Consider the following 72089-nt stretch of genomic DNA (forward strand, 5'->3'; position numbering starts at 1 on the left):
TAGCTTTTGTTTTTATGGAGTGAATATTATATATGGATGTAAACTACAGGTGAATATTATAATGGAATGTAATGCATATTAATGCAATTTTTTTTAAAAAAAAAAGGCTTTTTGGCGACGGTAACTCTCTTACCGTCGCCAAATATATATTTTCCCCGACGATTAAATGAATACCGTCGCCAAAAATATATTTATACTGACGGAACCCATAAACCTCGCCAGAAATGGTATTTTTAGCAACGGAAAAATAAACCGTCGCCATAAATACAATTTTTAGCGACGGAAGTAATAAACGTCCCCAAAGATGATTTTGCTAGACGGCACCAGTTTTACCGTCGCAATTTTCCGTGATGTCGCTTTAGCCAATGGACTGGCGACGATTAGATTTTACCGTCGGCATTATTTTTGGGGACGGAAAATGATTTTTGGAGACAGTTTATTACCGTCGCGAAAAATCATATTTCTTGTAGTGAACTTAGAATTGAATTTGGATGGGGTGTCGAGTATCCAACCAACATCTCTCAAAGTGGGAGATTTCCCTTAGTTAATTTTTCCCAATGGGTTGTTTCCAAGTGGGAAATTCTGGCCCATTATTTAAATAATATATTTTTATTTTTAATTTTATATGTTTATTATTTTTTTAAAGTTTATTAAATAGATCTAAATTATTTCTATAATTTGGATTCAGCCAATAATTCGTTGGAGTTTAAAAAGTCACGATTTTTTTTGCGAATCTTTGGGAAAAAGTCGTATCCAGGCTAAATAATTCTTGGGAAGCAGTTTTCTGTACGGGAGTGTGGCCTATGCCAGCACTCCCATGTGTCTATCTCTCTCCTTAAATCAAGGGGGCAGAGGTGTCTTTTCACATGGGGAGGAGAGAGATAGACTCATGGGAGAGCTGGCGTAGGCCACACTCCCGAACAGAGAACTTTTTCCCATAATTCTTATTATTCAGTTCAGCCAAATAATTCATGAATCATTCGTAGAATTAATCAACTATGCTCCTAAGTACGTATAATGATGACCTAATTATCTATTGTATTTATTAATGCTATATCATCTCTTTAATGATTATAAACAATGGTGCCTACAAGCTGGTTGAAGCTCAATGTTGACGGATGTTCCTTGGGGAATTTAGACAGATCCGGTGGTGGTTGTATGTTTCGAGATACCCAAGCAAAGGTGATATTCTCCTTAAGGAAATTCATGGGTGTAATATCAAATTTTGAAGCTTTAGGGCATTAATCTTGGGCTTGGAGCATGTCAGAGATCTAGGCTATCTAAAATGTGGGTTGAATGTGATTTTGTGGCGGTTTCGATATTGGTATCCATAGAAAAGTCCCCTGGTTCGTTTGGCAGAGTTGGTGTGGTCTACAATCTTTTCTTTGCAAAAATGATTGGAAGATAACACACTGCTATAAAGAAGCTAACCTTGTAGCAGACTTCTTAGCAAAATCAGTAGCAAGGCTTCAAGATTCATCATTGATGGTAACCTTCTCCCCCCCCCCCCCCCAAAAGTTCAAGATGATCTTGTAATTGATGCTCAGTGTAGACCGAGGTTTCAGGTGTTATCTCTTTGATCTTGTTTTGTTTGCATTTTAAGTTTCCTTAAGATGGCAATGCCAAAGGTGGGGAATCAGTCTCACAATTTTTGTAGTGTGTCTGACTTCTTGCTAGTCAATTTTGTATTCTTTTTTTTTTTTTTGGTAGAAGGGAATTTCATTGAAAAGAAGAGTCAATACAAGCAATGACATCTGCGTTACATAACTGCAGAAGCCACAGAGAGGAGATAGGCCAAACAATCGGTGACTCGTTGGAAAGGGCCTTCCTAGTCAAGGAATCTGCTACAGAATTAGCAGACCTAGGAACAAAGGAGAAACAATAGGAAATAAAGGATTTTTGAATGTGTAAAATATCATGAACGATAGTCGCAATCGCAACATCCGGGCAAGAGGAGTTGATTTCGTTGATCAAAATAGCACAATTTGATTCCACCAAAATCCTAGAAAAACCGCTCTTCGCCGCTTGCAATAAACCAGATTGAATAGCATAAGCTTCACCCACCAACAGGAAATAAAGGATTTTTGTATTTTTTTTTTTCCCTTCTTTTCAATACAAATAATCTTTTAGCCAAAAAAAAAAAAACCTTTGATCCTAAATTATTTACTTGTATAACCAATACAAAACCAGTTTGACTTAATTTATTATTCGTGAAACAAATACTTGAGCAAAGAAGTTGTCGAAATATACTTCACTTACAAACAAAAATTTTATTTTTTTAGAAAGGTTGCTTGTTACAACGAAGGAGGCTTACATTTGCCTTGTTGACGGGAAAATCTGCTTGTGATAAAAGTTTCATTACAACCTGGTTGTAAGTATTTGATCCCCCCCCCCAAACATAACTGGTAGAAGGCGTAATTCCATCAGTTAGTACGTGTTTTGTGATTTTGGTAAACTTAACCATTTTACCTCTCATTTAGTGGGGTGAATGCATTTTTTTTGGGGGGGTGAATGAAAAATTATATTAAAATATATTGAACTAAAGCCACATAGGCTAATCTAGGGGAGCAACCTCTAAGGGAGCAGCCCAACGGCAAAAACAACCATCAAATTGATGATACATCAAAATTCCAGGGTGGGGGGGACAACTCATAAAGCGAAGGATACATCAAAACCAAGGGAGAACCAACTTACAAAGGGGAGTATACATCAAAACCTCGAGGGTGGGGGGGGGGGTAACTCATAATAGGGGATACAAAAAACTTCCATGGAGGGGAGAAACAAAACCAAAGGAAAAAAAAAAAAAACAAAATTAAAGAATTAAGATGAAGATCCCAAGAATAGGAAAGATGCCTATTTCTAATTGTGACAAGGCATACTAGAACAACTAGGAAGAAGTTTATTTCTGATCTCAAAATCAATGTTTTCCCAAATTTGTTCAATTGTATGAGACAAGGAAGACCATCTTCTTCTATTTTTTTCTCACCAGATATGGTGAATCACAGCACTAAAAGCCAACTTTCCCAGAGTGCCATAAGATGACTGACCATTGAAGGATTTCAATAACCACCTCCATTCTCTATCAAAAGAAAGAATAACTCTAGGATTGGACCAACACTGCCAACACTCTAAGATGTCTATTTTTAATAGTGTCAAGGCAAATTGAACAACTAGGAAGAAGTTTATTTCTGATCACAAAATTAATGTTTTGCCAAATATGTTCAATTGTATGTGACGAGGAAGACCGTCTTCTTCAAATATTTTTTTTCTCACCAGATATGGTGGATCACAACACTAAAAGCCAATTTTCCCAAAGTACTTGTCACAAGATGACTGACCATTGAAGGATTTCAATAGCCACCTCCATTCTCTATCAAAAGGAAGAATAACTTTAGGATTGGAGTGAATGCATATTGCAGGAGCCAAGAACAAAAAAAAAAACTCTTGCGACCTGTGCTGAAGGCCACAGGTCAACGATGGTCACAACCAGGTGATTAATAGATATGGTACTAACTCTAAGAACACTAGAGCTCATAAGTCATTCCCACCTTCAACAAACGCTTGCGAGGAATTGCAAAGACTTGATCTTGTTGCCTTAAGCACCTTCTCAATCCATTATAAGCATAGTCTATAATCAGTTTCTTCCCCAAACTAGATGTCGGGGAAGCCACTACCTCACTCTCACCAACAATATATGTGATGCCGCTCTTCTTGCATTCATTATCCACCAATTGAACCTCTATTGCAGCCTCATCTGCATCGATTCTCGATACCTCCTCCTTAATGAAGTCCTTCAACCTATTCACCAATGTACTTTCAAAGGATTCTCCTTCCTTTTCCACATCCTTGTATCCATATCTCACTATGCATCGGAAGATCCGTAATCCATGAGGGTCAACTTGTCGGAACAAGAAACGCTCCTCATCTGGGACCTTGCTGATAGGTAATGACTTGATTGAGACAAACACAAGCACTGTGTGCAGTGCTGGGACATTGGCACTGTAATGGGTGAAGATTGGAGAAATACCTTGGACAAGCTCTGAGTAGAACAGGGCTACACCTGGGACTCGTTGAATTTGCGGGTTGTTGGCTATCTCCTTGAGTCTCTCCACTGAAACTTTGTTTTCTAAATCAAACATGTACTTCTTGCGGTATACATAGTTCCAAACAAACATGACAGACATTAGCAATGCCGCGAAGGCTAATGGAAGGTACCCCCCTTGAACAAATTTGAAAAGGACTGAGCTCAAGTAGATTAACTCTACAAGGGTGATGGTTAAAACATAGAGGATAATCAATGCTAAATTTGTCTTCCAGATCATGATCATCACAAGGATTAGAAATCCAGATGTGAGTGTCATAACAAACACCACTGCAATCCCTGCATTCAAAGAGAAGTACATTAAATTAACAAACACAAATCTGAAAGAAATTCACACATATTCTATATCTGAAGGATCACTGAATATGTACCAAAAGCATTCCCAATCTGCACTGTGGTCTTAAATCCTAGTGTGACAGCAACACAAGCTATCATGAGTAAGTTGTTAATCTCTGGCACATATACTTGGCCTTCATATTTAGAAGAAGTATGGACAACTTTCACTCGTGGGAAACACCCAAGTGCGAGAGACTGTTGGACTATGGAGAAGGAAGCTGAGATCAAAGACTGGCTAGCAATAATAGCTGCCAAAACTGCAACCACCAACATTGGCCAGTAAACAGGTTCTGAAACAGAGTCACAACAGTAAGTTAGATTAACTCATAAATTGGAGTCATTGATGATTTAAAACTTAGCAAGGGACAAGAAGAATTACTTGGAACTGATTTGTAGAAAGCATCGTACGCATTAAGAGGGTTTACTGTAAGATAGGCAGCTTGACCTACATAGGCAATGACAATTGAGGGAAAAACAATAGTACATGTGCTGATTTGGATCGAGCGAACATTGAAGTGGCCAAGATCCGCGAACAAAGCTTCTGATCCTGTTTTTGGTTCACCAAAGACAATGCCAAAAGAATATTTTTAAAGAAGGCTGAATATGTTCAATCAGAGAATGGTTTCTGTAAAAATTTGGCCATGTACATACCTGTCAAGCACAGGACGACGCCCCCAAGTGAGATCCACGCATTTTCCTTGTTTGTTTGAAAATATTTCACAATGTACATTGGATTAAGTGCTTTGATTACACTTGGATCATATACTATGAAGTTGTAGACACCAATAACAGCAATAAAGAGGAACCAGATTGTAAGAATTGGTGCAAAGGTGAACCCAACTTTGTCTGTTCCAAACCTCTGAAATTGGAACAAAAGGATTAAGATCACCACAGATATCCACATGATTGTATCGTCTGTGAGGGAACTGTCTACTTCCCTTATACCTGCTACTGCTGATAGTACTGAAAAAAAAAAAGAGGAGTGATTAAGAAGAATAAAATCACACAAAGGTGTTTATAGACAATAAATTTCAAATCATGAAAATGCCATCTTAGTAAACCATTTTGTGACTCTGTTCACACTTTCTATATTAATGGTGGATGGCTTCTTTACCTGAAATGCTTGGAGTAAGTATACCATCCCCTAGAACCATGGATGTTCCAAGCATAGTCATAAACAAGAGAAAGTACTTTGCAGTTCTGCTACTTTCAAGGAAGTACTTAACAGCTGAAGCCCGACGCAATCGGCGGTTTGGTAATTCAAGCTGGTAATTTGATACATCTTTATCTTCAGCTTGTTGGTTTGGTGTCAAGCTGACCTTGGCGTAGCGACATATAAGAGAATACAAAGCAAATGTGCCTCCTGCAAATGGAAGATGTTTAACAACAAAAGAAGTTTTGGACACTCAATTCAATCAGTAATTTTGACAAAGATAGTATAAGGCTTACCTTCCCCATTGTCATTGGCTGATAAAACAATGAAGACATACTTAATCAAAGTGATCAAGGCAAGGGAGTAAATGATCAGTGATAATACACCCAAGATATCATCACTTTGAGCAATTCCATTGGGAAAAATACCAGGAAACACATATAGTGGTGAGGTGCCAATATCACCATACACAATTCCAACACTTTGGAATGCAAGTTTCAAGAGGGTTCCCCAATCCACAACCTGCAATTTAGCCAAGCACTTCAAGATGTAATGGAACTCCAACAGCATATGTGTTAAGAGGGAAGCTTGATTGATAACAGGAGAATTTCATTAAGTAACAATCCTGAAGCAAAACAAAACAAACCTTAGATGATCTATGGTTAGAATACCCTGCTGTCTCCGTCCCATTTTCCATATCAAAAGAATCGAAAGGCACAAGCTTTCGCGTTGAGAACTTCCCTTTAAGTCCCTTGTCCCTTTCTTGTGATTGCTCCTGCTGTTCATTTTCATCTTCAATTCTATCTTTTACTCTATTATTATCCATTGGAAGGCTGTTGCAAAAGATTCATGTAAGTGAATTTCTTTATTTATGAAAAGAGGTGAAAAGATAATGAATACATTCTATAGAAAACTCAATATGTAACTACATTATTATTCTATCAGTTCATTGCTCTGCACTCCTACATATAAATATGATGAACACTAGATCTATGTTTCTTTAGGCTTTCCCTTCAATTCGCTCTTGGTTTTAGCTAAGCTCAGATATATATGATTCCATGCGTACATCTATGGAGTCTAATCCATTAATTGGATCCACAACAATACTTTCAGGATATTAGATCATATAAGAACTTTAAGTGCAAGAGAGAGCTTACAGTTTATGTATGTAGATTAATGCTGCAGAAATTTGTCGTTCAAAGCAGGATCCAAAGAGAAGAAACTCTTCTTCTCCTCTACTGCTTGTGGTTGCTTCCTCTTCTTCTTCTGAGAAATATTTATGTGCCAGAAAAAGAAATCGTTTAATACTAAGTAGACAAAATGGATTAGAAATTGAGAAATAGGTTTGACATGCCCATGTGCAGGATAAATTTGAAATATGGCCCGAGGGCAGATCTTGGAGCCAAGGTAAGATTGCTCCATTGTCACTTATGGTCACGGGTTCGAATCGAAAAACCGCATGCTTCTTTGTGAAGTGGGGGTATGGTTGCGTACATTATGACCCACCCCAGAACCCGTAGTGGCGGAAGCCTCATGCCCTTTAGCCAACCATGGCACATGCAAAATTATTTATTCTAATTTTTTTTTTTTTTGATATGTTGCAAGTTGCTTCTAATTAATCTTGCTTTTTGTGTGAACAAGTACTTGAAGTCACAGTTCCAATGGTTCTGGCTCTTGAATAGATAGTCAATTTTTATGACTACAGAGGCATGATTCATGAGATATCTGAGGTAGAGAGTGTGAAACCCCATCATCTTATTTAAGTCCCTGATTGTTCCTTCTAAATCCCATTTCTCTCCTAGAAAATGAACTACAGAGGCATAATTCATGAGATGATCTAGGGTAAAGCATGAGCAACCCCTTCATCTTATGAAATTCCATTAGTGTTCTTTCTTAATAAAACAAGCTAAAAAGTCATAAATATGAGATTATTTAGGTTGGAGCATGGACAACCCCTTCAACTTAATTAATTTATTGTTATCCTTTCTTAATCGAAAAAATGAAAAGAGTTGGTATATGATGGATTAAGGCATGGATGTTGGCTAACTAAGTATATAGATATTTGAGTTGTGGTGTGTTGTATTATCATTGTTGGCTGTAGCCCATGGTGGCAGAAAGTGTTTGGTAAGGTCAAGCATATGCATGTCGTGTTCTATTCTTGTGGGGGAAATTTTCACGTACCTCCCCTGAGGTATCACCAAATTATAAAAACACCTCTCAGTTTTAGGAAATTTCACATGCCTCCAATTCAGGGAAGATGAGTTGCAGGTTTTTTTTTTTGCAAGGGCATTTTTGTCACTTTACCCCCTGATTTTAACACTGTTAGTCCTATACTAACGGAATGCGGGCATGTGTTAATTTTTAAGAACCTCAGGGGCACACGAAGTTTCCCAAAACTGAGGGGTGTTTTTATAATTAGATGATACCTCAGGGGAGGTACGTGAAAATTTCCTATTCTTGTGGAGCGATTATTTTTTAAAATGGTGAACAAATGACATAGATGGCAAATGGCATGAGTGTAAGTGTAAGTGATTGTGGCATTATAGATAAAAAAAAAATTGTTACATGGCATATGCCACATGGTAGGGGCAGCCACAGTAGCATGCCAATCTGCTCACATGCTAGCCACAATGCCAGTTTTTATGATTTTGTGCTAACATGGTGATATATGCAGAATATGATCACCAATGCCATGAGAACACGTGCAAAAAGGCTGAACCAGGGAACAGTCCAAGGAATAAGGACCCATAACCTAGTCGAACCTGAATCACAGCTTCACGCCTGAAGAGGCGAGAGACTGTGGTAGAGGCAGCCACAGTAGCATGCCACTTTGCTAACATGCTAGCCACAAGGCCGGTTTTTATGATTTTGTGCTAACATGGTGATATATGCAGAATATGATCACCAATGACATGAGAACACATGCAAAAAGGCTGAACCAGGGAACGGTCCAAGGAATAAGGACCCATAACCCGGTTGAACTCGAATCACAGCCTCACGCCTGAAGAGTGCACAAATAACTTTACACGTGGCCAGCCAGAGGCACAATCTCTGACAGATTCGGTTAACGATTCCCACTGGGATCTCTTGCCTAACTTGAAGAATACGCAACCCTAAGGAAGAGGGGAGGAGGAGACAACGTCATATATATACGAGGACAGAAGAAGAGAAGAGGAAGACATCTATAGACCATTCTAGTGGTTAAGGCATATAAGAGCTCCAGGACAGAAATTCCCATCCTTGACCCTGTTAACTGATGTATTGCTTTGAGATCTGACTTAGGTTCCGAGGTACTCACCCACTCTGCCCTTTGGTTCCATTGTGTGCAAGATTGGACCAGACCGAAGGAGGAAGATCTCGGCAGCAACACATGGGCATTTATATGTAATGATATGGCATAAGATGTATGTATGAGCATGTACACGAGCATCACATGGGCCTAGCGCATGCAGCCAAAAGGTGCAAGGACTTGCCGTCAAGCTCGCATGAGAGAGAGCCACGCCCGCACACAACAGCGGCCGAGTGGGTACAAGGTTGCAGGGGCCATCGGCCTCAGTGTCCCAACATACGTACGGCATGGAATCATGCTTTCCTAACGCCACGCGCGCTATAGGGTTGGCTCACTTAGGGGTTTTCCTGGGTGTTGTGGGAAATTGGCTTAAGCACTTTGAATCCACCAAGTGTTCACTGTTATTCCCGAGAGAGGTGCTTGGGATTGATGCTCCCGATACGTTGAAGATCTCAGGAAAACAATATGCATCTATTAAAGGTTTCAGAGTGTATTCATCCATTGGATTTGTATATAAAGCCTAATACTCATCCACCCATTGTGGTAAATGGGCGCATGACCTGATGCAAGAGATTCTCTTGCGGGTGATTTCAATGGCACGGTATAGAGTTCTCCAAGTGTTGCGATACACAGAATCACTTTCTAATGCAAAAACAAACATGCATAAAAGGGAACTTTATGATTCCTTTTTATTGTATCTTGACCGTCGACTCGAGTTCCCATCCTGCAGCTATAATGTGTGATTCCCAGTAGACCCTTATGGTCCTTGATTGGGTGTAAGGCTAGAGCACGGTCCACATGCCTGAGATGCCATTTAGTTGGCATACTATTTTTTCCAAGATTAAAGTTTCCATCAGCCTTCTTGAGTCGATTCAAGGTATCAAGTTTCATCCGCATTTTTTAAATCTGATCCTACGACTATATGGCAACCGCTCGGTAGTGACTGTTCTATCTGTCATGAGATATAATTAAAAAGATAGAAATGCCCCTAAAAGTAGGGCTGTAAATGGATAACCAAAAATCCGAATTTGATTCGCATCCATATCCGTTTAGGGGTATCCGTATTCGATTAGAGATGTCCATAAAAAAATCCGAATACTCCGATAAAAATCTGAATCCGAATACTTAATTATAAAAAATTAAGTAAATAACGATCTTGAGGGTTTTTGAAGATTCAACAGGTTCTAGAATATGAGGAGAAGAGAATCATGATCTAAAACTATGGATTGAGAGTGAATTGTATCCACTAGGGGGAGGAAGGTTCGGGTTACACAAGGCAGAGGTGTAAACGGATGGTCGAAAATCCGAATTCGATCCGCATCCGAATCCGTTTAGAGGTATCCGTATTCCACTAGGAAATATCTGAATCCGATTACATCCGATCCGTATCGGAGCCAAATCCGATCTGTTTACAGGCCTACCTAAAAGGATGCCATTTTTTGAAGGTCCAATTTGAAATGGCCCTTCTAGGTCAAAATTGACACCCTTTCTTTTTTTTTTTCTTTCTATATGCACAGTTTAAGGAGGACTAATCTTTATTTGCAAATCCCTTTTGTTAATTCTAGGTAGTAAATTAAAGCATGCCTATAAGGTGTTTGATGTAACTGGGGTTTGATTCCTTTGACCTGATTACTCTTCTCCAAAGTTTTTCAGTGTTAGTTAATGGTAGCCCGGCTGGTTACTTTGGTGTTTCAGTGGGAATTCGGCAAGGCTGCCCTCCTTCCCCATACTTGTTCACTTTGGCCTTGGAAGTCCTCTCCAGAGAAATCCAAATTTGCACTAATCAGCAGCGTATTGCTCATTTGCCAAAGTGTAAAGCTCTCAAGCTAACTTACTTGGCTTATGCAGATGACCTGATGACTTTCTCTAAGGCTTCGATTACCTCTCTCGAATCTATTAATAGGAACAACAAGGTTTCAATTGTTACCTTGAGTTTCATAGATGCAAAACCTCCAATCGAATATAGCTCTTTCTCAGTCGTTCCACGCACCATGCACAGCTTTGGATTTCCACACAATTAAGCCAACTCCTCCACACTCTAGGGTTCACAAAACCCTAGACTATCTCCAAGATCAAACACCAAGAGAGGGAGAGGAAGAAAGGACGGTTTCTAGGGGAGGGGAGTGTTCCACGATTTTTCCAAGGATGAGAGAGATCTATAATTTTTGGCAATCTCATAACTTCTGTATGATTTTCCCTCTCAACCCTATTTGGTAGAACACAAAGGCAAGCAATATTGAGTTTCCTATTAGGACTTGTTGCGTCAAGAAACCTGCTGGAGCGAGCTCTGCCTACAAGACAAGGTTAGCAGAGAGTATCGGGCGTCGCCGGTGATCTCACTCTGATGCTTAAGTTAGATCTCTGAGCAACAGATGATTCAAAGAGAATTCAGATAGCCAAGACAAGTGTTACCTCCCTTACTTAAGGTGACTGAGGGGTAGAATCGTTCACAAATAGGAAAGCTGGATTCCCGGAATGGAGTGAGAATGTTTAGGAGTGATGTATGGGATAATGTTTATCCATAACTTCCCACACGCCTGATTAGGCGCAATGTGGGAGAGAATCTCGGGCCATGCTGGCCCCTGGTCATCTTTGAGTTATCTACGCGAAGTATGGAGGTCGTTCCTTGCACAGCTGGTTGTGGCCAGATCGTTGTCATCTGGGGGCAGGTGCGATGCCCCTTGGCAGCGGTGCGGGCTGGAGTGCGGCCAGGCACCCCGCTCTGCATGTCGCTCACAGCTTGGCATCCAACTCGGGCCGCAAGAGTTCACAGGCCCGCATTTAGTTAGGAGCGGTCTCAGTTCTCGACTCGCAACCCCTCTAGCTCATTCTCGCGGTGCTAGGTTCTTTGTCCCATCAGGACTCAATCACTTAACCCACAAATCTTTCCAGCCAAGGAAAGATTCCTATTCCTAGAGGAATCCAATATTGAATCCAATATTTAATATTGACTCAAAACTCTTTCCTTTTCTAACAACCACGGGGTGATTCCCACCTACTCAATCATGGATGCCGCAGGGTCTAAACTGGATATCTATCCATAACCGCCATCATAGTATTTTTAAATTTGGGTCCGATTTGTCTGTCGCATGATTTGGTCGATGGGGGATGTGGAATTACTTAACCTGAATCGTTATCATCTATGGTTCCCTGACCTATGCGGTTCCCTAGTTCCTCTCATAAGAGGGGGGTGGGACCCACTCGGGGCACCTGACCGAACACTCTGCCCGGGTGGGATCCACCCTCTTCTTGTGAGAGGCACTGGAGAACCGCATAGGAAAAAAATTGTACTTAACCTTCTATTCTTGCAAAGATCAACTTTCTTGTTTCATCGGATTGAAAATGTTTTAATTTGATTGTATCGCCTTTAGGATGACAATATCAGGCAAATGATCCTTTGCACATTACTATGAAATGCATAAGTGCTTATTTCATATTGGGTATCGCCTACTATTATGTCAAAATAATTCCAATATAATAGTTTGTGAATACTTAAAATAAACTTTGAGTTTGCATGTACTTTACTCTAATATCAGACTATTTTTTAAGTTTGTTCAAACCACTCAAATGGGCATACAATCAAGTTAATTCCTTTTCTTGACCATGTTCCCAGGTGACTTCTTTGCCAAAGAGTGTAGGAGATCGTGATTGGTTATACCACTATGTAAGGTTGCAAAGGAGATTGTTGGGTCAAGCTCTTTGATCTCCAAGGATTCATGGTTGAACTGACTAACAAAGTCCTGAAGCGATTCTCTTGGGAGTTGTTTTATGGTCACTAGAGTGGCCAAATTATTTTTATATTTTCTGCTGCTTTGAAAGTTAATAAGGAAACTCTTGTTGAGCTTGAAAAACTGTTTACTGACTTGGGTTGGAGGTGTGCGAACCACATTCTTGTTGGCCCCTTATGAGTTGCGGGGAATGCTCTACAGACTATAGGGTCTAGTGCTTTGGTAAGTATCATTGTTGACTTGAAGTAGTTTGTTAGCAATTAAAGATCAATCGTAGCGGAAGCAAAAACAAAAGATCATGATATCGATGGGAGAAGTCATTCTCAAACAATGAAACAATGTAGGGATCGATTATTACCTAAGCCTCACAGATGCAAGACCTCCAATCGATGATAACCCTTTCGCGATCATTCCACGCACCACGCAAGCTTTGCGTTCACACCACGGTCAAGCTATCTCCTCCAAAGTTCCAAGAATACAAAAGCTTGGACCACCTCTAGGATCAAACACCAAGAGAGCAAGAGAGGGAGAGGACGGTTTCTAGGAGGGAGAGAGAGCTCTGCGTTTTTTGGGTTCTTGTGTATCCTTCTTGTGATTTTGCAATTCCACAAATAATATATATTTGTCTCACAAAATCCCCTAAAAATGCTAGCTCACATGGGTGTGATATATTGAGTTATTAATTGTGACTCAATTATCTACCCATCCAATCTTTCTCAAATAGGAAAGATATGCATTGCTAGAAGAATCAAATATTGAGTTGAATATTCAATATTCACCCACCAATTTTCCTTTTCTAACAATCTCCTCTATCCTACTGTAAGATCCAACCTTACAAGAGGATCATGAAACGGAAACCATGATCAACCGTTATAGCGTAGATGAATGGAACCAAAAGGAAAGGGGTAGGATCGCAATGGGATACCACTTAGCTTCCAAGAAATATGACATCGAAGATACTAAGCAGATGTAATAACCTACGCCCAAGGTAAGTAGTTAAAACATGCATCAGTCCCCCACAAAACAATATTGCATGGTTCAATATAAGGTATGTGTACGAGACTGTCAATCCTCAATGAACCGATACACCGATCGAGAGATTCAATTACCTTGATTGGACCAAAGAAAAACATTTCAAACAAAATGTTCAAGAATATAGATAACATTTTGTAAGTATATATGTCTAAAAACATTTCGAAATTTTTTTTGAAAATACTACCGGTACCGGATTTGAGTCCAATCCTGTATAGAATACTCTCCTCAACATAATCCCAAGGTATGGCCAGTAGATTCCATGTTGGGCATCTCTTTCTAATACAGTCACACACTGTGAGTCCAGTGCACCGATATATAGTCAAAGGGAGACATCAACTGTTGGTACACCAAAACTTACAACACATGAATGCAACGATAAGGACCCCTCAAGTCAAGGGACCAACCGAGAACTATTTAAGAGAATCTCATTTTCTTTATGAACTGACAGTACACATGTGAAATTCTCAATGATCCAGTACAATTACACACCATATGTACACTCACATTTGTGTCTTGGAAAAGCAACCTCCCTAAGCACACACAATGTGACCACCATGCCGGATGGGAAGTCTAGTCCCATCCCTAGTGGTGAACAGTTTTAGGTATAAATACCTATGGACAATAACTGAGCTCAACAACTAATCATGCTAAACAAATTTATTAATTTAAATAGAAGGAGTTTTGTACATCAGTGCCAATTACCCATGAACTTCACCCCCATATTCCCAACATGTTTCTCAAAAACACTAGGTAGCAACACCTTAGTCATGGGGTCAAATAGGTTATCTATAGTGTCAACCTTAGTGTAAGTACTGTGGTCCTCGGGACGAGGGTTCCCCCAGCCCTTATATATGGTGACATGGGTTTGGTATATATATATGGTGTATATGGATATGGATAATATTGTCAATGTATAATATTGAAAAATAGGGGATTGGGATCATCCATTAGAATATGCTAATATAATGTGAAGTCGCCACCTAGGGTTAGGGCCTAGGACCCATTAAGTGTAGCCCTATCCATTTGTGAACGGGATCGGGCTACGTGACTCCATATGATCTGACTAGAGGTTTAGGTAAGGGGTCAGGTTACGAGTGTGGGAAGGTGTTAGGCACCCACCTCGCCCGGCCGAAGCCGGTCTCTCTGTATTAGATGCTACGACGAATGTTCTCTCTCTTTTATTACGGGGATGGGGGATATTATGAACTACATTCAGATGCTATGAATCGAACTAAAACATAATAAACTACATTATATATATGAAAAATATGGACTAAAACAATGGAATACGAAAGGACTACATCAAATCAACAAGAATGCAGTTATTATACCTGTATGGTTGTATTCCCCTGGCTCAGGGGAGATAGACGAATGGACTGACGCCGATTCTTTTCTGGGCAGAGTAACGGCTCTTTCAAGTGATTTGGAGAGGAGGAAACAGACAGAATAATGTCTGTAATAAAAGGGTTTTGATTGTTAGCCGCACACTGACGGGATATCAATGCCTAGGAGCAAAAGCGCTCTATACTCAAAGGGATAATCGAAGGATCTATCCGCAACCAAGAAAACTTCACTCACTCACACTCTTATGAGAGAAGGAGGAGAAATGAGGGTAAAAAGGGAGAAAAGATGGTAGGAATTACTTGGGGAGGGTCTCTCCACCCAAAAATTCCTTGGGAAATGTGGGAGAGGACCCTCTTATTTATAGGGAGGGACCCCCTCTCTCTCTTGGCTAGATAAGTCCTCCATGGCGCCGTGGACATCTCCACGACGCCGTGGGGGACTTTTCCATGGCGCCGTGGGTGACGTCAGCAAGCTGATGTCACACCCCCTCATGGCGTCGTGGAAATCCGGTACACATCCCCACGGTGCCATGGGAAGGTTCCCACGGTGCCGCGGGAATGAGTCCATGGCGCCATGGGGGCGCAGTGCCATTTTTCCTTATTTTTAGGCCTAAAATGGGTCATTTTGTGCTCAGCATGGTTCTTAGTCTTATGGGTCAGGTATCTTGGGTCTAGAAAGAGGGAGAGTGCGTCGTCCATCGTCCATGTTTCGTTGTCATCATCGCCAATTAGGGGGTGACAAAGATCAGCGTCTACAGTTTGCCCCTCTTTGGCCGAGGCCTGTGCTAACAGCCGAAGGGTAAAGACACAAGACCGACTAATTTTGTCACCGAGAGCATGTACTGTTGACGCTTTGCTCATAGGCGACAGAATTGCTAAAAATAGATGGTTAATCACGATGAATTCTTTCGATAATCCTCAAAAGAAAAACTCAAAAAAACCAAATCTCTATCTTGTGAGCATTGCTCAATCAAATTTTGAGGGTGATAAGGCACCGCTCGACCAAAGATCAAATTTGAGGGTGATAAGGCACCGCTCGACCGCAAATCAAACTTTGATTGAAACATCAAGTTTGGAGGGTGATAAGGCACCACTCGATCGGAAGTCAAACTTGGATGGTTATAAGGTGTCACTTGATCGAAACCATCAAGTTTGGAGGGTGATAAGGCACCACTCAAGCGAAAGTCAAACTTGGATGGTTATAAGGTGCCACTCGACCGAAACCATCAAGGTGATAAGGCACCACTCGACCTAGGATTAGTTTTGAGGGATTTCACTGGGGATTTTTTTTTTTTTATATATATATTATTTTTTTTTGTTTTTTTTTGTTTTTCTTTTCTTTCTTTTCTTTTTTTTTTTATCCACGGCGCCGTGTGAGGGTCCACACGGCCCCGTGTATGGGTGGCATCGTGCTTGCACGGCCTCGCATTCACGGCTCCGTGCCAGACTTTACGGCTCCGTGGGGAAACCTCCACGGCGCCGTGGGCGCGATGGAGAATTCTTATAAATAGAGGGTTCCTCTCTCATTTCTTCACTCTCATTTCTGCTGCGAAGCTCTGCTGTTTTTGATTTTTGACTTCACTCTTTTTTATTCACTCTCATCATGTCTTTCCGCCGACAAGGATGCCAGTCTCACAGGGAGCCACTGCTCGGCACTACTGCTCCTGACGCACGAGCTGCATGGTACCCTTCAGGGGCTACTTTAGTTGACACTGCCCGCCATGGTTGCCGCTCCATATGGGGCCAGGTCAGTAGTCTTACTCTTTCCCTTTCAATTTATGCATTTTATTTATATTATTAGCTTCATACCTCACCACATAGATTTGAGGTAACGTCCCTAGATTCTGCCCCAAGCACTTAATGACACCAAAATCAAAGCGAGACCATCAGACACTACCGTAACTGTCTTTTGGCATGCAAATCTAGGTGACGCCTTTAGATACCATCCTGAGCACCTAGTGACATACAAATCAAAGCGAGGCCATCAGACACCACCCTAAGTGTCTTTTGGCACTCAAATCTAGGTAATACCTCTAGATACCATCCTAGGCACCTAGTGACACACAAATCAAAACGAGGCCATCAGACACCATCCTAAGTGTCTTTTGGCATGCAAATCTAGGTAACGCCTCTAGATATCATCCTAGGCATCTAGTGGCACACAAATCAAAGCGAGGCTGTTAGACACCACCGAAAGTGTCTTTTGGCATGCAAATCTAGGTAACACCTCTGATACCATCCTAGGCACCTAGTGGCATGTTTGAGTTAAAATAAAACCGCAAGTGTACGGGTCAATCGTAGCTATGGGTCGAACACGAGGAGATATACGCCACTTTATTTAACTAACTTAAAAGTAGTGCAAAGTGAACCAAATTAATTTAAGCACTAAATTAATGATGATTAAACTAACTGATCCTAACTCACAAGCATCTAACAAATTACGCATCTACGGGATTAAGTTGGTTTCCTAACACATGAACATCTAACCTATCAAACTAACGTAAATTGGGAGTAATTAAAAATAAAATCCTATACTAACGCAAGTTGGAAGTAATAAAAATTGTAGCCACACATCCATATCCACATTAGCAAAATAACCAAATAAGAAAAATAAAAGAAATAGAAGGAGAAGAATGAGATAGAGGAGAGGGAGATTGCAATTGAGAGTTTAGAGAATGCAAACCTAGATGTGCTTGCACCGGATTAATTGAAGAAGCTTGAATGAATACTTGCATGAACTTACCATGGCCTCCTCTTTTAAATCTCCAAGTCTTGTCATCAACGTAGGAGCTTAGACTAGGAAGCTTTAAACTAAAACTATTACAACCATATTGAAGACATTAAAACATAAACTAATCCTATTACAACCATTAACTAATCTTATGAAAGCAAAATTAAGAACATGAAAGAGCTAATCTTATGAAATCAAACTAAGAACTAAAGCCAAAAATAGGAGAAGAAGAGAAAATTTCACTAAATGAATTGAACTAAAAATTACACTAAAAACTGAATTAAAATTGAACTAGAAACTAACTAAAAACTAAACTAAAAAACTAACTTCTTACAAGCCAAAGGGCAAGGGGTATTTATAGAGGGAAGAGAGGAGAAGAGAGAAGAGGGAAGTGTAGGAGAAATATTCCCTAAGAAAAGAGAATATTCTCTTCTCCTTCCTCTTTTACAATGCCTTGAATCCTAAGAAAAAAAGAAAAAAATAGAAAGAAGAAGAAGAGAAGATTGTTTACATAGACTTTCTATTTCTAAAAAAATAAGTTTTTAATTCTAACTTGTGCTTCCTTTTCTTTGTAGATATCTTCTCCAAGCAATAAAATCAAAGCATCTTTGATTTTTCAACCTTCCATAGATGAAAAAATATAAATCTATTCCAAGTAGAATTTCAGAAGTGCCCTTGAGAAGTTGGAGGAGAGAGAGAGTAAGGGTGATGATTAGGATTCCTTCAAGAATAAATAAAATACCCATTCTGTCCTTCAGAAAACGTGGAGCATGGGGTGCTTATATAGGCCTCACCATTGTATTCCTTGCGAAAAATCACCCAAAATAGATCCAAATTTCATCTAATTTGGAGTTAGGGAGCCCAAGATATCTCAAGTTGAAGTTAGACTGTCCAGAGCCCTCCAAATGGAATCTTTCGGGTAGAGGAAATATAACTTCTGGTTATTCGTTAAGGCCCCTGAAATCTGAACTTTCGCTTCACTTTATACCCGGACGACTATCAATAATTACAAATAAACCCCTATAGACCATTTTCGCGCTTCGTTACGGAAACGACCGTAACTTCTTTGTTTCAACTCGGAATCAAGTGCCGTTTGAACCGTTACGAAGCTGACTCGATGGGCTACGCATCCAAGCCATTAACACCTCTAAACAGCTTAAAAACATTTTATTAGCATCATCTCCTCCATTTCACAAGAATTCACCTAAACCCTGAAAAACACAAGAAAGCACCGAGTAACTCTGTCCAATGTGGTAAAATATATGCTTTATGCCCTCAGATTTCACACATAAATGTGCTCATCATGGCATGCAAATCAAAGCAAAGCCGTCAAACATTACCTTAAGTGTCTTTTGGCACGTAAATCTAGGTAACGCCTCTAGATACCATCCTAGGCATAGTGACACACAAATCAAAGCGAGGCCATCAGACACCACCCTGAACGCCTCTAGATACCATCCTAGGCACCTAGTGGCATGCAAATCTAGGTAACGCCTCTAGATACCATCCTAGGCACCTGGTGGTACGCAAATCAAAGCGAGGCCATCAAACACCATCCTAAATGTCTTTTGGTACGCAAATCTAGGTAACGCCTCTAGATACCATCCTAGGCACCTAGTGACACAAATCAAAGCGAGGCCATCAGACACCACCCTAAGTGTCTTTTGGCACCAAATCTAGATAATGCCTCTAGATACCATCCTAGGCACCTAGTGGCACGCAAATCAAAGCGAGACCATCCGACACCACCCTAAGTGTCTTTTGATACGTAAATCTAGGTAACACCTCTAGATACCATCCTAGACACCTAGTGACACATAAATCAAAGCGAGGCCATCAGACACCACCCTAAGTGTCTTTTGACATGCAAATCTAGGTAATGCCTCTAGATACCATCCTAGGCACCTAGTGGTACACAAATCAAAGCGAGGCCACCTTTTTTATAGTCTCTCTCTCTCTCTCTTTAATTGTTATCCTAACTATTTTGGCTAACCATTTGCCTTGTTTTTCTTTGCAGGGCAGCCCCCTTCCTTCGCCCAAGAAGTATTATGGGTTGGAGGTTGTTTCAGAGTGATACCGCACACTCTGCCCAGCGGTACAGTCGCGGGTGGTTCGGACCAGGTTGGGACACATCGCCTCATCCCTAGCCCGTGAGTTGGACAGCCCGACTGCGAGGGCTTTGCTAAAGAGGTGGTGGCCGAGCACCCATACGTTTCACCTTCCTTTTGGTGAGGCGACGGTCACCCCCCTAGATTTCTACATGATCACGAGATTACCCTTTGGTGAGGTACCCGTGACACTGACTCCGGAGGAGAGGATTATACCCTCGATGGAGCCATCAGAGCGCCTGGAGTATTACAGGCAGCAGCTGGGGATTTCTATTACAGGGAGAGAGATCCCCGCGTCAGTCCTGAGGGGTACCTGGGATGAGAGGGTCGTTACAGACCAGTCGCCGTCCGTCCTTCAGGATTAGTAGGCTCGATGCATCCTCCTCTTCTTGCTGGCGGAGGTGATCTTCAGTGATATGACCGGTACGGTGATAGCCGATGCCGCATATGTTCACTTTTTTGAGCACTTTGACGTGGCCGCGGGCTATGATTGGGGGGGTTCGGCATACGCCTACTTCCTAGATATGTTGGACTATTTGGTTGTGGGGTCGTCGAACCTGATCGGATGCTGCTACGTCCTATGGGTAAGTTTTCCCAACTTTGCCTTTCTCTCTCTTTTTTTTTCTATTTCTATCTCATTTTTATTTATTTGAGCTTATTTACGACTATCTATTACAGACGTGGAGCTATGAGATCCTTTGGTTCCAGGTCCCCACCTTCAGACCTGGGGATGATCCCGGGACCACCTTTCCTCGGACTACACGATGGCGTAAGTCCCATTTGCTCAGGACCGGTTGCCATAAGGACCTTGGGTCCATGCGCGACCTCCTGAACGAGCTGCAGCCTACCGAGGTAAATCTAAACTGGTTGTTTATCTTATTTTCTCTTCTTTTTTTTGCATTGATCTTGACACTTACTTGACAGGCTTCTCTCAGCCCTTATTTGGGGGAGGTGATTTTAGAGCCGGACCTATTTAATAGGGCCTCAGCTCTCTCCACTCGCAGGGTCCTCTTCGAGGGCCCATGGGGGTTTGCCTTTTACTTGGGAGAGCGAGTGTCCCTATAGTGGTCTGAGGCTTGCTTGGTGCCCTGCCCTCCTCCTACTCGGATCCATCAACCAGCCTTGATGGATCGGGATGAGATCAAGCACTAGAGGGTTGGTGAGCCCGCGACTGGGCTGGTGCTAGCCGAGATGGACTATACCGACTTCCTTCTCCGAGAGACAGTCTACATCCCCCTCACCCGCTAGGGGCCTCAGGTGAGATTTTCTCCATTTTTCCCTCTTCTCCTCAGATTGTTAAGCTAGCCTTTATCTTGATTTGTTTCTTTTCTTGACAGTTTCCAGGTCGCCCCATGATTGCAGGGTCTATGGTGGTGGGAGCTCTTCTCGCGCCTCCCAAGTAGGGGAGGTGGAGTCAGGTGTTGGGCCTTCTGGAGAGGTTCCAGCCCTGCGGATTGCTGGTCCAGATGACCACATTCCAGGGTATCGTTCGTGGTTTATTTGCCACCACAAGCCTGGGATGGTTGAGGTCATCTTACCACCTCCTCGGGCTGTAGACACGGACCTAGGCCTCCCTCTTTCTTATGATGGGGTAAGCACATCCAACTTTCCTCACTTTATCCGTTATTTTTCAAATTCTTGACATCTTGGATGATTATCATGTTTAGGTGGATGTGAGCCGATATGCCGACATGAGGCGCATGATGGTGAGTATGGACGAGACGATCATCTCGCGTGTGGATGCGGGCCGTAGGATGGTAATGCTTCGTCTCTTTCCCCCCTCCCTTCTCTTTTTCATTATTATTTTTTTATTCATGCTTATCTTTTGATTTTCCTCTCTCTCTCTTTCTTTTTTTTTTTTTTTTAGAAGGTTGAGCTCGACCATTGCAGGAGAGAGATTGAGAGACTCAGGCTTGCAAATGAGCAGCTGCAGCTCAACCTTACGTGGGCTGAGGTCGAGAGGGATGCCCTGATGGCGTCCTAGAGCGGAGAGGGGGAAGGCTTGGATGTTGACGACTACTCCCCTGAGTCGTGACCGCTCCTCTTCTTTTTTGTTTTTGTTCTTTTTTTTTCTTTTCTTTTTTTTGGAAGTATTGTTACAACTATGTACATTTACTCTCCTTCCCCTCTTTTTTTTTTTGTTTATACATTTTGGTATGGATACTGGTGCAATTTTTATGTACACTTTTCTTCTTCTTTTTTGTACACATAAATGAATTGTTTATGAATTCGTTGGATATTTCATTCTTTGAAATGCACATGAGACTCCATCCCTTTCTTTAGAAGCACAAATTCCATTGGTAAATGGTTTCATTATAGGAGAAAGGACAGAGAAATTGAGAAAGGACAAACAAACAAGTAAAGATAGGAACATCAAATTGATATCACTTATTTGTAACATTTTTCGGATAACAGAATCACCACTTCTTGTGTCACATCTTGGGAGTTCTGAAATTCTCCAACTTAGGCTGTTCCTGCCTCGGAGGTACTAAGGAAGGGATATAAAAACTAGTGTGAGTTAAACCCATGAATCTCACATAATTGTACCCTGTTGTTTCTGGTTTTTCTATCTCGGCCTTCATCCAAGGGCAGTTCCATTGGATTTCTTGGACATCTCTCTCCTCCAAATATTTCTTCCAGTCTTGGATCTTGTGGAATTTTGACTTTTCCCTTTTTATTTGATAATGCATAGGTCGGAAGTGAGGACGCGGAATTGGTGTTACCAATTTTAGTTTTTCCAACGACCACATTTAGAACACCACCGGAGATTCATGAAGGAAGTCTGTTTCATATTTCTGAGACTGACTCATGGTATCAAACCCTTTGAACGTTTCTGCTAAAATGGTAGGAGCGATGTTGCATCCTTCTTCAATTTGCTTAACCACTTCTGCAATTATTGGAGACATGCCTTTTCCCAGAGATGCTAACAAGTACCTCCCAATCATACAGAATAAGTACGCCCACTTTCTGCGTCGGATCTGTCTTTCTTCTTCAAATCTATTGTTGTTGAAGATCTTCACAACTTTCAACACATCCACCTGGTTATAATTGAGAACTTGCTTTGACTCCTTCTTATTCATGGCAAAGAAATCTTCCAAATTGTTGAAAAGCTGTTCTTTCTTTATAGTTGGGAGGAACAACTTTCCTCGAGGGGGTGACATCATGCAAACCCGGAATTCTTCAATGGTCGGAGCCAGTCAGACTTTTTCGAAGCAAAATGCATGCAATTGGGGGTTCCAGCACTTCGATACTTCCCTTAGTAAGTCATGATGGAGCTTGAAGCAACTGATTCTTCCCAATACTGTCAGATGGTGATCCTCTAGAAGTGTGGGCTCATCCACATTCATCCGGAGAGTCCACTGGCACAACTGTTCGTCGAGTCCTTCTTTCTTTGGTCCCCTCATACTACCTGCATCAAGGATTAGATTAGCATTTTGCGACATAGAATGAATAAATCCTTTGTTAATAACCAGCTCTAGATGACTCTACTCCTAAGCTAGGTCAAGGAATAGAAGGCTAAATGCCGAGATTTACTTATATGTGCAAGGGATGTGGCTGGCGAAATTTATGGGAGGAAACCAACACAATGCCCTCTCTTTTTTTTTTTATATATATTTTTTTTGAGACCGTACCCGAATACATTGAGTTGCCTACGTATCCCTTCGGAGGAATCAGGTCGAACGTAGTTCAAATTGCTTCACATATCTCAGATAAAATACTTCTTTAGCTGGTCCATATTGACCAAACCCCGAAGTTCTTCTCCGTCAAGATTAGAGAGTTGGACCGCCCGTCCTGGCAATATGGTCTTGACTTTGTAGGGTCCACTCCAATTGGGTCGAAACTTTCCTCTTGGGTCGTGAATTGGAGCTTGCTGTTCTCTAAGGACCAAATCTCCTTCTTTAATGCTTCGAGTGCGGACACCCGTATTGAATGCCCTAGCCATTCTTTGCTGATATTTCTTGAGATTGTCCATGGCCTTCATCCTTTTCTCATCCAGGAGATTGAGCTCTTCGTATCTGGCCCTTACCCATTCCCCTTCTGGCAATTGACTATCGAGTAAGACTTGAAGAGAAGGGACCTGAATTTCTATCGGCAATACGGCTTCTGTCCCATATACCAAAGAATACGGGGTAGCTCCGATAGAGGTTCGGATGGATGTCCGATATGCCCATAAGGCTAGTGGAAGTTTCTCTGCCCAGTCATTGTGTGTGTCTGCCATCTTTTGCAATATGACCTTCATATTTTTGTTGGCTTCTTCTACCGCTCCATTAGTCCGTGGCCGATAAGTAGTAGACTTATGCCTCTTAATGCCACATTGGTTACAGAGTTCTTCCACTTTTCCCCTGAAATGCAAGCCTTGATCTGAAATCAACTGCTGCGGCACACCGTGTCTGCAGATGAGATTCTCTTTTATGAACTTTACCACCTTGGCGGAAGTTAAAACTGCATAAGATTGAGCCTCCACCCATTTTGTGAAATAGTCGATGGCGACTAACACGAATTGGTGTCCATTTGAATCCTTTGGAGTTATTTTACCAACTACATCAATTCCCCAGGCAGAAAATGGCCAAGGGGCATTTAACGAGTGCAACTCTGTCGGAGGAATATGAATGATGTTGGCAAATATCTGGCATTTATGACATCGCCTTACGAAGGCAGCACACTCAGCTTCCATAGTGACCCAATAGTATCACATCTTGAGAATTTTCTTGGCCAGCATCCTTGCATTCATGTGTGGTCCACATATTCCTTGATGGATTTCTTCCATAATGATTTGAGCCTGATCCTCATCTACACATAATAGTTGGATACCATCATAAGATCTCTTATATAACAAGTTTCCTTGGAGGATGAATTGAGTAGCATATTTTCGCAAATGCCTCTTCTCTCTTTCTGAAAACTCTTCAGGGTACTTCCTTTCCTTGATGTAGTCAACCACTGGAGCATACCAAGGCCTTCCATCCTCAGTGAGTGTATTGACTGGTTCTCCATATGTTGGGTGAGTCCTTCTTTCTATTAGGAAGGGCTGGATCTTGTCTCGAGTATCACATTCTACCATGGACGCCAAAGTGGCTAAAGCATCAGCAAACTGATTGCTATCCCTGGGTAGATACTCAAAATAAATTTTCTTGAAGCATTGCGTCAGTTGTTCCAGATAAACTTGGTAGGGCTTCAGCTTCTCATCCTTAGTCTTCCACTTTCCTTGTGTTTGACAGATCACAATGGAGGAATCTCCGTAAACTTTAATTTTGTCAACCCCTACAGACAGAGCCATTTCTAACCCAATAGCACAAGCTTCATACTCTGCTATGTTATTGGTACAACTAAATTCCAATCTAAAGGCCATCGGCAAGTAAAAATCCTCTGGGGTTATCAATAATACCCCTGCGTCAAATCCTTTTTGATTGGCGGCTCCATCAAAGTACAATTGCCACTCTCTAATCGGTTCAGCTTCTATGGAATGTAAATCTTCATATGGGAAGAGGTCCTCTGTTGCTCGGGAATCATCCTCTGAGGGAAATGCTACTAGATGGTCGAAGATTGCCCGCCCTTTCACAGACTTTTGATTGACATAAGTTATGTCGAATTCTGATAATAACAACAACCACCTAGCCATTCTCCCTGTCAATGTTGGTTTCTCGAAGAGATACTTAATTGGATCCATTCGAGAGATCAACCTGACGGGATGTGACACCATGTAGTGCCTCAGACGCTTAGTTACCCAAACCAGAGATGTGCATATCTTCTCTACTGGAGCATATCGAGTTTCATACTCCAGGAATTTCCTGCTTACTTAGTAGATTGCGTGCTCTTCTCCATCCACCTTACCAACTTGGGCCATCATTGATCCGACCGCTATCTCTCCTATTGACAAATATAGGAGGAAAGGTTCACCGAACACTGGAGGGACAAGTAAAGGAGGAGAAAGTAGATACTCTTTGATTTTCATAAAGGCATCTTGGCATTTTTCATTTCATTCTTTCGGCTCTTTCTTCCTTAGGAGGTTGAAGATAGGTTCACAAGTGGATGTCAACCGAGATATGAATCTGCTGATGTACTGGATGCGGCCCAAAAAACCTCTTACCTCTTTTTCTATCCGGGGTGGTAGCATTTCCGTGATGGCTTTTATCTTGTCAGGGTCCACTTCTATCCCTCTTTCGCTGACAAGGAACCCCAGTAATTTTCCTGCTTTGGCCCCAAACACACACTTCTGAGGGTTCAGCCTTAGCTTATATTCTTTGATTCTTTCAAAAAACTTTCTGAGAGCCACAAAATGGCTTTGTCGATCAACAGATTTGACTATCATATCATCGACATATACCTCTACTTCTTTGTGTATCATGTCATGTAGGATAGCCGTGGCCACTCTTTGATATGTTGCCCCAGCATTTTTCAACCCAAAAGGCATTACTTTGTAACAAAACGTGCCCCAGGGTGTGGTGAAGGCAGTTTTCTCCCTGTCCTTCTGGCACATACTAATTTGGTTATATCCTGAGAAACCATCCATGAAGGACAGTAGAGCATGGCCTGCAGTGTTGCCTACCAAGATGTCAATGTGGGGTAATAGAAAATCATCCTTCAGGCTGACCTTGTTTAGATCACAGAAATCCACACACATTCTAACCTTCCCATCTTTCTTAGGGACTGGGACAATATTGGATATCCATTAAGGGTACTGGGTTACTTGGAGAAATCCTGCATTCCATTGTTTGATGACTTCTTCCCTAATCTTCTCACTCCATTTCGGCCGCATCCTTCTTAACTTCTGCTTGACTGGGCGAGCCTCTGGATATGTTGGTAGTTCATGTTGCACAATCTTTGGATCGATGCCGGACATACCTTGTAGGACCAGGCAAAGACTTCGTCAAATTCCTTGAGGAGAGAGATCATTTGGGATGTTTCACCATTGTTGAGAGAAGCACCAATTTTGATTATTCGAGGGCATTGATCGGTCCCTATATTTACGGGGTGGGTGTCCTCTCGGACTGGTTGAGCTCTTCTTTGCTCTAATTGTTCTAACAGATTATGATGTTCTAGGACATTATCATCATCATCAGAATAGGAAGAAGAAGAAGAAACATACTCAGAATTAGCAATTTCATTCATGATAAGGGGAAGAGTACAGACAGACCCGATGGACTGGACATTTCCACAGGACTTAGATACAGACTCAGAGACAGACTTAGACAGGATTATGCTAGAGCTGGTTACAACTTCAAACTCATTAATATGGAAATCTTCCATCATTCTTGCCCAATTCGTTATGGATCCTTGGAGAGGTTGTATTAGCAGATGTGGTGCCAGTCCTTCTTCCTCTTCTTCAATGATCACCGGCACTTCAAACAGCTCGCCGATCCCTTGATCCCCTGTGACTTCCTTCTTGCTAGCTTGATCCAATTCCATGGCTATCCAGTCCACTTCATTCTTAAAGAATATTTCAAGTCCTGGTAGATGTTCGCCCTGCTCTTGATTGAACCATGGTTCTTGATTTCCACAGTAAGGGAAGTCTTCTCCCTCTTTCACGAAGTACCCGTTCAGAGTCTTGAAGTATGGCGTGCCATTTGCTACATTGTCCCTCTGTCCTGCGGTTTTCTTCCTTGGGTCCTTCAAGTTAAACCCTAATTCACAACGGTTGGCATTGGCTGGTATCTCCGGGAATGCCGGTACCCCCTGTTGGTTCTTTCCCTATCCTAATCTAGGGAAATATTTCATCTTTTTCATGATCTTTACAGAGGCCTCGCTCCACATTGTCAGGAATTTCCCTAGATTCTGATCTTCTTCACTTGCAGAGGTAGTACAAATGTGGCCGATTTCAAACCCACCCAGCTGTATCTCCTGCGAGGATGAACCACCTACTTCAATATTGGCCAAAGTGTGCACCATTTCTGGGTCTCCAAAAATGGTAATCACTTTTTGGTCATATATGAATTTCAGCTTTTGGTGAAGACTTGATGCTAAGGCTCCTGTTGAATGCAGCCATGGTCTTCCAAGCAACATATTGAAGGATGCTTGAATGTCGATGACTTGGAAGTCTATGGTAAAGCAGGCTGGTCCAATCTTGATACTGGTGGTAAGAATCCCAATTACCTCTCTCCTAGAATTGTCGTATGCCCTGATGGTCTGACTGGAAGACTTCATCTTGTCTAGAGATAAACCCATGCATCTGGCTGCTTTGAGGGGCATTACATTGAGGGCGGACCCATTGTCTATCAGAACCTGGGGGGCCTGATTCTTGTTACATTCCACCGTAATGTAGAGTGCCCGGTTGTGATTCTTTCCTCCTGGGGGTAAATCCTCTTCTGAGAAAAAGAGTGACTGAATGGCATAAGTGCCCCCACTATGTGACATAATTCCTCAGGCCCCATTTCTATGGGCACTTGAACCTTGGTAAAAGCTTTCAAAATAGCTTCTCGATGGGTTGGTGACGCCATTAATAATCCCCAGATTAAGATATTAGCTTGGGCCTTCTTCAATTGGTCTAGTACTCGATTTTCTGGCTCAACAATCGCCGTTGGTTGGCTAGACCGATATTTTTCCACTGTCAACTCTTTATTCTTGAAGTTTCCGCCACTCCTGGTTTCTGCCACATCTGACTCTCTTTCTTTGATGACCAACTAGACTGGGTAAAAGTCTCCATCTTCTTCGTCAGTATCAGTGATGATAAGAGGACCCTTGGGACAAATTCAGGTTTTACCTCCTTCATCAGACAAGGCCACAATAGACTTCCAGGCCTGATTTAGGATTTTTGATAAGGTTTCTTGCTTTTCAGCAACCTGCTGGACTGTATGAGATTCTTCTGGTATCAATTGGCTAATGGCATGAAAGGCTGCCGAAGCCACTTGGTACATCTTTCTTGCTTCCGCCAATGACTTATAGAAGTTACGATCCTTCTTTTCTCCTTGAGAAACTGAACTTTCGGACCTCTCTTCCGGGCTTGAAATAACTGGGTGGATATTCCCTGTTGGGTCATTTACTGTTCCTCCCTCATTGACATGACACATATAGAAATTGTCATGTGCTCTTGCCCACGCATGGTATTCTCTGTTACCCTGATACGGAGAAGGGGGAGGAGTCCCGCATAGGTCTTGTGCCAAGGCTAAAGTTAGCTTTACAGAGTTTTCCAAATGATGAATTGCTTGAGGGAGCGCCCACTGTTCTTTAACAGGTTCTAGCTGTTGAAGCTCTTCTTGATACTTATCATCCAAGACCACCGTTCTCATGAGCATTTCCTAGATTTTATCCACATCCCGGTGGATCTTGTTCACCTGGAATGATAATTCCCATGGTGCGGGTTAGCAAATGTTCTTATACTTCTCCAAACTCGTCCTTGGTTGCCAAGGTTCCCCATCCTCTGTCTCTTCTTCCCCTTCGGACCCTTCATCATCGGATTCTTCTGTTGTAGATTCTTGCTCACTTTCATCTTCTTTGGATGATTGTTCTTCTTCTAACAGTTCTTCCCCTTCATCATCGATGTCCATGGGAAAGATACCTCTGGTGGGGTCATTTTGAAATTCCCCGAGACTAATATCATTGATCCATGCGTCCCATGTTTCACTTCTTTGGGGTGGATCCGGATAGGAGAATGAATCTGAATACAAGACCAGGTCTTCTGGAGGAGTTCTAAACAGATCACAGGCCACAACATTGACTAACCAAGTCATGTTTTTTAGCTCATGGAGGGGTCGAGCGAGTACATCGCTCTCATTTGGCATCACCAAGTTCTCACAACGTGCTGCGAAGTTACTACACACCAGATCTGGAAATAGAGAAGTAGCCTTGTATAGGATCTCTTGAGTATTGGTGGAAACATCGAGTATATCTGCGACCTGGTAGAAGGCGCTCATGCTCCAATGCTTGAAATCTTCTCTGGACACCGTCCAATCACCTCTGGGGACCTCTGGAGATGATATCTCCTCATCATCTTTGCTTTCATCCTCAGCTGATGATATGGGTTGAATAAGGCTGGTAGGATCATTATTATCATCGCTTCTGATGTTATTTACCCAATCCATTGCTTCTACTCCTTCGTCCTCCATCGTTGGACTTTGTTCGGCATTTTCTATCCATCCTTCATGGATTTCTGTGTCGTCCACCTTATCTGAGCTGTCGTCAGAATTCCCCCTATATGGATAAGAGAGACTTCTTTTGTCAGAGCTTGACCAATAGCTAGTGTTGAGACTGCTTTAAGGAGCTGAGGTGTGACTCTGGTGATTTCATTCCCTTCTTCTTTAGGAACCAGGTGACATATTTCAAATGATGAGAAACCATACTTATACAATGGCATCATTGTCTCGAGACCTTCTAATCCATGCTCCAAGAAATCCAACCTTCGAAGCCGATTGATGGATGCTATACCTCTGCCTTGATCACATGGTTGCCCGCCTGTTCGGATATTCCTGTCACAGTTGGCTCAGGCACAGTAAATGCAAACCTGCATCCTTTCTACCCATGCTTGCCGTGACTGCTCATCTTTTCTTAAATACAAAGGGATGGGCTGGATCAATGTAGTAGGATCTTGGAATGGTGTCTCTTCCTGCAACATGTTTACCTACCCTGTAGATGACTCTGGGGAATAGGTCCCCTTCACCAGTGGTTATGAGATTTTCCATGCAGGTATCTGGTATTCTACCTAGGTGGCACCTTCTATCTTTGGATGATAGAAAGGGGAATCAGGCCGATCCACTTCCTGAGACACCTCTTGTCGAATCTGTGGTTCTTTTTCCTCCTTAAGTTTCTTGGTCAACATTGCTATATAGACATGTGCCTTCATTAGCTTCCTCTTCTCGACTGGATGAATTAAAGTGGTAGGATCTACTTACTTGGCATCCTCTTGAAGCATGTTTACTCCATGGTTAGGCAGAGGATATGTGGTGACATTTGGCGGCTGCTTCTTCCGAAGTTCAATTTTACCCTCGTCAATCAAATCCTGGATCGCATGCTTAAGAGCTAGGCATCTATCCGTATGATGGCCTTGTTGGTCATGGTAATGACAGTATAGATTGGGCTTATACCAGGTAGGTGGATTGTTCAAATCCATAGACATAGGAGGAACTGAATTGATCATTCCCTACTTTTTGAACTTGGTGAATAACAACGAGGGTGTCATTCCTTCAAAGTTGAAATTCCTCCTGGATGCTTCAGATTCAGTTTGGATCACAAGAGGGGTGGATCCTGCGGCTACCACCTGAACTTCTGCCGCCTGGCTGCTTGTCCCTGCAGTATTTCCTCCTTTGGCTGTTGGGTTTTTCCTTGCCGAATAGCTTCCTGATGCTTCACGGGTCATACCCTGATTCTGCTTTTCTTTAAAGATCTTGTCTTCAATCTTCTTCCCAATCATCATAAGAGCATCAAATGTCTTGATATGATGGTAGTATATCTTCTCATGGTACTCCCCGTACAGATTTTCTAACAATATCTCGATCTGCTCCTCCTCAGTAGGGCGGTTCCACATTTTTGCGGCCTTCTCCCTGAACCGCATGATGTAGTTTGAGAACTCTTCACTTGGTTCTTGCCTCAAGGTTTCCAATTCTCTTTGAGTAATATCCATCTTGGTGTTGTACGAATATTGCTTAGTGAAGGCTTTAACCACAGAGGCCTATGACAGGGTTTGAGTGTGATCAAGCTGGGTTAACCACCTCAAAGCAGATCCAGCCAAAGAGTACAAGAATGCCTGTCCCATTTGGTTTTTAGAAAGTCCCCATGGTCTGGCAATGGTGGCAAAAATCTTGAGATGAGCCCTAGGATCTCCCGATCCGTCGAACTTATCCAATTTCCACTTTAAATCTTCGGGGATTTTCCCTTCAGGAAAGAACACCAGGTCTTCTTCATCTTTTTCTTTGACTTTGCCCTTGACAACCACTTCCAACTCGGCTACTTTTTCTCTCATTTTCTTCTCCCTTTCAGTCTCAGGAGGGTCCATAGGGTGGCTATCTTCCCCTTCTTCTACTGGTATGATGATTGGAGTCTTGAGGGTTGCTGGGATAGTTTTCCAGACTTCTTGCTTTGCTGGTCCAGCTATGGATCCACCCTTACATAGTTCATTGATCGACTGAACTAGTTGTGCCTTGAGTTGCCGCATTTCGGCCATGTCTACTTGCAGCCTATCCACTCAATCTTCGACGTGACTTTCAGACAAGTGATCCTCCGGAGGATTCATGTTACTCACAAGTGATATCTCAGAAGATGAACTAGAAGAATGAGAAGGAATCAGTGATCTTGAGGAGAATGGTGGGCTGGCTCGAGTCAGCCTTCCACCGTGTTGGATCCAGATGGGCAAGGACGGAATTGTGCTACTATGAAAGAGAGAAGAATACCTAGTTTAGACCCTAAGAAGGCTAAAAAAAGAATTTTATTTTTTTACTTTATCTATATCTATATATATATATTATTTTTTTTATCATTTTTTCTTTTGAGTTTTTATCATTTTTTTGGTATTTTATAACATTTGTTTAATATTATTTTTTTATTTGGCTCAAGTAATCAGAGTGGTCATCAGAGTTTCAACAGACTCCTTCTGAGACCAAACTTCGAATGCCGTCATTGCCCAAGCATGTTTGAACACAATAAAGAAAACAAACAAAAGAAGGATCCTAGTTACCGGGTTATGGACGATTATGTCTAGAGTCAAAATGAGATGCCCTTATTTTGAGGGACAGGTAAGGTTCCATCATATGGAAATGAACTTCCATTCTCCTTTGAGGGACCATCGCGGGACTATGGAATTCCTTACCTTCGGTGACATCTCATGTCAAAGCCAGGTTAATCGTCAAATGACCCTAAAACTCGGTCTCTCTTTTACATCTAACAAAGGTTAGTTTGTGTCGTACCCTAGTCGTACATGGTCTATTTTCCTACATGATGCATGTAATGGGTAGGCTTTCATAGGACAAAACAAGGTCACCCTTGACAGAACCGATATACCTATCGCTCGTGGTCGCGAATTGCAGGCACGTGGTTCTTTTGATATACCTGGAGAATAGGTCACACAAACTCAGAGTAATCGAGCTAGTGCCTTTTTTGAATGGCAAAACATTCCACAACACACTAGTGAATACCCTCGCTGGTGATTCTAAACTCGTATAGTAAATATCAAGGGCTGTAGCTTTGCGAATTACCCATGACTACTCATGGGGTCCAACGACTAACTACGGGGGTAAGAGGGGTTCCCATGCAGTGTATGTGTGCAAGAAAGTGGTACAGGAAGCGGCTATCATCCGATCTCAGAGTACTTAGTATGACGTGCCTCACCTCCCTCGCCGTTTGATTTCACTTCGAGCACTATGCATGATGCGGTTATTACACACAGGGGTTAGCCAAACAAACATATTATGGTATTTTCTTTTTGTATTTTGTTTTGTACATTTATATATATATATATATTATTTTTTTATATTTTTTATATATATATATTTTTTATAAAAGTTTAGAGAGAACATTCTATCATTTATTGATAGCATCCATTTAGAAAGTTTGACCTCGGGTGGACGTTTGTCCACCTATCCCCAGTGGAGTCGCCACTGTAAGTACTGTGGTCCTCAGGACGAGGGTTCCCCCAGCCCTTATATATGGTGACATGGGTTTGGTATATATATATGGTGTATATGGATATGGATAATATTGTCAATGTATAATATTGATAAATAGGGGATTGGGATCATCCATTAGAATATGCTAATATAATGTGAAGTCGCCACCTAGGGTTAGGGCCTAGGACCCATTAAGTGTAGCCCTATCTGTTGTGAACAGGATCGGGCTACGTGACTCCATATGATCTGACCAGAGGTTTGGGTAAGGGTTCAGGTTACGAGTGTGGGAAGGTGTTAGGCACCCACCTCGCCCGGTCGAAGCCGGTCTCTTTGTATTAGATGCTACATAAGGACGAATGTTCTCTCTCTTTTATTACGGGGATGGGGGATATTATGAACTACATTCAGATGCTATGAATCGAACTAAAACATAATAAACTACATTACATATATGAAAAATATGGACTAAAACAATGGAATACGAAAGGACTACATCAAATCAACAAGAATGCAGTTATTATACCTGTATGGTTGTATTCCCCTGGCTTAGGGGAGATAGACGAATGGACTGACGTCGATTCCTTTCTGGGAAGAGTAACGACTCTTTCAAGTGATTTGGAGAGGAGTAAACAGACAGAATAATGTCTGTAATAAAAGGGTTTTGATTGTTAGCCACACACTGACGGGATAACGATGCCTAGGAGCAAAAGCGCTCTATACTCAGAGGGATAATCGAAGGATCTATCCGCAACCAAGAAAACTTCACTCACTCACACTCTTATGAGAGAAGGAGGAGAAATGAGGGTGAAAAGGGAGAAAAGAGGGTAGGAATTACTTGGGGAGGGTCTCTCCACCCAAAAATTCCTTGGGAAATGTGGGAGAGGACCCTCCTATTTATAGGGAGGGACCCCCTATCTCTCCTTGCCAGATAAGTCTTCCACGGTGCCTTGGAGATGTCCACGACGCCGTGGGGGACTTTTCCATGGCGCCATGGGTGACGTCAGCAAGTTGATGTCACACCCCCTCATGGCGCCGTGGAAATCTGGTACACATCCCCACGGTGCCGTGGGAAGGTGCCCACGATGCCGTGGGAATGAGTCCACGGCGCTGTGGGGGCGCAATGCCATTTTTCCTTATTTTTTGGCCTAAAATGGGTCATTTTGTGCTCAGCATGGTTCTTGGTCTTATGGGTCAGGTATCTTGGGTCTAGAAAGAGAGAGAGTGCATCGTCCATCGTCCATGTCCCGTTGTCATCATCGTCAATTAGGGGGTGACAAAGATCAGCGTCTACACTTAGCTATGGCTATATCACCACGCTGAATAATCTCACGAATCAAGTGATATTTTTGCTCCACATGCTTGTTCCTCTGATGAGCTCTTGGTTCCTTCGCTTGTGCAATAGTTCCCCTGTTGTCACATAACAATTGTATGGGTCGCTCCACTAACTCAGGAACCACCCCTAGGTTTGTCAAGAATTTCTTGAGCCAGACGCCTTCCTTGGCTACTTCACTAGCTGCCAAGTACTCAGCTTCAGTTGTAGAATCAGCTGTTGACTTCTGTTTGGCACTCCTCCAAATCACTGCACCCCTACCAATCACAAAAACCATCCCAAAGGTAGACTTTCTGTCATCCTTGTCAATTTGGAAATTTGAATCCGTATATCCAACTACTGACAACTGATCACAACCATATACAAGAAAGTAATCTTTGGTCCTCCTTAAGTACTTGAGAATCCCCTTGACAGCTGTCCAATTCTCTTGTCCCGAATTGGATTGATAGCAACTCACAATCCCTACGGCATGACAAATATCTGGCCTGGTACAAACCTTGGCATACATCAAACTTCCTACTGTCAAAGCATAAGGAACTCTCTTCATAGCCTCAATTTCCTCAGGAGTTTGAGGATATTGTGACTTGGATAAACCGATTCCATGTTTAAGAGGCACATTACCTCTCTTCGAATCCTGCATGTTGAACCTCTCAAGCACTTTGTCAATGTAGGTGGATTGTGACAATCCCAACATCCTCTTCTTGCGATCTCTCACAAGCTTAATTCCTAGGATGTAGCTGGCTTCACCCAGATCTTTCATTGAGAATGTTTTGGATAACCACATCTTTACAGATGAAAGAAACTCCACATCATTCCCAATGAGCAATATATCATCCACATATAGTACTAGAAAACAGACGGCACTCCCACAGACTTTCTTATACACACATGGCTCATCAATGTTTTGTTCAAACTCAAAATCCTTGATAGTTTAGTCAAAACGGATGTTCCATGATCTGGAAGCTTGTTTCAGTCCATAAATGGACCTCAACAACCTGTATACCTTATTTTCCTCCCCTGGGGAGACAAAATGTCACCCCCTATCCCGATGTAAGATATTTTTCCACATAGGGGTATGACTGGGACAATCACACATCATCCCAACACCTACCAGGATCACAGATGCAATGTCCCAAGCCACAATCCACTCTGTCATCACCATATGAAGATAAAAAGAGACGTACCGAAAGGAATAAATCGTTCCAATCACAGAGTTAGCGGAAGCAAAATTAATTTAAATCATGTGAAATTATAGAGCATCGGTTCTCTAATGATAACACATATAGCAATTCTAACATAAGTAACCATTCATTACTCTCCCTATAAATAAACATACAGTTTATACATGATTGTGAAATGAAGATAGAAATTAAATAAATAAACAATTGCCCCAAGGGCACAAATTCTTGGGTGCACATCTATATCCAAGCCACGGTCATCAACTCCACTTGATTCGCATCCATCGGTGCTCGTCAAGAGGCTATCTGTATATAAGTAAAAAGTGGTTGTACAACGGAGTTAGCTACACTAGCTAGTGAGGGAGCAAAGGGGAATGCACACACATCACACAATCAATATCAAATTGAATGATGCATGCTAATGTTAGATTCATTTTTCACCTAACACACAATTCTATCGGTCAAGTATATGCTACTGTGATAACTCAAAAAAGACTGAGGGTCACTTATCCTATCACCCCAGTGAGACCTCAATTATCACGAAGGGACCTGCGCCGGTAGAAATCATCATGACCACCCAATGGCAAACCCTGATAACCATCACTACCCCTGTCTTGGCCTCTCCCACCTCCATAGATCGCAGGTGCTCAGACTATCCAACACATAAACCCTTGTTGGCAAGGGTCGTAGCATAAGGGAACAAGCATCATAGCAGCAGATATACTATATACAGGGCCTATCATCTTGAGAGGTATTCCGGTGCATCAATGTCCCATTCCATCTAGTACCCGGGTACCAGCATGGCACGACACATACAGATCAGGATGACATACAACAGTTTTCATAATTAAATAAATTAGAGTTTCGGTACCGGCACACCCGACACCTTAGCCCAATACAATGGTGAGCATGCTATCATAATTATAACAATTCACATTTGAATAATATGCAATGCGTACAATGCTTATATTTATATAATAGCATGCTTAAGATTAATAGTTATATAATATTCAAACCCAACAAAGTCACCCAGAACCCACTCACTGGCATAGGTGTCACCGGGCGTGATTGGCATCAATCTCCCCAGACATCAGGTGCCATCCGGCATGGTTCACATGAATCTCACCGGTACACCAACCTAAACACACACAAGAAAGCATTAAAATAGGTATGGAGGGGTCCCATGCTAGGCCCTCAAGATTAAAATCAAGTTTCAGCTAAGACAGCACGAGCGGACTCGCGGGCAGTCTCAACAGAGGTGAATCTGCCCCTGACTCTGTTCAGGCCGAAGGGTAAAATCAGAGCGAGCGGACCCACGAGCGGATCTTCTTAGTTGAATCCGGTCGTTGATCCGTTCGACACCTTGGATGACCATAAAAGGGAGCAGATCCACGGGCGGATGTGCTTATTGGGTCCGCCCCTGTATCCGTTCGATTTCTTGAGACAGACCCGAGAGCAACAGGCTTCGGGTGAAGGCAATAAGGGTGAATCCGTGCCTTCATCCGCTTAGGCCAACACACAGGGTTTGTGCTGGGCGGACTAACGGGTGGTACCATAATAGATGGATCTAGTCGTTTGTCCGTCGGCAATCTCTTCTGAGATTTCAAGGAATTTCAGCTCCAGCTTGGAGCTTGGAGCTCCTTAGCATCTCAGGAACAAGGGAGGGGTGTTTAAGCATCACTAGGGTCACTAGAACCTAGGCTTAAGCTCATGGATCCAAGATCCTACAAGGTTGGGTCTCAATTTGGTCCCAGGGTTGGGTTTCAAGTTCCAAAACCAAGGCTTCACAGCCATGGCTGCAATTGCAGCACCAAGGGGGTTAAACCAGACCTAGGTCACCTCTATTAGAGCTCCATCTAAGGACCGAGCTCTACCTTGAGTTTCAAATGGAACTCTAGGTCACCCAAGCTCAAGGGAACCATCAAAATAAAAGGGGAAAATGGAGAGAACCAGGTTCAGGGAGCTTATCTTGGTGAGGTCCTCCTATGGAGGGGTGGAGTCCAAGGCTAGGTGAGCCTTCATGCTCTCCTCTCTTCCTTTCCATCTCTTCTCCTTCACCTTCTTCTTCCTTCTTGGTCCGGTCAGCAAGAGGAGGAGATGTGGGGCAGCCAGCCATTTTGGCATAGCTCCCATCTTCTTCCCTTCCCCTCTCATTCCTCTTCCACTCCTACTTCTTCCCTCTTTCTTCCTCCTCCTTCTCTTGTCTCTTCTCCTCCACGATTTTGGGGAGGGGGAGAGATGAGAGAATAAAAGGGGTTCTTTTAGTTTTAAGGGGGTAGAAGGGACCTTAGGGTGTGTTTGGTTAGGGGTCTTTAGGATGTGGTTTAGGTCCTTAGGCTTAAATGGGTTTGGGTTAGGCATTAGGCCATATTTGGTCCAAGTCATGGCCCTTAGGTCCATATAGTTGGTTAGGGTCTGTTTGGGTTGGGTCCAAGCCTCATTTAGGCCTAATAGCCTTTAAGTTTTGTTTCGTTTAGGCTAGATCATTAAAACCTATTATTTACCCAAGTTAAGCCTGGTGGGCCCACTTCATGGTCCAAATAACCAATTCATGGCAAGGGTAGGGGTTCATATGGTCCAAGGGCTTGATTAAGATGTCTGGAACACGGGTATGTGCGTCCCACAGGAAAATAACCCAAAAATGCTGATGACAACACAGGCGGATCCTCGAGCGGATTCAACAAGAGTGAGTTTGTTCGTGACTTCGATACTGCTGTCATGGCCCAAACTTCAAGGAAAATGGCAAGGCTTTGGCCCATACTTCCAAGTCTTCGAGGGGGTCCTTTCTATGCTATTTCCAGTTCAGGGCCATCAGTGTTGACCATAGCCATAAGGCATTACCCATTGGGTAAGGTCTGGATTGCCCCGGGGTACAGGGGGATATTTAGGGTGCGGGTGTAACATCCCCCCAACCTTATTAAGAATTTCGTCCTTGAAATTTAAGGCAACCCGGGTCTCAAGGGCAAAGGCTTGTTGAACAACAATACCTCCAATTACCCCTTACTAGAATTAAGTCAAGGTCGGGTCAAAATAAGGTAGTGCCTATTTGACACAGCAGGTCGGGTTTCAAAATTCTCTTTCCCACATTGTCACATTACCACAAGGGTGGGTTCATAATAACCCAGGCTCCATTTGAACTTCCAGAGCCGGTGGTCACAATACACCAGTAGGTCAAAGAGGTATCTCCTGGTCTGGGAAAGTCTAGGGAACTTTCTGTTCTAGGTGGCTTAGTCTAGGGTATAGAGCACCATTCTGACCTGCACAACTCTGGTCACACTTGAATTACAAAACTCAACCTGTCCAGTCCTCATTATAGGATTCACACCCTGAATGCTTTCACTTCTGGTTATCTCATTACCTCACCCAACTTTAGAATGATTTGGAATATTGATGGAATTTCCTATTGTTCACTCCCAGTACGGAGGGAACGCATTTGGTGACCCATTACTCCCTTCATATCTATCATTGGAGAAGGTCTTGTTACCTCCTTTAGTTTCAGCTTTCAAGGTCTCTGTACCCATCTCACTATGACTACACAGGAAAAGTCCTCTATGGTCCTCTTTCGAGAGCCAAGCAACCTCTTATGGTAGGTCTAAGTCAACTCATGCTAATCATTCTACCCAGTCATTATAAGTTCATCTATTATTAACCCGGGATCAACATGTCCAAGGGTCAAAGCTTAACTAAGTGATCATAGTAAAGCCTAGGTAAGGTCATACTTGTAGTACCAGAGAATCACTCTAGTTCATACAAGTCCAAGGTCCTAAGGGACATACCTATAAATACACATACATATATACATATACCACACCAATCCATAGACGAAAATTTAAGAATTGCATTCGTATCCCTATAGACATATCTGTCATCTAGGTCAATTCACAAGAGCAAAAGTTCTTGAGTATTGTTTACTAAGCCTCTTGGAGGATCAACTCACGGTGTAGGACTTCCTCTATGAGTCTAAACATGGTTTGGAAGAACCAAGTAAAGTACAAATAGAGTCGTCACTAACTTAAGGTGTCACGAATGGCCTCCAAGTACATGTGATTTCTATGGCTCTTTCAAAGGAATCAGTCCAAGTCATCCCATTACCTCCTTACTTAATATCTACCCACAGGGTTAGGTTTCTTATCCATTAGGGTTGAGTCCATAAGTTCACAGGGTATAGAGGTCTTCCTCCTCAAAAGTAACTCTCCTCCCTTTTAGGTAAGAGGGGAGTCACGACAGTCATCAATGCCTGGCATTTCTCATTGGTTGGCATGGCTGGGAATAAGTCCTAATCTTCTTCAGTTCAAGGTATTGGCTAGACTTAGGTGGTTTCCACAAATGGGTCACACAACAAGGGTGTCCAACCTAGGGTGTAAGCATCAAATCATCATATAATGGGTTGGTCAAAAGGTCTTAAAAGTCTGGGATTAAAATCCTAAAAGAACAGTGAGCGGACTCGTGAGCAGAATTTGTGTTGTGGGTCTGTTCATGTTTCCCTCGCAAGACAGGGAGAGAGGACTAACGGGCGGATGCGGAATGTGAATCCGTTCGTTCGTCCGTTCTCAGAAGACCAAAGGTCCGAGAGAATATGAATCGATCGGATCTACGGGCGGACTCATGACGGTGGATCCGTTCGTTGATCCATTCAGTTATAAAGACACGACTTTTCAAATTCTAGGCGGGACGGATTGGCGAGCGGAGTCACAATAACTGATTCCGTTCGTTCGTCCGTTCGAGAAATCTCAGCAAAAACAGAACCGTGAGTTTCAAAACTCACTTTGGCTCCAAAGAAAACACAACCGTAGGGGGAGGGAGAAAGGCTCTAAAGGCTTCTTGGGGAGATTCCTTGCAACTTCAAGTCTCCAAAATCACTTCTCAATCAATCAAGGTAAAATTTCTCTTCTCCACTTCCCTTTCAATTCTCTATTCTTCTCATTGGGAGATTTTGCTTGTGTCTCTTCATCTTCTCCTTTATTTCTCCTTGGATTTGAGATGGTTTACTTCAAGTATGATCATGTCTTGGCTTTGCCTGCATTCTTATGGCCACAAACACCATGTTCATGCCAAAATCGATGTAGGCCAAGGCTTTTGGGTTGGGAATCATGCTCTAACAATCAATGCCACTATAGGAACGGCTTCCTACTTGGTTATTGCATTCCTTTGAGCATTTTAGAGATTGTTTAACTTGTTTAGTTAGTTATCTTGGATTGGTTCTAGGCTTGATTAGATAAACTCTTCAATTCCTTCATGCTTGAGAAACTTTTCAAGTTCATGTCTAATCCATTTACATGTATCTACCTTGCCAAATCATCTCATTGATATGCCATCAAATACATTTTTATACATTGCACAATAGTAGATAAAATTCTCGAAGTCTATCTCCTTCTCTTGATAGTTCATCCTCTTAATGTATCCCCAAATGCATTTTATGTCCTTGAGATTACTTGCATAATTCTTAGTATTCATTTCCTTTCCTCAACAAAGGGTTCTCACCCCAAGTTGGAATATTCCATTCCAAAACTTTTGCTTATTGCTTACTTCAGTCTCATCCTTCACATTCATATAATAGTGACTACCTGTGGAACTTTATTTACATCACATTCTTGTCTCTTCTCTTTTTTCTCCAAACTCATCCCCATTAATTCTCACGTTCCCATTATACATCATTATTCCATTTTGGCTTACACTCTTGCTACTATACTTGGTGTTGTCTCATGTGTGCAGGTGGCCTTATGACTCCTAAAAGAAAGAGGGACACTGTCGTTGTGCCTGCCATTCCTATCACGCACCGGGCATCTCAGTTGACTCATGAAGGGGCCGAGGGACGCTCCCGGGGATGTCTTTTCAGCAGAAGACTACTTGTGGAAAGGGATATAACCATGGAGGAAGTGATGGCGTATCAGGTGGAGACTAGATTCGAGAAGTTGGAGTGGTCCAATTCGTTAGTTCCGCCTGAGTTTTATTACCCTGCTCTGATCAGAGAGTTCTACTCAAAATTGCTACTGTCAGAGGGAGATGATGGTGATCTCAGACTGTCTACAGTAGTAAAGGGGGTCTCCATCAGTTTCACCACTGAAGAATTGGGAATCATTCTTAATGTTTCGGCAGAAGGGAGAAAGGTTTACTATCCTTCGGACAACCACCCAGACCAAAGCCTACGTCCAGAAGATAGCCAAGAGTTGTTCCAAGTGTTAACAAATAACAGGTACAAGAAGAGTAGCACTCATTGCCAACGAGTCCTTACATTCATTGCTAAAACCAATCTGATTCCTTCCAAAGCAAGTAGCACTCACCCTCCTCTGATATCTGCTGTATTGGCTCACTCCCTCTATACTGGCCAATCTGTTTGTCTACCTTACATAATCATGAAGCACATGGCTCGCACTGTTATGGATTCCACCTGAAGGCATGCACTACCCTACAGTCGACTACTCACTTGGGTTTTCCTCTGCTTTGAGGTTGACCTTGATCAGGAACCCAGGAAGTCAAGCACTAGGGAGCCTATCGCTTTCGACACCCTGCGAGAGATGAATTTGTACCCTATTTATGACAGTGCAGAGGGACCGATTCAGCGGGGTAAAGGAATAGGAATCAAAGATGGTGAGGAAGATGACAGTGAAGCAGATTCTGAGCTCAGAAGTCCCAAATCACTTGTAGTAGGCACTTCAAAAGTCACGGTAAAAGGTGATGACTTATCAATGGCCATCAAGCGGCTGGGTGTGCGAGTGGCAGATGGCTTCAACAGGACTGGGAAGCAACTAAATGCCTAGGCTTGGCGTATATCGGATATGGGGCGTGGAATAGACGACATCAATTTCTTCCTTGGCCACAGTAAAGTCAGTGCCAGTGACTAATCCCGTTCTTTCTCCAAAACCTTCAGAATGCATCCTATCAGATCAGCTCTTTCAGTCTTTTGCCCTTGAGGGGTAATTTGTGGAACTATCTCATTTTACTTTCCTTCAGCTTCTTGCATTCCTTTTTTCCTTTCTTTTGATCAGACCTTCTGAACAATCTAGGAAAACTTTGGAAACCTTCAAAATTAATAGATGAATGTAGATCTTGCGTAACTGCCATCAAGTATCTTAGGTTGAACAGGTGAAATCTGGTGTTTTAGGTTGGAAAGGGCACAGGCATTCTCCAACAGGAAATGATACAATCATGGTTGGATTCAAAAATCTGAGTTGAGCAGAATAGAATCACAGATGTCAAATGATGGAGAACAATAATTATATCTAGGAGAATTAAATTCTTTGGAACAATTGCATTTAGCGTTTATATATATACATATATAAGTTATTCCTCTTTTAAATCATTGTAGATTATTATGGTTGGTGAAATTAATATAACACTGAGCATAAATTATAATATATATATAACCGCCCAGTATCTATTTAAGACTCAACCAATCAATTGTACAAATATTGCTTAGCAGCCTATGTTTCAAATCCTAATTCCATGTTGCCTATTATCATCTAAGTTTTGGTTTTCACTCCAGTCAGTCTTTTCCTATGTCTGCACACAATCATTTATGTTCTTGAGATTTTTAATTTAGACCTTAATTGTGGAGAGTAAATCAAGTGGTTACACTGGACTGTGGTCAGTGCAGAGCATCATTGCTCTGATACCACTCTATCACGCCCCTATTCCGATGTAAGATATTTTACCACATAGGGGTATGACTGGGACAATCACACATCATCCCCACACCTACTAGGATCACAGATGTAGTGTCCTGAGCCACAGTCCACTCTGTCATCACCATATGAAGACAGAAAGGGATGTACTGAAAGGAATAAATTGTTCTAATCACAGAGTTAGCGGAAGCGAAATTAATTTAAATCATGTGAAATTACAGAGCATCGGTTTTCTAATGATAACACATATAGCAATTCTAACATAAGTAACCATTCATTACTCTCCCTATAAATAAACATACAGTTTATACATGATTGTGAAATGAAGATAGAAATTAAATAAATAAACAATTGCCCCAAGGGCACAAATTCTTGGGTGTACATCTACATCCAAGCCACAATCATCAACTCCACTTGATTCGCATTTAACGGTGCTCGTCAAGAGGCTATCTGTATATAACTAAAAAGTGGTTGTACAATGGGATTAGCTACACTAGCTAGGGAGGGAGCAAAGGAGAATGCGCACACATCACACAATCAATATCAAACAGAATGATGCATGCTAATGTTAGATTCATTTTTCACCTAACACACAATTCTATCGGTCAAGTATATGCTACTGCGATAACTCGAAAAACACTGAGAGTCACTTATCCTATCATCTCATTGAGACCTCAATTATCACGAAGGGACCTGCGCTGGTAGAAGCCATCATGACCACTCAGTGGCAAACCCCGATAGCAATCACTACCCCTGCCTTGGCCTCTCCCACCTCCACAGACCGCAGGTGCTCAGACTATCCAACACATAAACCCCTATTGGCAAGGGTCGTAGCATAAGGGAACAAGCATCCTAGCCGTAGATATACTATATGCAGGGCCTATCATCCCGAGAGGTATTTCGGGTGCATCAACATCCCATTCCATCTAGCACCCGGGTACCAGCAGAGCACGACACATACAGATCAGGATGACATACAATAGTTTTCATAATTAAATAAATTGGGGTTCCGGTACCGGCACACCCGGCACCGTAGCCCGATATAATGGTGAGCATGCTATCATAATCACAACAATTCACAGTTGAATAATATGCAATTTGCATAATGCTTATATTTATATAATAGCATGCTTAAGATTAATAGTTATATAATATTCACACCCAACAAAGTCACCCAGAACCCACTCACTGGCATAGGTGTCAGCGGGCGTGATTGGCATAAATCTCCCCGGGCATCGGGTGTCATCCGGCGTGGTTCACATGAATCTCACCGGTACACCAACCTAAACACACACAGGAAAGCATTAAAATAGGTATGGAGGGGTCCTATGCTTGGCCCTTAAGATTAAAATTAAGTTTCAGCCAAGACTACACAGGCGGTCTCAACAGAGGTGAATCCGCCCCTGACTCCGTTCAGACCAAAGGGTAAAATCAGAGCGAGAGGACCCATGAGCGGATCTTCTTAGTTGAATCCGGTCGTTGATCCGTTTGACACCTGGGATAACCATAAAAGGGAGCGGATCCACGGGTGGATGTGCTTCTTGGGTCCGCCCCTGTATCCGTTCAATTTCCTGAGATAGACCCGAGAACAATAGGCTTCAGGCGGAGGTAAACAACGTGAATCCGTGCCTTCGTCTGCTCAGGCCAACACACAAGGTTTGTGCTGGGTGGACTGACGGGCGGTACCACGATAGATGGATCTGGTTGTTTGCCCACCGGTAGTCTCTTTCGAGATTTCAAGGAATTTCAGCTCCAACTTGGAGCTTGGAGCTCCTTAGCACCTCAGGAACAAGGGAGGGGTGTCTAAGCATCCCTAGGGTCACTAGAACCTAGGCTTAAGCTCATGGATCTAAGATGCTACAAGGTTGGGTCTCAACTTGGTCTCAGGGTTGGGTTTCAAGTTCCAAAATCAAGGCTTCACAGCCATGGCTGCAATTACAGCACCAAGGGGGTTAAACCAGGCCTAGGTCAACTCTATTAGAGCTCCATCTAAGGACCGAGCTCTACCTTGAGTCCCAAATGGAACTCTAGGTCACCCAAGCTCAAGGGAACCATCAAAATAAAAGGGGAAGATGGAGAGAGCCAGGTTCAGGGAGCTTACCTTGGTGAGGTCCTCCAATGGAGGGGTGGAGTCCAAGGCTAGGTGAGCCTCCATGCTCTCCTCTCTTCCTTTCCATCTCTTCTCCTTCACCTTCTTCTTCCTTCTTGGTCCGGTCAGCAAGAGGAGGAGATGTGGGGCAGCCAGCCATTTTGGCATAGCTCCCATCTTCTTCCCTTCCCCACTCATTCCTCTTCCACTCCTACTTCTTCCCTCTTTCTTCCTCCTTCTCCTTCTCTTGTCTCTTCCCCTCCACAGTTTTGGGGAGGGGGAGAGATGAGAGAATAAAAGGGGTTCTTTTAGTTTTAAGGGGGTAGAAGGGACCTTAGGGTGTGTTTGGTTAGGGGTCTTTAGGATGTGGTTTAGGTCCTTAGGCTTAAATGGGTTTGGGTTAGGCATTAGGCCATGTTTGGTCCAAGTCATGGCCCTTAGGTCCATATAGTTGGTTAGGGTCTGTTTGGGTTGGGTCCAAGCCTCATTTAGGCCTAATAGCCTTTAAGTCTTGTTTGGTTTAGGCTAGATCATTAAAACCCATTATTCATCCAAGTTAAGCCTGGTGGGCCCACTTCATGGTCCAAATAACCAATCCATGGTAAGGGTAGGGGTTCATATGGTCCAAGGGCTTGATTAAGATGTCTGGAACACGGGTATGTGGCTCCCACAGGAAAATAACCCAAAAAATGCTGATGTCAGCATGGGCCGATCCTCGAGCGAATTCAGTAAGAGTGAGTTTGTTCGTGACTCCGGTGTTGCTGTCATGGCCAAAACTTTAAGGAAAATGGCAGGGCTTTGGCCCACACTTCCAAGTATTCGAGGGGGTCCTTTCTATGCTATTTCCAGTTCAAGGTCATCAGTGTTGACCATAGCCATAAGGCATTACCCATTAGGTAAGGTCTGGATTGCCCTGGGGTACAAGGGGATATTTGGGGTGCGGATGTAACACAAAACCCTCTGACTGATTCATGTAAATGACCTCATCAAGATAACCGTTAAGGAAAGCGGTCTGTACATCCATCTGCCAAATTTCATAGTCATGGTATGCAGTAATCGACAATAGAATTCGAATGGATTTAATCATCGCTACAGGTGAGAAGGTTTCATCATAGTCAACACCCTCTTTCTGAGTGTATCCCTTCGCCACCAGTCTTGCCTTGAAACGTTCCACCTTTCCATCCACTCCTCTCTTTCTCTTGTAGATCCATTTACAACCTATGGGTTTTACCCCTTCTGGCAGATCTTCAAGAGTTCAGACATGGTTAGAATCCATGGAATCTATTTCACTGCACATAGCTTCCTGCCATTTCACCGGGTCAACATCCTTAAGAGCCTCGGCATAAGTATAAGGATCTGTGTCTGAACAATCAGACACCATGTGGAATTCTTCCACCTTTTGATCCTCCTCTGTGAGAAGGTTTAAACGAGTTGGTGGTCTGATAGACCTCCCACTCCTCCTAGGCTCTTGAGGCTATTGCTCAACTGTGGGTATATTAACTGAAACCTCTGTCGGCGCAGAGGGTACTTGGTCATCAGTTATTTCTTTATTGACCACTTGATCTGACCTTGGTGAGATCATGTCATCCTCAAGAAATATCGCATGCTTACTAATTATGACTTTCTGATTAACAGGGTCATAGAAGTAGTAGCCAATCGTAGTCTTAGGGTATCCCAAGAAATAGCATCTATCTGTTCGGGATTCCAACTTATCTGTCTGTAGTTTCTTTACATGTGCTATGCAACCCCACACCTTAAGATGTTGAAGACTTGGCTTACGCCGATACCACAACTCAAAAGGTGTTTTGGTCATAGACTTTGTTGGTACCCTATTTAGAATATAGATGGCAGTTTCCAGTGCGAAACCCCAAAAACTCAATGACAATTCCGAATAACTCAACATGGACCGAACCATGTCCAACAATGTTCGGTTCCTCCTTTCTGAAACTCCGTTCTGTTGAGGTGTTCCTGGGGCAGTAAATTGGGTTATGATCCCAACTTCTTTCAAATAGTCCCTAAACTCATCTGATAAGTACTGTCCTCCTCGATCAGATCAAAGGCACTTGATGCGATTACCCAACTATTTTTCAACCTCCGCTCATAATTCCTTGAATTTATCAAAGGTTTCGGACTTACGGTGCATCAAGTAAATATAACCATAACGATAGTAGTCATCAGTGAAGGTCACGAAGTATTCGTAACCATACCTCGCCTGAACGTTAATGGATCCACATACATCTGAGTGTATCAATTCTAACACTGCTTCGGCTCTTCTTCCCTTGCTAGAGAAGGGTTTCTTGGTCATCTTTCCTTATAGACACAACTCACAGGTTAGGTAAGGTTCTACCTTTAATGATTCTAAAGGCCCATCCCTCACCAACCTATTTATTCTTTCTACTGCAATATGACCTAACCTCAAGTGCCAAAGATATGTTGAATTATCTTGGGCTGATTTTCTTTTCAAAGAATTATTGGAGATCTCATTAACCTCTAGTACCGATTTTAAAAGATATAATCCGTTATCCAATAGGCTAGAAGCAATAAAAGAATTATTCAATCGAATAGTTAACTTATTACCAAAGAGGAAAGTATAACCATCCAAAACAAGCCTCCTAACAGAAACAATGTTCCTCCTAAAATGAGGAACATAAAAACAATCTCTCAAAACTAAAGTACTATTATCAAAAACTAAATTAAAATCTCCAACGGCCTCAGCACCCGTACCCGTTCATAAATGAACTTAATCTTTACTCAGTCTTCTTGTCAGCTTGAACCCCTACAACAAGTTACAAATATGGGCGGTAGACCCCGAGTCCACCAACCATGTGTTAGTAGGTTCCTCTGACAAATTAGACTCATAAAGGACCAAGGTTTTAGAAATACCTTCTTCCTGTTTCTCCTGCTTCTTTTTCTGAGCAACCAAAAAAGCACGACATTCCTTCTTCCAATGTCCGTCCTTCTTACAATAGAAACAAGTCCCCTTGCCCTTGTTCTTCTGAATTCCCTTGTTGCCAGCCTTAGGATTTTTTCCCTTGTCAGCCTTCTTCTTCTTCTTCTTGCCCTTGGGCTTGAAGGAAGAAGACTTGTCCTCTGTAGTCAAGACCTCCACTTTCTGCTTCTTGGATGCAACTTCCACTTCTTGCGACATGTTGCCCAGCTCAGGGAGTTCCACGGAGAGTTTATTCATGTTATAATTAACAATAAACGATCCGTAAGTCTCCTGAGACAATGAGTAGAAGATGACATCCGTCTTATAATTCAGCTTAAAAGATGTCCCAAGGTTCTCCAGTTCAAGGAAGAAGTTCTGCATTTTCTTGACATGGTCAATAACTGGAGTGCCTTGAGCCATCTTCGTGCCATGGAGGAGTGTCATCAGTTGATGATGGGCATGTCTTTCTTCTCTCCCATACATCTCCTTCAACTCCTCCATCATGTCCTTGGTCAAGTACAAATCCTTGAGCAAATCAGCGATGGTCTTCTCCAGAGAACTTAACACGAGGAGTTTTGCCTTAGAGTTCTTCTGTCGAAACAACTCATAGGCAGGCTTAGAATCAGGGTTCTCCTCATTAGGAAATTCAAGCTCTTCTTTGTCCAGGACAGACATTAGACCTTCTGCAGATAGGGGTAACTTGATGTTCCTCCTCCAGTCAACATAGTTCATTTGGGTTGATATTTTTAAATCTACATGATGTACAAAAATTACTAATTAGCATGATCAACAACCATTGAAATAACCAGGGTAAGAACAATCAATGGTCGATCACACCCGAAGCTTCCCTCTAGCTTGTAGGGCATGAATTAGAAATGACCAATCCTCATGCTCCTGACTTAGCCTATCGGAGCTCATCATTTGCATCTTGGTTAGGTGGACTATTCTGTTCGTCACTTAGACTTCCAATGTATTTGGCCACCTGAGTGTCATGCCCATTCCTATCGGCTGACACACACTCAAGTCAAGTGTCTACCTTTAATTTTGGAGGGAACTATGATGTTTGTGGGTTAATGCCTATTATCATAGTGCACATACCACTGACCACATTCTCTGCCTATCACATGTGAGATGAGTGCAAACAATTTCACCAATTCACCCAAATAGTATCCTATCGGCATCTACAAGGATGGATCAATGAAATTTTTACACTCACCAACTAAGGGAGGCCATGAGAATCCCACCAACCAGGGTTTCCCATATCACACTTGTATTAAAATGAGGGAAAACAGGAACGCATATAAACCATAAACATACATCCAATGTATAAAAACACATCCATCCAATGAAAATAATAAACACATAAACACCAATGGTTACGGGATAGCATCTTTAACCAACATGAGTTCATAACTAAGACAAACTCACTTTGACTAAAAATAGATGGGAGCAATCATAGCCTCATATGTTACCCCCACACATGGAAAAATTAGTGTGATTATGCATATGCAACTAACTATTATAGGGAAATTTCAAAACTGTAATAAATTTGGACACTTCAAGTGAGCAAGTCCTTCCTTCAATCATCTGTCCAACTACCCCGCAAGATCCTTGATCAACCAACCCGATCTCATCACGATCTCCAAGAGGTTACAATAATTAATTGAAAATACAACTCAAAAATTATTACAACCCTTTCAAATAAAATTACATGACAGGAAACCAGTCCACCTGATTGGACTGCCTGGAGGATAAAGAAGGAAATACATATCAAACCACATCCATGCCATGCCTACCACACACATTCATCTAATGTATGTAATTTTTAAATCCCATAACCATGGTCCTCATTACACATATGATGCTCAAAAAATAATATTCTAATATTTTATGTGAAAAATACCAAAAACACATAAAATCATCATTGCCATGACAATCCAAGTCACTATGATCATGTGCATCCAATGCACCCATCATACAACCATTATCATGACAACTTATGTGATAATGATTATGTGCATCACATGACCATTACCATGACAACTTATGTCATAATGGTTATATCACATGCCCCCATAAAATAATCACATACATGCTTACAATAAAATTATTAAACCATAAAAATATTATAAGCCATTATGCATATTGGGGAAGGTGGGTGAATGAATGAATCTTTCCACCCATCTTCTCCAAGAGATCTTCCCAATAAAGCAAACCAGAAATTTTTTTTTTTATTTTTATTTGAAAAACCTGCTACATAAAATAGCCAAATCAAAAACATAAACAAGAGAAGATCACATACATAAAGTGCACAAAGGCACATATGTATCACCACACACGGCAGGGCTGCCAAACCCCGCATGCGGCAGGCAGCCATGATGCGCGCAAGGGGGGCAGGCTGCAGCAAGAGAGGGAGGGGTTTGGGGTGCATGCGGTGGGGGGGGGGGGCATGCGCGCAGGCAACAAGCCCGCGGCCCCTCCTTCCCATGCATCTCAATCCCCAAATTTTTTTTTTTTTTTAATAAAAGACTAAATAAAAAATTAAAAGCACCACATGCATAATGGAAAAGAGAAAATAGCCCCATCGATAACGAGGCTCTGATACCACTGTTAGCAATCAAAGATCGATCACAGCGGAAGCAAAAACAAAAGATCATGATATCAATGGGAGAAGTCATTCTCAAACAATGAAACAATGCAGGGATCGATTATTACCTTAGCCTCACAGATGTAAGACCTCCAATCGATGATAGCCCTTTCGCGATCGTTCCACGCACCACGCACCACGCAAGCTTTGCGTTCCCACCATGGTCAAGCTATCTCCTCCAAAGTTCCAAGAACACAAAAGCTTGGACCACCTCTAGGATCAAACACCAAGAGAGCAAGAGAGGGAGAGGACGGTTTCTAGGAGGGAGAGCTCTGCATTTTTTGGGTTTTTGTGTATCCTTCTTGTGATTTTGCAATTCCACAAATAATATATATTTGTCTCACAAACTCCCCTAAAAATGCTAGCTCACATGGGTGTAATATATTGAGTTACTAATTGTGACTCAATTATCTACCCATCCAATCTTTCTCTAATAGGAAAGATATGCATTGCTAGAGGAATCAAATATTGGGTTGATTATTCAATATTCACCCACCAAGTTTCCTTTTCTAACATAGTTAAGGTGAACCATTGGATCTTGTTGTTGCTAAAGCCTGATTTGGTCCAGAAAGTGCGGTTGAGACCTTCGGAGGGCTGATTCGGTCTCGAAATGATCTCAAAATGCCGATAACTAGCGGGGCTCCATGCCAAAGGTTGGAGTGGTGTTGGGCTCATCGAGTTCTTCGAAATGAGTACCTTTTGAGCCATGTGTTATGTTTTGGTCCAGCCCAGGTTTTTTGGGCATTTTTGGGCTGGGGGCATTTGTGTACTTTCTGGGTTAGGGTTTTCTTATTTATTGTTCCTATCTCTTGAGATAGAGTACATGAGGGTTTTGTAATATTTTCAGAGAAATAGTGAAATCTGTTCTACTGCTCGGCCGTGGATGTAGCTTCCATACTGGAGGTGAACCACGTAAATCTCTATGTTGTGCGTTGTTGATTCTCTCTGTGTTATCTTTTTTCTTCTGCAAATCGCCATTATGGGCGTTGTTTTCGTAACAGATCTCCCATTCCATTGATATCTCGAAGATCGGCGGTTTGAACCCCATGGGTAACGAAGTGTGCATGATCTCATCTAAAAGTGCATTCTCCTTTGAGAAAGTGAGCTCATCTATTCCCACTAGATTGTAGATCACCTTTTGCATCTTCTCATTGAGTTCCTTGAGTTGCTGATCAAAGTCTTCTCCATCCTCCCGACAGTGTTCATGTCTCATCCTCCTGGGAGGTTCTACTCGATGTGGGTTGCGGCCTCGTCGTTCCCGGCTTCTCCAACCTTGATGGACTTAGCTGGAGCCTCCAGAGGGTGATCAGCTCCCTGTTGGGTGATCTGCTTCTCTGATTCTCGGGCCATGTTGAGTAGCATGGTTTGGTAAATCGCCACAAGGGCTGGTCGAGCTTGATTGGCGTTGTCCTCAATATTATGAGGAGTATGTCTGGAGTGATTCGAGGGCTCAGGGTCCCGCCTGATCTATTGGACAATGTTTCTAAGAAGGTTAGATAGATTAAGAATTTGCCTCTGAAAGGTCATCGAATTGGGCGTCAGTGTCCAGAAATTGCAAATCTGGGTGGTTGGCTCGATTTTTGGCATGATCCATCATAGGATTTCTAGTGGGAGCTGCAAGTGCAAGAATCGGGTTTCCTCCCTGTGGCGGTTGGCTTGAATTGCAAGGAGGAGTTTTCATAGCTCTAGTTCTCACCATGGTGAGAAGGATAGGACTATTGCTCTAGTACAAAAGATTTCACTATTACTTCTACTGTCGTTCTCACAGATGACACCAAACTGTTGTCGTAGAAAACTGGATCTGCTTGATGGGCATGTAGGGTTCAACTGAAGAGACATGGTGAGAGACACAAGAGAGGACCAGAGGGGACTCCAAGAGGGACTTTCTGATGCCTAAGTCAGTTTCTCAACCAACAATTGTACGAACAGGCAGAGCAATAACGCGGAAAGCTTGTCAATAGCGAATTTGATCCATACCTATGTGATTACCTGTGTATATATAGCTTGGAGGGTAATTTTTATGCGTATCACTATTCATGGGTACGGTTTTGAAGAGGACTACCTTCTACAATAACTGATTTTGGAAGACAATAATGCATATGTTATGCTGCTCTTGAAACAGCTATGCCCATGTTGGTAGAGATTTTCTTGTAGAAATCTACCTTAGCTAGCGAGTATATTAAGAGTACGGATTGAGATCTCTGTTTCGGACTTAATTTCGGTCAGGCCCAAAACCGACATGTGCTGGATCTCATTTCGAGTTTTCAACTCCCAGCCTCTCAGGTTGAAACCAAAGGTACTTGGGTTTCGATTCTGGTTTTATCTCGGCAAGACCCGAAACCGAGACAATTCGAAAATTTCGATCAATTTCGACCAAGATTTAGTTCAATGATTCTCTAATATTCAATGTCAAATTTGCAATTATGCAATGTCACATATGCCCTGTGTTGTTAGAGATTTTCTTGTCTAAATTGTTTAGATATCTACTATTCCATAGTTAGTATATTTAGAGTGGGCATACTGATCAGAATCAGATACTGGCCAGAATCATTTAAAATCAATCTCTATCAGATTTTAGCGTGTGCATGCATTTATTAGAAGGCTTAAAATCAGATAAAGTTGTATACTTTTTCTTTCCTTCCAATGTGAATGCAACTCAGATAAAGTTCATAGTACTCAAGCTTTTAAGCCCCAAATAGCTAACTCATAAGTGAGTTTTCCTTCTCTATTTTCATATACTATTTTTTTTCCTTCAATACCATATCATTTATGACATTGGACCTCCGACAATGGAGTATGACCATCTGAGACAGCAGGCTGCACTGATAAGAAAATCTCTCTTGGATCAGGTTCTTCACTATTTTTTCCTGTATATCTTCAATTGATTGCTATCTCAAAATAACTTCTTATTATTGTAGCTGTGTCTACTTAAGGGTTATTAAGTTTTGGATCGAGTTTCCCTCCACCCACGGTGAATGGAATCTCATTCATCGAGGGGTGGGAAAGGGCAGAAATGGATATCAGGAGGGTATTTTGGAATACTAGAACCCTAGGAGGGGTTTGTGAACCTTAGGATGGTGGGTGAACCATCCTCTATGGGTGGAGGAAAACTTCGCCCTCAAGTTTTTATGTGTCTTCTTTTTATTTTTTAATAAAGCTTGTATTTCTTTGTTCTTATAGTATTCTTGCTCCCAACACTGGCAATAAAAAAAAAAATTTGCAATTTTGTAGGGTTACCTTGATGAGCAATTTATTCGGTTGGAACAATTTCAGGTTATGAACCCTAGATTTTTTGTTGAGGATATTATTTCAATGTTTTACAGAGAATCGCCAAAATGGATCAGTAACATAGAGCAGGCATTGTAAGTCACATTATATTGGAAAATATAGTTTTTACCACTGGGTGGTTTTCTTTTTAAATAGTTATAATAATTATGATGATTTTGAAAGAGATAATAGAAATGAGAACTACAATGATTCTATTTTCTTTTCTACAGAGAAAAAAGGACCATCGATTTCATAAAGCTGGATGCGAACATGCACCGGATCAAGGGTAGTAGTTGGAGGTAAAACTACAAAATCTATTTCGAGAATACTCGAATCCAACTGTTCCCCAATACCTTCTGGACACCATCCGAACCCCTTGGTCAAGGAAAACTGCATTCGTTAGGATGTTGTCTACCTTAGCTCTGGGATTTGAATCCTTAATTGGTACAATCCAGTAATAAATGGATTCCAATCCAACTATGTATACTTTGAATAGTTACCCATCTATCACTTTGGATTTCTTTCCGATCTATTGTAAAACTCATATAAAAGGAAAATCTTCAAATAGAATCTCAATTCGAGTATAGATTTTAAGGAAAAGACCGAGTTTCGTGAACCCATGAGGAAGAGGCTTCAAATATAAGGACATCCGATCTTTTGCATTAACATGAGGAAAGGTATTTTCGACCTTGTACTATAGATGGAAGAGCTTAATGATGACATAAGAATCCAATCACATGATCACATCACCAAGAGATTTCTCCACTAGTGTGAAGGAAAACTTAACCCTTAAGGGAAAACTACAAGATTACCTAGTTTTGGATTTCAATTTACAAAAATATCCAAAACAGTATCTTTCCTTCTTTTTGACAGTTTTCTGACATTTTTACCTGTACTTTCACTACCTCCCCACCTCTGCCTGCTACCCTTGCCTCCACCTCCACTTCCACTTCCGCCTTCGCCTTCGCCTCTGCTTGCCTCCACCTGTGGTGGCCTTCTTAGTTGCTTTTTAAATTTGTCAGGGAAGGCTTTTGCAATACTTCTTATAGTAGATTCACTCATGCGAGTGTAATGAAGTAGTAATGTCACTATTAATTAATTTTCTACGGTTATATTTCAACGCTTATATTTCAACGGTTCTATTCTGACGGTTTTATTCTAACGGTTACATTTCAATGGCTCTTTTCCAACAACTAGTTCTTTCTTCTCTTATATATATTTGTATTGTGAAATATAGAGAAAAATAAAAAAAAAAGGATAAGAATTTGAGTCCAATGTGTAGATTATGAACCTTAAACGATTGATCAGGTTGGCCCGATCAAGAGATTGTTTGAACCCTCAACTAAAAGAATGTGTAGATTATGAACCGTCAACCCATTTGCTCATCTTTTCCTAAAGATTTCATTAACTCGCTTTGACCCATTGGTACCAAAAAAAGGGTGTAACCAATGTATGAGGCTCTCGCTACTTTTGGGTCTAGGGAGGGTCATAATGTATGCAGCCTTAGATTTTTATCCCCTCCAGTGCTCTGCCCAGCCCAGTTCCCCAGTGCCCCAAACAATGGAGGGGGGCAATGACCACCCTACCCCTGCCCAGGTGGGGTCTACCCTCCCCCCCCCCCCTTTATTAAGCACTTGGGAACTAGGCCGGACAAGGAACTGGAGGAAATAATTTTCTACGCAGCCTTACCCTGTTTACCGCTTTGACCAATAAGTCTAATCTCCCAAATGGATAGGAATGAAGTCAATTTCTAAGCATTTGTTTCAACAAGGTATTTCTATTTCATGTCATCTTGTTGCTTTCTACTGGATGCGTTATTTATATAGATATAAAAATGAATTCTTACAGCGTTGGAGCTGCAAAGGTGAAGAACAAGTCCATAGAGTTCATCGAATTCTGCAATGCCAAAAATGAAGAAGGGTAAATTTAATTTTTAATCCCCCCCCCCCCCCTCTCCCCCTTTACTCTTTTCTTCATTGGACCATTTGGTTTCAATCAAATGAACACGAAAAAATAGGTCGTTTCAGTTTGAAACCACCAAACACATTTTTTAGGGTAGAAAAAATATTTTTGCATTTACAAGATCAGAACCAATCTGACAAATTCAACCCTAATTACCACATGGCAGTGGCTGCCAAAGAATCTTCTTATTTGAATGAATATGGAATTCTTTATATATATATATATCACATATTAAATTTAGTGGTCAATCTCAATTGTACGATTTTTTTTTTTTCTATTTTAACTCAAAATTCTGTATTTCCAGAAATCCCATACAAGTTTACTTTTTTCAAAGCTTTAAATTGACGGATGAAGATATCAATTTAGTTTGAAAAGTCATTCATGGACAACTCTAGGGTGATGTGGACAACATGATCATTTTAGTTGAACCTTACCAAATTAGCCACTCACTAGTTGTCAAGATTGGCTTATGACATTTTATGTCCCAAATAATTGCTCTCAATTTACTAATCCTTTATATTTTTGTTTTGGTAGAAATTTACTGATCCTTTATTATAACTTAAGGGATGCCATTTGGTAAGATTAATACTTTTTAATGCTTTCCTTTAATTGTTTTATTTTTTTTTTTATATATAATTCCCTTTGTCATTCTTTAAACCCAAAAGAAGTTCTCTCTCTCTCTCTCTCTCTCTCTCTCTTTTATAGGGGTGTAAGTTTGGCCTTGTCGGCCCGAGCTTGCCCTGGCAATAGCTTGGACTGGATTTTTCAACTCTGAGGGTGGGTTAGGGTTGAATTTTTTAGGCCCGAGGTCAAGGTCGGGCTGGGCCAGGGTTGAGGTCTCAGGCTAAGCCCATCCCGGCCCGGCCCTGTGTTAGCTTAGGCATTACAATTTATTGATTATATTTTGCAAATTTTGTTTAGTATCTAACTATCTATTGGTTTACCTAAAAAAATAAAAGAAGGCTAATTATTTAATGAACAAAGTTATTTAAAATTTTAGGATTGGGCTAAGTTTTTTAACCCGAAGAAAAGTCTAATAGTCAATTGAGTATGAAACAAACCGATAACCAATCACATGAGATTGGTCAATCAGGACCAACCAGGCCTTAGCAAAAATCAGGATCAATCAGGGCAGGGCTTGGCTGGGCTGAGCCCAAAAGGGTTGGACCTGGACTGAGATATCTCATCCCGAACTAGGGTCTAAAAAAACCCGATCCAACCCGGCCCTATTTCACCCCTACACTCTCTCTCTCTCTCTCTCTCTTCTTTTCTAAATAAGTAATTGGAATGCTATTATTTGCAGATGCAGGAAAACTTTGGAACAAATGAAAATGGAACATGCAACTTTGAAAGGGAAGCTACAGGCTTATTATCATGTATCTGGTTCTTCTCCATAAAGTTTTATTTTTTTAAACTTCTTCTCCATTTCTACTTCTCGCCTTAGTTTGATTAGTGATCCTCATGGTAATGTGATGATTTGTCTTTTTTAATTTTTCTTGTTTGCAAATTTTAGCTTCTAAGACAAGCTGGACCTGCTGAGACGGCTTGTCGCCCCAAGTGAGAGGAAAATCCACTGGAATTGATGATAAAGAGGAGATGACGATGCAGAAGTGGAAAAAGGCTCCAGTATGAAGTGTTTTAGAGAATAATTATCTCTTAGGTGCTAATTATTTAAGTACATATTGCAAGTACTTTTTGATTGCAGTGATGATAAATTTTATTTAGGTCTTAAAAATGGTTCAGAAATTTGTAATGGCTCTTATTTTGATTAATTATGATAGTTGTTTGTTGTTTGGACTTTGGAAGTTTAAGCTTAGTTTCCTAAATGGCCTTTTACAAGCAGTCATGATTGGTGAATCTTTGTGATAACGCTTCACTATTTGCCACTTGATAGTATATGGGTTGATCCTAACTGTATTGACAACAATGACAACACCGACTGTCATAAGCCCGACATTCTTTCCAATATATGTTGGTTCATAAGATTACCTTTGATAATAGTTATTAGAACCAACAATTTAAGAACATCATCAATTATGAGAAATGTGGTATTTTTTTAGCCGGAATGTCCCCATGGATGAAAGAAGACGTTTATCTTCTGTGTTAGGTATCAAAGAGATATCTAGGGATGTTGTTTACTTAGGAACTAACCTTCTCCATCCTAGATCTAAAGTTTCAGGTCTCCATCACATTGTAAGTCACATGAGGAATCGTCTATCTAGTTGGAAAGCCAACGTGCTATCTTATGCCGGCCATAAGATCCTAACTCAATCTGTTCTTGCTGTCATTCATTTTTATCTCATGTCTTACTTTGCTTTACCTAATAAAATTTGTCGCAGCATAAATTCTATTTGTCTTCATCTCTGGAATGGTGATAAAGAAGGGTCCAAGAAACTCCACTTAAATCTCTTTGGAGAAAATCTGCTCTCCTAAATCTCAGGGAGGCTTAGGCATGAGATGTTTAGCCACCCAAAACAAAGCTCTGCTAATGAAAACGGGATAGAGACTTTTGAATAGGGGAATGAACCCCATTCTCTCTGAGTAAGGACTTTAAAAGCTAAATATTTCCATAATAATCTATTTTTTTACCAGAGTCATTTCCAAAGAAGGATCATGGACGTGAAGCAGCGTATCTTTCATGCTACCAACTCTGGAAAAATTGGTTTATAAAAAAGTGGGAAATGGATTAGATACTTTCTTTTGGACTGACCCCTGGCTCCCTAAACTCATGGAAAACTCTCCACATTTTCCAGTCATGCTCAACCCACCCAACCTCAAAGTCAGTGAGTTTATATCCTCAAATGTTTGTGTGTGAAATTGATGTTCACAGCCCTCTTATTAATAATAGATGGGAGAACATTCAAGAATGAGTATAAGAATAAGGGTAAATTACACGTCACCCCCTGATTTTTGAAAATACTCAAATCACCCTCTGTATTAGACCCCAATATGACAAATCAGTCCCTATCAATAGTTTTAAGTTGTTAAGTGATGATGTCAACTAGTTAAATAAATTTAAATCCCTAAACTACCCTTGACCAGTGTTGATTTATGATTTTACCCTTGTAACTAAACACCCCAAATTCATCCACTGCCTCACAACTGCAACTCAATCTCAAGCAGAAGTTCACCAGAGAGAAGAAAAAGAGAAGCTCTTTAAATTCTGAGATCTGGAAAGGCTTTATGTTTCAGTTGCTTTCCTCGTTCAAGTCTGCTCCTTAGCCTGATTTCATTAGTTTTCCTCTCTTAGTATTGTCAATGGAAGATTATTGTCTGAGATCTAGGGTTTGGGTAGACGATAATGGCGGACCAGAGGAAATGGAGCTGGGAGATACCTAGATTCAAGGCAAGGAAGACAATCAAATGAAACTCAAGGGCAGAGGATGAAAGAGCTTGATTTAAGAAGATGAGAGAGAGAGAGAGAGACCAACAAGTCACAGGTCGGACTCTGTGGAGAGGACATTCGAATCAATCGATACAATACCTTCATTATTCGCTGTTTGAATCTTAATTTGATCTTCGTGAGATTGATTTTCATCGTTGTGGGGGTGAGGCGGTGCGTGAGAACCAGAGACACTGACAGAGATAGTGAGAGAGAGAGAGAGAGAGAGTAGAGAAGCCAGAGGGTGATACAGTAACACATATGGCGAATCAGTTAGGGAACTTGGTAGAATCGATCAAGTCGAAGGTGAGATCTTTGAAGAAATCCAAGATACCTTACGTAAAGATGGACAAGAGCTCCAGCGTTAAGGTTGAGATCCGAAGCAAGCAAGCCAAAAAGCTTATCGACAAAAATTTGAAAGTCACCAATCGTCCCGGAAAGAGAAGCATCTCTTGAATCTTCAGCCTTCGCCACCGATTATCGTGACTCCTCTTCGATCCTCTCTGGGGCATGAGATCAAGAACTAATGTGTCTAGGAGTGTCGTTTGTTTCATTGCCATAACAGAAAAAAGGTCTTCTTCTTCTTCTTCTTATCGTCCCTCGTCTCTATGCCTTCTTAATCTTCTCTCTTATATCAATCTCTTAGTATTTCTTCCTGGCAATTTCTTCTTCTGCATGTTGGATCTCTGCCGAAGTAAGGTTTTTTTTTTTACCAATACAGGCAAAAAGAAAGAATTGTAATTAGGAATTGAAGAATATGTATCGCTAGGGCGAAGCAGAGGCGGTGGCAGTGGTGGCGGTGCTGCCAGCAGAGTTGCAGGAAAGGGGTGGGGTATTTTAGGTTGAAGATGAAGGAAGGGTAGTATTGAAAATTTAATTCTAATGTTTTAGTACAAAGGTAAAATAGTCCTTTCCCACTAATAACTAACAACAAACTGTAGAGGGGGACGAATGAGAATTTTCAAAAACCAGGGGATGATTGGAGTTTCGTTTGAAAACCAAGGGGTGACGTGTAATTTACCCCCTAGGAAAAATAATACCGCTATTACAGAAATACTACCCTTGAAATTACAACACTCCCCCCCCCCCCTCAAGTTGGTGCATAAATATCAAACATGCCCAACTTGCTAACAATAGAACAACAGTTCTTGACAAGAATTCCTATAGTAAAAATATCAGCTAACTGTTCACTAGACTAAACAAAAGGTACACAAATAGTTCTTTGCTTCAGCTTTTCCTTGAAGAAATGACGATCAATCTCAACATGTTTAGTACAATCATGTTGGACTGGGTTGTGTGCTATGCTGATGGCTGACTTATTGTCACAATAGAGGTGCATGGGAAGATCAACCTGAATATGTAAGTCACGGAGGAGACCTTGGAGCCAGAGAAGTTCATCAATCCCATGGGCCATAACCCTAAACTCAGCTTCAACACTGGACCTGGCCACAACTGCCTACTTTTTTCTCCTCTAAGTGACCAAGTTTCCATCAACAAAGGTGTAATAACCTGAAGTGGATCATTTGTCATTTGGACACCCAACCCAATCGGCATCAGTAAAAGCTTCACCCTGAAGATGTTTATGAAGAGTAAAGAGGATACCCTTGCCCAGAGGAGGACTTCAGATATCGCAAAATCCTATAGGCAGCCTCAAGATGGGAAGTATCGGGATCATGCATATACTAACTGACAACGCTTATTGCAAAAGCTATATCTGGCCATGTGTGGGATAAATATATCAAATGTCCCACCAACCTCTAATAACCACCCTTATCAATTGGTTATCCTTCCTTACTTTCATATGGGTATTTGGTTCCAAAGGCGTATCAGCTGGCTTACACCCTAACATTCCAATGTCAGTCAATAAATCAAGAGTGTACTTTTTCTGAGAAAGAGAGATGCCTTGTGCTGAATAGGCAACCTCTATCCCAAGAAAATATCGAAGCTTCCCTAAATCTTTGACGTCAAACTCACTCCCTAGATACTTCTTGAGTTTGTTGATTTCTTCATTATCACTCCATGTAATTACTATGTCATCTAAATAAACTATCAGAACGGTAGTGTGTTGTCCTACCTTCTTGATAAATACAGTATGATCTGCATTAATCTATTTGTACCCAATAGATATCATGGCTCTATGGAAACACCCAAACCATGCTCTAGGTGACTGCTTTAAACCATACAAAGCCTTCTTCAGATGGCATACCTTCCCATGAGTTTCTTGAGTATCAAAACTAGGAGGAATTTCCAGATACACTTCTTCCTCTAAATCTCCATGGAGGAAAGCATTCTTGACATCAAGTTTATGAAGATCCCATCCAAAGTTAACAACACAAGAAATGATCATCCTCAGAGTATTCATCTTTGCAACTGGGCCGAAGGTCTCCTGATAATCAATCCCACAAGTCAGGGTGAAGCCTCTGGCAACCAACCTAGTCTTGTATCTCTCAACAAATCCATTAGCCTTCTGCTTAATAGTAAAGACTCACTAGCAGCCTACAGGTTTCTTCCTAAGTGGAAGAGACACCAATTCCCAAGTCTGATTTTTTCCCAGGGCCTTCATTCCCTCATACATAGCTTCTTTCCACTTCAACTGAGCTAAAGCCTCCTGCCAGGTGTTAAGAATAGAAACTGAGGCTAAAGAAGAGACAAAGGTATAAAAGGAAGGGCAAAGACAATTGCAGGACACAACATTAGAAATGGGATGTTGAGTACACATTCTCTTTGGTTTACGAATTGCAATAAGGAGATCAAGACTAGGATCAAAAGCAAGCTTACCTGGAGGACTCGAAATAGGCTCTTCCGACTTAGGTGGTTCAGTGGTTGTCGTGGTCTTTTTATGCCAAGTTCCTCGAGGTCCCCTAGTGAAGATTTTCAAAGTCTTCCCTTGCTCCCCCTGGATTGCAGTTTGCTCCTGTTCATGCCCTGTTATACCATCCTCAAGTTCAATGGTTGGATCTTCCACTATAGGTGCATACACATCCAGTGGGGCAATCAAGTCCTTTTCACTAATAGATTCCCCCTGAAGAGGACTAGGAGTAGGAAAATTGGCCTCAGATTCTTGAAAAATAACATCCATGGTAACCCATAACCTGCGTGTAGGAGGATGATAACTAGGGGTGTAAATGAATAGCCGAAATCCGTGTCCGTATCCGTTTAGCACTATTCGAATCGGTCCGAAAGCTAAACGGATGCGGATATGGATAAGCTATAGCTATCCAAAAAGCTATATTTACATGTAAACGGATAAAATATCTGATCCGTATCCGTGTCCATATCCGTTTAGCACTATCCGAATCCGTCCAAAAGCTAATCGGATGCGGATGCGGATATAACACTATCCAAGCTGAATCCGATCCGTTTACATCCCTAATGATAACATTTATAGATCTTTTGGGTAGCAGAACAACCCCCAAAAAATACAATGGAGACCCTTAAGATCAAATTTCCCATGAACATGATGATTGCCAGCAAAGACTACACAACCAAAAATCTTGGGAGGAACAATGAAAGAAGAAGAACCCAAAAGAACATCAAGCAGACAGCGGGCATTAAGAACCCCAGAGGGTAACCGATTAATAAGATAGGAAGCAGAAAGAATGGCATCACCCCAAATTTGAGGAGGAATAGCCATAGTAAACATAGGAGATTGTGCAACCTCCAAGAGATGACAGTTTTTTCTTTCAGCCACACCATTTTGGGCAGGAGTATCAACACATGAAGTTTGGTGAATTATCCCATGGGAAGAGAGATAGGTTTGAAAGGAAGATTTCATATACTCTTTTCCATTATTAGTATGCAAAATTTTCACATGGGCATCAAATTGAGTTTTAATCATTTTATGAAATAGTTGGAAACAAGAAAAAACATCACTTTTTTTATGCATAAGATAAATCCATGTGGTGCAAATAAAACAATCAATAAATGTAACAAACCATCGATAATCAAAAGTTCAAACACAACGGGCAGGGCCCTGCACATCATAATTAATTGAACTGAAAGGGTGCAAACTTCTATTATCAAAAATGGGATAAACAACAAGAGTTTGCTTGGCAAAAATGCAAGCATCACAAGAAAGAGTAGGAGAATTACAAATTTTAGCTAAACTGGGAAAGAAAGTAGCTAAAACACGCAAAGGAGGGTGGTCAAGCGGACGATGCCACCGATGAAGTTCGGCTAAAGCAGAATTTAAGGAGCCAGAAGGAGAAACCTGGGAAGTCCAAGTAGATGCTTAAGAGGTACTATCCAGCATATAGATCCCACCAACCACTTTACCACTGCCAATCGTATGATCCATTTTCAAGTCCTGAAAAACACAATGAGTGAGAAAAAAAGTTATTTTGCAGTTGAGATCACCGGTAAGACTACTAATGGACAATAAATTAGAAGTAAATTTAGGTACATGTAAAACTGAAGAAAAATTTAAAGGAGGAGTTCACTTAATGGTGTCCTTCCCAGAAACAGAGGAACAAGAACCATCAACAATTCTGACTTTATTGGAACCAGAAATAGGAGAAAAATGCAAAAATTGAGAAGAGGAACCTATTATGTGATCTGTGGTACCAGAGTCAATAATCCAAGAATCGGACATGACTAAGGTAAAATTGACACTAAAAATACCTGATGTGGAAGAAGATGACAGTGTGGAAGTGGAAGGCCCTGGCAGAGATGTAGCCGATGCAACCAAAGGTGTGGAAATAGAGGAGGTATCCAAACGAGTTATAAGTTGATGCAAGTGCAGATTAAATTCCTCCTGGGAAAGGGGTTGTTCTACAGTGTTTTCTTCAAAAGAAGATTGATGTGCCCTGGAAGTAGAACGCCCATTAAGTTTCCAACATCATTCCCTACTATGTCGTTCCTTGCCACAAAAATCACATTTCAAGGAAAGACGATCAGTAGTGGATCGATCACTGGTAGGGCGAGAAGGAGTCCCACGAGAAGGCTTTTGTGAGCTAATAAACAAGGTTGATTGTTCTTGGGGAGTAGGATGAACCATGACGGTGTGACACCCTTCCTCAGATTGAACTATAACATATGTCTATTTCAGTATAGGGAAAGGCTCTCTATTCAAATCATGCATCCTGATATGGTCATACTCCATATTGAGACCAGCAAGAAAATCAAAGACACGAAGGCCTTCTTCCCACTTCTTGAAAGTAGTAGCATCCACATCACAAATAGCAGTACATGGCCATATAAATCAAGTTGTTGCCACATACCTATCAATATAGACTGTGAAAGAGAGAGTTCTAGTTGCTTAGTGGCATGAATTTTCTAATGAAGCTCATAACATTTGGCAATGTTACCCACTTTAGGATTGGTATCCTTCACGGTTTTCCAAATCTTGGTAGCAGTGTCAAGAAGAAGGTACCCACTAGCAATCTCGGGATCCATAGAGTTAATGAGATAAGACATCACACAGAAATTGGATGTCATCCACTTATCTTGGGCAGTACCAGCCTCAACAGGCATCGTAGTTGTTCCTATGATATAACTAGAAATACCAGGGGAACCAATAACCAGAAAACAAGAACACGACCACATAAGATAATTCATCCCATTTAATTTGATAGGACTAACAGATAATGGGAGAAGTTCATGAGATGTTCCATCAGTTCCCGTGGAAGCAGTAGAAATTTCTAAGTCCATAGTGCTGGTGAAGAATAGGATGCCCACAAAACAACTCAATTTTCACAACTTGGGTCCCACAAGATCATCAACAAAAAAAATCCCAAGCAAGGGATTTAAACCATATCAATCACCGAAAAAAAAGGCCCTTGGTGGAAGTTAACTCACCACCAAAGGAAGAGGAACAAAGCTGGCAAAACAAGCAGGTGGAAGCCGCCAGTGGAAAAAAGGGCTAGCGGCGGCAGGAGGCGCTAGCAGATGATGCCAACGATTGCGTCGAAGTTAGGAGGCAGTGCTGGCGGGTGGGGCTTGCGGCTAGAGGGAAGAAGCCGCGAGGGAGAGAGAAGAGGCGGAGGCCCTGGTGGTGCTGGTTTGAAAATAGAGAAGGAGAAAGGAAGAGAGAAAGAGAGAAAGGAGATGGGGTTCTAGGGTTGCATGTAAGACAATAGGGTTGGAATCCCAATGTGGATCCCAGCTCTGATATTATGTGGGAAATAATGAATGAATGGCTTGTGAAATTGATGTTTACAACCCTCTTATTTATAATAGATGGGTGAACATTCCAAAATGAGTACAAGGACAATAATATCCCTATTACAAAAATACTACCCTAGAACCCAAATTACAATAGTTTGAGATACCAATTTACACTCTACCATTCTTATTCACTCTCGCATATATGATATTCTTAATATTCCTTTATCCTCTAACCCTGACCACTGGTGCTGCCGTAAATCAAACAATAACCAATTCTCTATGAAAGTAGCAACGAGGTTTTTACACTAGCTAAGTTACCACTATCCATCCAATCTCCAATCATCAACCCCTCCTATCTAACCTAAATGGTTTAACATTTTCTAGAAAATTAATATCCATCCCAAAGTTAAAAGTTCATACATGGAGAGTTTTGAATGATGGTATAGTTGTTCATGCAATACTTGGAAGATGGGTTGATATGGATATTACATGCCCCCCTTTGCAACATGCATACTGAAACTTTTTGGCATGTTATATTTTCTTGCAAGTTCAGGAAACGGATTTGGACAACTGGTCCCCTCGTACTTTGTATTGATTACACACAGCACACATTGGTTTGGTCCTTTTTTACTTGAGTTATATATTACTCTCTCTTCATCCCCTAAAAATTGTAAACGAGTTTTCAGTATTATCTCTATCACCTCATACTTTATTTGGAAGCACAGGAATCAGGTCATCAATGCGTCAACCAATCTGCGGATGATTTTGGATAACATCTCTGGATGGATTATCGATATGAACTTATCTCCATGTCTGACAGAAACTTTTTCTTCTATACATCACAACTATGGTTACTGTAATTGTAATAACCATGCCCAAAATACAAAGGTAATTTAGACTTTTCACTGTCGTTGTAGAATCTGAGCTGGTGGCCAATTGAGGATCTTAATTTCGATACGCGATCACTTGATTTTGAGGTAAGTTAATGATCTTATCAGATAGTTGAAGATTTTATGGGTTGGTCGACGTGATGAGTGCATGATTTTAATAAGGAATTATCCAGTGTTTTGGCAGTGTAACTAAACTTGAGTTAAATATTTATTTTGTGTGGACCTAGTAAGCAAGTTAGTGTCTAGTTTAATGGTTGAAACTCATTGATTAAGAGGACTCTACCAAACAATCTATTTTAGTGATTCGGTTCATTGGTCTGATCGTTAAATTTGACTCAATGCAGCTCAATTGAAATTGGTTCAACTATTGGCTCACTGGTTCACTTATGTATGAGGTAGTAGTTAATGTATCGGCCAGCATGCTCTTATGAAGCTACAATTGAAGATTAAATATCAATTTTCATGATGACATCAGCAACCATCTTACTTGATGAGTAAGCAAGCACTATAAGCACATGGGTTGTTAATGGATTCTTTAAATTATATTTGTTGATGGGCATTCAAGGAGATATCTTGGTTATATGTTCCAATATGGATCCTTTAAATAATGATTCAGCGGCTTACTTCTTTTGATATGATCACAAGTGTCTCGAATAGATAGCAAGACAGATTGGATAAAAAAAATAAAAATCTGGGAGTTTGATTATGATTAGATGTCAAAGTGTGACTCTTAAACTCTTCTCATGTGTGTGCGTGTGATAGTTAGGAAGGTAAATCCTATATGGAAATCGATTATAGCTTGGCTTTTGTTGGTGTCGACATGTGATATCAGAATTTAAGATAAGAAGGGAGTCTGTTGCGGTTTTACTGTTACATCTGAATATTTGTGCTAAGTCTCCTAAGTCTTGGATTGGATCAACAAGCAATTGACAAAAAGAAAAGCTTGAGAAGTGTTGGGACTCTATATGCACGTTGGACAGCATAGTGATATTTTTGTTGGATTTGTGTGTCCATCAAACCCGGTTCGGTTTGGTTCAATCCGGTTATGCTTTGTATTGAACTTTTATACATTTTGGTTTAATATTATCGCATGCGATATAAACTTTTTGAGCATTGTGTCTGTAAGTTTTACTTAAAATGGGAGTCACGACTAGGGTTTGGGCTGGACACCCTTATCATATAGTCATCACATTGGGTATGCCTAGACATGTGATGTCAGGGTACAAATATGAGTACTCACATGTTTGATGTGTGTATTGGCGAAGAATCTACTTTGTCGATTCCCTCATGTATTACTGCCAGATGGAGGAAGGGATAAACATGTGTCACCGACACCCTTTGCCTGAGAGAACCCTATCACTGCAAAGTATGATCGCATTCTTTGGTTCATCAATGACTGAGACTCAAACCAGTCAAAGCTGATGTTTTGGGAATGCGTGAACAATTTGTGAATGAAGGAGTTCCTCAACATGGTCACCACTGCCCGATTGAGGAACACCAAGATTGAGATTGTCTGTGTATGGTCGGATCAGAATCTGGATCCATTGCCGTTTTGGAAATGATTTTTGTAAAATTTATTGTACATAAAATAATAGATTATATATGATTATTTGAGCAAAGTGTTTTATCGAGTTTTGCGGGACCCGATCAGATGCACAGACACTCTTATATGGACATGTGCTATGGAATGGGGTTTGGCAGTACAAGTGTACATGCCCTAAATTCCATAATGATGGTGTTGATTAGTGGGGTGTTGTACATGATAATTTGTTATCATGTAAGGAGTTATTTAGTATTTATTAAATTAATTGGTTCTTTATTTAATTAATGGATATGGTGCTAATTGTAATTATCCATAAATTTAAATAAAGTAACTAATTAAATTATTCCCTATTAGATTCTGCTTCTTCACCTTTTAGAAGCACTTTGAGTTTAAACAAAACTGCCAAACAAAGAGAGAGAGAGAGTCAAGACTCTCATAGGGATTAATCTTAATCCATTCAGGGTTTTTAATAACCCTGGCATTATAAAAGGGGACCAGAAAATGCAGAGGGGGCAGTCTCCACATTTTCTGCCTGGCCCCCTCTTGCCTGCGTTTTGGTCTCTCTCTCTCTCCCTCTTGTGATCTCTCTTTTTCTTCTTCTTGTTTCTCTCTACTACAATTGAGAGTTAAGGTTTAAGAAACCCAGATCTGTGCTTGAAGAACTGAAGAGCATCTGGGAATGGCTTGAAGAACTTTGGGAGCACCATTGGAGGTTTAGATCTGTTTACTTGGAGCGCTCATTGGAGGAAGAACCATTGTCTATTGGAGGAGCAACACTTGAGGTTCACCAGGTTAGCAATTCTTCATGAATTCCTTTTGTTTTAATTACTGATTATTCATGGGATGCGAAAGAAACCTGAATCAATTTTTTTCCGCTACGCATTCAGGTATGGGATGGATCCCTCTTTCCATGTGCTGGATTAGAGATGAATTTTCTCTGTCTACTTCGGGTTCCATAATTGCATGGGACACAAAACAGAAGGGCAGGGAATTGGTTTATCAGACCAAACCCTAATTGGGATGCACTAGGGTTCCCATGGGCAACCATGGGAAATCCTAAAATTTAAATAGGACGACCATGGGCTAACCCAGGGCGTGCAATACCCTAATTGGTTTCCCTAGGGAATCATGACTTGATCCCATAGACCGTAGTTTGACCTACAGTGTGGTATCAGAGCCGCCTTTCTCACCCATGGATATCATATAATTAATTAGATGTAATTATTGTATATGGGATACAATCTTTTTATATTAATGGTAGAATATGGATGGATGTTTTTGCACATTGCTTATAATGGCTGTAACAACCTTCCTATATGCACATGGGTGGTTACAATGTAGTTATTCATGTAACAACCTTGCCATGTGCACATGGGTGGTTATGGTTGTTGTAACAACCTTGTCCATGTAAGATGATGGAATTTTTTTTTTTGTAATATTTTTATTTTTATTCCATCATAGGGTTTAAAACCCATTATTCCAGATTTACTTAAAATTTTTTTTTTATCTATACCCTAGATTCCCTACGGTGCCTGATGAGCACATTTATGTATGAAATCTTAGGGCATAAAGCATACATTTTACCACATTGGACAGAGTTACTTCGGTGCTTTCTTGTGCTTTTCAGGTTTTAGGTGAATTCTTGTGAAAATGGAGCAAAAGATGCTAAGAATAGTCGGAAGCGCCCAGGAGTCGAGAAAATTAAGTTTGGATTGAGCACTGAAAGAATCAAGCCAATCAGTCAAATTTGAACATGAGTACAGTCGACCCATTAGCATAATTTTGAGGTGTTAATAGTATGGATGCGTAGCCCGTTGAGTCAGCTTCGCTACGGTTCAAATGACACTTGATTTCGAATTGAAACGAAGAAGTTACGACCTTTTCCGTGATAGGGGTTTATTTATAATTATTGACAGTCGGTCGGGGATAAAGTAAAACAAAAGTTCAGATTCTAGGGGCCTTAGTGCAATTATCAAAAGTTATCTTTCTTGGAGAAGACACCTACAAAGAAAAGGAAGCACAAGTTAGAATTAGAAAGTTACTTTTGTAGAAATAGAAGGTTTATGTATTTAGGATTCTTTTCTCTCCCTCTTTCTATTTTTTTTTTTCTTTTTTCTTGGGATTCAAGGCATTGTAAAGGAGGAAGGAGAAGAGAATATTCTATTTTCTTAGGGAATATTTCTCCTACCACTTCCCTCTTCTCTCTTCTCCCTTCCCCCTATAAATACCCCTTGCCCTTTGGGTTGTAAGAAGTTAGTTCTAGTTCAATTTTTAGTTAGTTTCTAGTTCAATTTTAATTCAGTTTTTTGTGTAATTTTTAGTTCAATTCATTAGTGAAATTTCTTCTTCTCTTCTTCTAGTTTTTGGCTTTCTAAATTCTAGTTTTATTTCATGCTTTCAATTTCATGGTTGTGATGCTTTTGATTCATGCTTTAATTTTATGTCTTCAATATGGTTGTAATAATTCTAGTTTAGTTTCAAGCTTTCTAGTCTAAGTTTCTAAGTTGATGACAAGACTTGGAGATTTAGAAGAGGAAGCAATTTCAGTCCGGTTCAAACACATCCAAGTTTTTACTCTCTAACTCTTAAACTCATTCTCCCTGCCTTCTGTCTCATTCTCTCTTCTTCTTCTTCTCCCTCTCTTTCTTTTATTTTTTTTATGTGGTTGTGAAGTGTGGCTGCAATTTTATTCCTTTCAATTTGTGTTAGTTTGATAGGTTAGATGCTTATGAGTTAGGACGTATTAATTTTTATTACTTTAATTAGTTTAATTTAACACTTTAATTTGATTCACTTTGCATTACTTTAAAGTTAGTTAAATAGAGTGGCGTATATCTCCTCGTGTTCGACTCGTAGCTACGATTGACCCGTACGTTTGCGGTATTATTTTAACTCAAACAAGTTTTTGGCGTCGTTACCGGGGAGATTATTGTCCACTTTATTTTTCCGATCTTTAAGCAATTCGAAGTGCTTTATTTTATTTTACCTTTTCTACTAAAAAAATAAATAAATAAAAAATCAGTTTTTGAAAACCTCATCTTGTTTCTCTTCTGTTTCAAAGACTGTGCGCCCAATTTAAAGTCCTTCTTATGCTCAAACCCAACCTCTTTTGGTGTCCCTCATAGGAAGTTTACTATGACGCTGCATCTTGACTTGGTTGGGTGGAATGGCATATGACTTATCTTTGGAGGTGACCAACTTTGATAATAGGAAAAGCGACATAGTGAGTGCCTTGGAAACAGAAACGTATAGTAGTCCTCCACTCTACATTAGAATCCAATTGGAGTCGCCCGTAGGTGGCTCTTAAAGCCTATACGGGTTCCCTTGTTGTCAACTTATATGGCAACCTTACAGTTTTTGGAACTATTGTTTCAATTTTTTAGGGCAATGCACCAACTGTCTATTTATTCCCTCATGTTTTTAGTGAATTTTTTCTAGTCTTTCATTTTTCTTTACTTTTTCTAAGGGAGACCTCAATTTGGGATAGGTGGTTAGTTTAGAATAATGGGAGATACACTTCCACCTATGACTTTGGGAGAAAGGTGGAAACAGGCTAGGGTGGCTAAAAGTAGTGAGATAGAGAACAATTTTGCACCACCCCAGTATAATTTTGCTCCCCAACCCAACAATGGGCTTTCGAAAAATTTTGATTGGTCACATCCCCAGACAATCCCTGTTATGGAAGGATGCCATAATCTTTATGGGGGTAGCTATGGTGATGAGAATGTGAGTCCTCAATTTCAATATAATTCTTTTGGCACTTACAATCAGGGGTGGGGTGATCATCCCAATTT

General features: G+C 41.3%; 2 protein-coding genes and 1 long non-coding RNA gene across 3 annotated transcripts; 2 read left to right on the forward strand and 1 right to left on the reverse strand.

Moving 5' to 3' along the window:
• Window positions 1–3513: 3513 nt before the first annotated feature.
• LOC122644812 (potassium transporter 19-like) lies at window positions 3514–35228 on the reverse strand. Its single transcript, XM_043838195.1, has 9 exons — window positions 35178–35228; window positions 34798–35027; window positions 6238–6424; window positions 5888–6113; window positions 5553–5801; window positions 5090–5401; window positions 4818–4985; window positions 4474–4728; window positions 3514–4381 (listed from the first exon to the last, which is right to left on the reverse strand). Exons 1-9 carry the CDS (start codon window positions 35226–35228, stop codon window positions 3525–3527), a joined length of 2535 nt encoding a protein of 844 aa, XP_043694130.1. The 3' UTR covers window positions 3514–3524.
• Window positions 35229–56259: 21031 nt separating this feature from the next.
• On the forward strand, window positions 56260–57987 carry LOC122646712. The gene is made up of 3 exons (XR_006330676.1): window positions 56260–56333; window positions 57679–57751; window positions 57889–57987. It is a non-coding gene; the product is annotated as an uncharacterized LOC122646712 (long non-coding RNA).
• A 2011-nt stretch (window positions 57988–59998) lies between these two features.
• LOC122645554 lies at window positions 59999–60226 on the forward strand. The gene has a single exon (XM_043838865.1). It carries the CDS (start codon window positions 60019–60021, stop codon window positions 60211–60213), a length of 195 nt encoding a protein of 64 aa, XP_043694800.1. The 5' UTR covers window positions 59999–60018; the 3' UTR covers window positions 60214–60226.
• The last annotated feature ends 11863 nt before the right edge of the window (window positions 60227–72089 follow it).

The sequence above is a fragment of the Telopea speciosissima genome, chromosome 11 (genome assembly GCF_018873765.1).
Source record: "Telopea speciosissima isolate NSW1024214 ecotype Mountain lineage chromosome 11, Tspe_v1, whole genome shotgun sequence".
NCBI classification, from domain to species: domain Eukaryota; kingdom Viridiplantae; phylum Streptophyta; class Magnoliopsida; order Proteales; family Proteaceae; genus Telopea; species Telopea speciosissima.

Excerpts from the sequence above, each read along its gene's own strand:
- LOC122645554 (XM_043838865.1), top strand. The coding sequence starts at position 60,019 with ATGGCGAATCAGTTAGGGAACTTGGTAGAATCGATCAAGTCGAAGGTG.
- LOC122644812 (XM_043838195.1), bottom strand. The coding sequence starts at position 35,228 with ATGAAGAGAGTTCCTTATGCTTTGACAGTAGGAAGTTTGATGTATGCC. Across the intron at positions 6,425-34,797 it reads AACCTAGGGGTGGTTCCTGA|CCTTCCAATGGATAATAATA; the intron begins GTTAGTGGAGCG and ends CTTTTGCAACAG. Across the intron at positions 4,729-4,817 it reads TTTCTACAAATCAGTTCCAA|AACCTGTTTACTGGCCAATG; the intron begins GTAATTCTTCTT and ends ACTCTGTTTCAG.